The sequence below is a fragment of the Nyctibius grandis genome, chromosome 24 (assembly GCF_013368605.1).
Source record: "Nyctibius grandis isolate bNycGra1 chromosome 24, bNycGra1.pri, whole genome shotgun sequence".
In the NCBI taxonomy this organism is placed as follows: Eukaryota; Metazoa; Chordata; class Aves; order Nyctibiiformes; family Nyctibiidae; genus Nyctibius; species Nyctibius grandis.
In genome coordinates this window covers 549,030-615,987 of record NC_090681.1, presented here as the reverse complement: position 1 = coordinate 615,987, position 66,958 = coordinate 549,030, and the positions used below count along the sequence as shown (strand labels likewise).

At 51.7% G+C, this 66,958-nt stretch overlaps 6 protein-coding genes across 10 annotated transcripts in view; 2 read left to right on the top strand and 4 right to left on the bottom strand.

Moving 5' to 3' along the window:
* Window positions 1-11,030: 11,030 nt before the first annotated feature.
* On the top strand, window positions 11,031-19,940 carry ZC3H12A (zinc finger CCCH-type containing 12A). The gene is made up of 6 exons (XM_068417811.1): window positions 11,031-11,117; window positions 11,316-11,864; window positions 15,033-15,172; window positions 15,959-16,193; window positions 16,743-16,849; window positions 16,966-19,940. The coding sequence occupies exons 2-6, from the start codon at window positions 11,359-11,361 to the stop codon at window positions 17,988-17,990; spliced, it is 2,013 nt and encodes a 670-aa protein (XP_068273912.1). The 5' UTR covers window positions 11,031-11,117; window positions 11,316-11,358; the 3' UTR covers window positions 17,991-19,940.
* Window positions 19,941-28,503: 8,563 nt separating this feature from the next.
* MEAF6 (MYST/Esa1 associated factor 6) lies at window positions 28,504-35,672 on the bottom strand. Of its 2 annotated transcripts, XR_011049698.1 has the most exons (8): window positions 35,550-35,672; window positions 35,286-35,401; window positions 35,043-35,130; window positions 34,548-34,593; window positions 33,760-33,952; window positions 30,439-30,496; window positions 29,773-29,806; window positions 28,504-29,286 (listed from the first exon to the last, which is right to left on the bottom strand). XR_011049698.1 is itself a non-coding variant. In XM_068417799.1 (7 exons), exons 1-7 carry the CDS (start codon window positions 35,643-35,645, stop codon window positions 29,278-29,280), a joined length of 582 nt encoding a protein of 193 aa, XP_068273900.1. In that variant the 5' UTR covers window positions 35,646-35,672; the 3' UTR covers window positions 28,504-29,277. The 2 variants fall into 2 exon arrangements, 1 of the variants encoding a protein (XP_068273900.1); XM_068417799.1 differs by lacking the exon at window positions 30,439-30,496.
* Window positions 35,673-36,445: 773 nt separating this feature from the next.
* On the bottom strand, window positions 36,446-41,317 carry SNIP1 (Smad nuclear interacting protein 1). 2 transcript variants are annotated; one of them, XM_068417776.1, is made up of 4 exons: window positions 41,259-41,317; window positions 39,774-39,870; window positions 38,648-39,237; window positions 36,446-38,014 (listed from the first exon to the last, which is right to left on the bottom strand). In XM_068417776.1, the coding sequence occupies exons 1-4, from the start codon at window positions 41,303-41,305 to the stop codon at window positions 37,750-37,752; spliced, it is 999 nt and encodes a 332-aa protein (XP_068273877.1). In that variant the 5' UTR covers window positions 41,306-41,317; the 3' UTR covers window positions 36,446-37,749. The 2 variants fall into 2 exon arrangements, with proteins under 2 accessions (XP_068273877.1, XP_068273876.1); XM_068417775.1 differs by lacking the exon at window positions 41,259-41,317 and adding an exon at window positions 39,958-40,136.
* On the top strand, window positions 40,260-43,782 carry DNALI1 (dynein axonemal light intermediate chain 1). 3 transcript variants are annotated; one of them, XM_068418034.1, is made up of 8 exons: window positions 40,260-40,390; window positions 40,464-40,594; window positions 40,678-40,847; window positions 40,965-41,143; window positions 41,613-41,791; window positions 42,078-42,242; window positions 43,440-43,523; window positions 43,628-43,782. In XM_068418034.1, exons 1-8 carry the CDS (start codon window positions 40,306-40,308, stop codon window positions 43,631-43,633), a joined length of 999 nt encoding a protein of 332 aa, XP_068274135.1. In that variant the 5' UTR covers window positions 40,260-40,305; the 3' UTR covers window positions 43,634-43,782. The 3 variants fall into 3 exon arrangements, with proteins under 3 accessions (XP_068274135.1, XP_068274134.1, XP_068274136.1); XM_068418033.1 differs by lacking the exon at window positions 43,628-43,782 and having other exon boundaries at window positions 43,440-43,589; XM_068418035.1 differs by lacking the exons at window positions 40,965-41,143; window positions 43,628-43,782 and having other exon boundaries at window positions 40,260-40,386; window positions 43,440-43,589.
* Window positions 43,783-44,437: 655 nt separating this feature from the next.
* Window positions 44,438-55,860, bottom strand: GNL2 (G protein nucleolar 2). Its single transcript, XM_068417739.1, has 16 exons — window positions 55,683-55,860; window positions 55,511-55,595; window positions 54,335-54,429; window positions 53,700-53,839; window positions 52,405-52,589; window positions 51,851-51,917; window positions 50,386-50,544; window positions 49,713-49,826; window positions 48,791-48,919; window positions 48,318-48,422; window positions 48,049-48,207; window positions 47,796-47,903; window positions 47,008-47,441; window positions 46,299-46,378; window positions 45,485-45,579; window positions 44,438-44,618 (listed from the first exon to the last, which is right to left on the bottom strand). The coding sequence occupies exons 1-16, from the start codon at window positions 55,744-55,746 to the stop codon at window positions 44,469-44,471; spliced, it is 2,169 nt and encodes a 722-aa protein (XP_068273840.1). The 5' UTR covers window positions 55,747-55,860; the 3' UTR covers window positions 44,438-44,468.
* Window positions 55,861-62,511: 6,651 nt separating this feature from the next.
* The window catches only part of RSPO1 (R-spondin 1), a 5,135-nt gene continuing 688 nt past the window's right edge, over window positions 62,512-66,958 (bottom strand). The window contains exons 2-5 of the mRNA XM_068417984.1: window positions 65,898-66,089; window positions 64,547-64,696; window positions 63,929-64,117; window positions 62,512-63,144 (exon numbers count right to left, since the gene is read on the bottom strand). Of these exons, the coding sequence (XP_068274085.1) occupies window positions 62,987-63,144; window positions 63,929-64,117; window positions 64,547-64,696; window positions 65,898-66,089 (689 nt within the window). The 3' untranslated portion in view covers window positions 62,512-62,986. The remainder of the gene's footprint in view (window positions 63,145-63,928; window positions 64,118-64,546; window positions 64,697-65,897; window positions 66,090-66,958) is intronic.

Genomic DNA, 66,958 nt, shown 5'->3' with positions numbered 1-66,958 from the left:
TACCAAACACAACAGCATGAAATATTCAGCAAATTAAATATGGCTGGAGTACATAAAGGCCAGCCCTTCTGGAAATTATTTCTTCAGGGGCCCCTTTCTAGGACACTTTGGAGGCTCAGCTCCAGAACCCGTGTCTGCAGGATGCGAAGCGATGGCGGCTGCCCAAGAGCAGCTAAAAGCTCCTGCCTGGATCCTTTGAGGAACTGCCCTAAAAACGTCTGTCAAGCCGGGGCGGACAGGGCCTGGGGCAGGGCGAGGGGGGAGATGGTGCCCTGGGGTCCTTCCCTCCCTGGGTTTGAAATGCCCAGACTCGCTCTTGCATTTTCCCATCCATAAGATAAATACTTAAACTGAACAGCAACGGCGCTCTCGTGGTAAAGTGAATTAGTGTTTAAAGTGTGTGTGGCTCATCAGCACCTCGCTGCACTGTGTCCCTGTTCCCAGGGCTGCCAGCCGAGCCCTTTCGTCACACGCACCCTGGGTAAGGGCCCTCGGCCAGGCTCCCCTGGGCTGCAGCAGAGCCACCAGCTCCTGCCTGGGGCTGGACTGTGCTGCCCCCCCTCAGCAAGGGACTTTTGCCTCCTCCATCAGTCGCTGCTGTGATATTTTATTCAGTGAATATTCAGACAGCGAATAACGCTGCTCTGTATTTTATTCACCAGGCAGAGGGGCTCTCTCCTGCTGTGATCTCTGCTGCTTCAGCGAAGGGCACCGTGCCCAAGATAAACGCTCAGCTCCCTCACAGCACTCACAGCCCCTGCTCTGCCCCAGCAGGGCTAAAGCACTGGTTAAATCCACCCAGACACCTTTGCCACCTTAAAGAATTCAGCACTTCACCCCACAAATTATGTGCAAAACAGGCAAATAAGCCCCGGCCCCGTTTTGCAGTGATTGCAGCAATCAGAGTCACTTGCTCCCAGGGACTGTAAATCTCAAACTCTGCAGGTGCAGCCCCCAGGCTGATAACGAGTGATCAGCCTTAATTCCACGTCTTCCTCGCTTTTAAGATGGTTCACCTGGAGCCCCCACAGTGATACTTAACCACCCCACTAATCACACTCCCCCACAGCTGCCAGGGCAAGGCATGGGGCGGCTGTCACATCCCTGCCCTCCTGCTCAGCTGCTGCCTTCCTCTCCACCTTTGTCTCTAGCTTAACTTCTGCTGGAGCTGATTTTTTTCTTGGTGGAGGGGATGTGGAAGCAGAGGGAAATCCAGGGAAGAAACCAGCACCCTCCTGCAGGGTTTCTGGAGGAGGCTGCACCCTGTGTGAGCTGCCAGCCTGGGGCAGGTACGTTTGGGAGCCAACCTCTCCTGCAGCATCCGAGCCCTGACTTGGGGCTTTCCCAGCCCTCTCCTGAAGCTGATGTACCCAAACATCATCTTTGCCATTCCCCAGTGTTTCTGCCTGGTCTGTGGGGCTCTGAAGCCTGTCTGAGGAATGTGAGGTAGGACACAGGTTTGTCTGCATTTGTTTTTTTAAGAGGTGGTGAATTTTCAAGAGCAGCCTTGCTTCCTCTCCGTCCCTTTCTCTGGCTCCCTTTGAAGAAATCATTCCTTTTGCAGAGTCCCGTTGTTTAATTTTGCCGAGTGCTGAGTCTCAACCTACTGTTAATTGGTTTTGCCCATCTTTGTGCATTCTGTTAAATGAGAAAATGCCACACATAAAATTTTAGTTTTGAAAGCCGCCTTGTTTGTTTTATATTGAAATTGCCCACGCTGCTCCAGCCTGCAGAAACAGATGCTTTCTCATTTCATTAAAAACTCTTTGTGATGATAAAAAGCAGCAGAAATGAGATAAAAAGTGGTGTTTCCTTAAAGGCACATGAAAGGGAGGGAGATAAATCCCACGTATTGTAGGGGATCAAATCCAGTGCCAGGCTGCAACGCGCCGATACTGGCGAGGAGGCTGGGCCGGCGGCATGGCGCAGCCATAGCTCCTCTCCCAGGGCAGCACCGGCTCTGCCGCCCACCCGCTGCTCTGGTCTGGGACCCGCTGCAAAGCACCCAGGAGGTTGTGTGTGTCTCCAGCCGTGTCCCTGGCTGGGCTGTCGAGGCACGGTGCCTCTGGAGCTGTTCAGCTGAGGAAGTTGGAGTCCTACCCAAGGGAGAAGTTAGAACAGACCGCTGGGTTAATTCTGTGAATATTTCTTAGGGAGCTGTTGCACGCACAGGTTTTTCCCTTCATTTCAACAGCACGTTAATGAGCAGAGTCACTGCTAAAGCAAACCTAAAGGGAAACTGAAAGCCAGTCTTCTATTTTCATGAAAACACATTTTCTACCAGAATGCTGTTATTTCTGGTAAACAGCCAACTTTTTACCCTTCACGGAAACACTGATCAGGATCAGTGCATAGACCAGGAAGGAAGAGAAGGATGTGCTGCTCTGTCAAGCCTGCAAATAGGCAGGACAGCAAACAGGGACTTGGGAGAGGCACACCAGAGTTATCTTCTGCTCTAAGCAATCAGAAGTTGTTGGTATTTACTGTACAGGGAATTGAAGATTATAAATGAAAGGAAATATTTCAATTTCTCTATGTAAGATTGTGCAGACAAGCCCAGAAATGCAACACATGTTTATCAGCCTGACTGGACGATGGCATTAACCGGGCCTTAGCCTCTTGATAATCTGCTCTCTGTGTCATATCATCCTTTTCATCCTAAATGCTCACTCCACAAAGCTGGGGACAATCAATGAGAAAGTTTGGACTAAATTGTAAAACCTTGTTCAGTCCTCTAGGTGGAAGGCTGAGAAAACAAATCTAATTATTAGAAAAGGGGTAGTTTGCCCCAAAGAGCAAAACTATAAGTACAATCGCTTCTTTGCCCTATTTACTTGATGCCAGATGTGAATCAGGCGTGTGGGTTGGGAGGACATTGTCGAAGGCTTGCGAGGTCTTAAACAGCCTGACAAACAGACCTCAGATCCCACACGCTGTTCCTGAGTATTGCGTCTCTCGAGCCTCCTGCTCCAGATGCTGTTTTGCAATAAATGCATCACTCCTTTTGTACGCTGTTGTGAAAAAGTGGAAAGACAGGCTGGGGCCTGGCTGTGCTCCCCCACGGCAGCACATCAGCGGGCTGGGCAGCTCAGGAGCGGGGCTGGCAGCGCAGGGGGTGGCCGGGGCCCAAGCTGCAGCATCCTGAGCGCGGTGCCGTGCTGGGGAGCTCCCGTGCCCCGGTGCCGCAGAGATCCGCAGCTCCCTGGGAGCAGCCAGAGCCCGGCGCAGCCCGAGGCTGCTCCAGCCCGGCGTGGGCACGGCACTCCTCGCGCTGGGGAAATCCCCAGCCGAAGGTAGCGAAAGCACGGCCTTGCCTCACGGAGACAGGCTGCTCCAGCCGCGGCGTCAGGGGAGGGAGAGGCCGGCCCTGTTTGCACTTCTGCATTGTGTGCGTTGCACAATGGCACCGGTGTGCGAAACCCAGAGCGTTCCGCCCATACCAGGTGGCTCAGTCCTTTTCCGGGCTCGTGGCCATCCGCCAGACATTGGCAGTGAGCTTTGCCACCGATCCGTGGGCCAGTTAACACCTTCTCTGAGCCTGAGCAGGTAGGAAACCACCTCTGGGCCCTGGCTGCCAGCTCCGCCGGCTGCCACCGCCTGAGTCATATCAGATCGGCGAGCGAGCGGCTCCCGCTGACATCATGGGAGCCGCGAGGGGAGGGCTGTGCAGGCTGTTTGTCTTTCTGCCCCCGTGACACACATCCGCCTCGTGGCGGGGCTTGGGGGCGGCCAGGGCTGCCCCACATTGCGCAGGCAGGCAGCGGCACGGCCCCCGTGTCTGGGGCTCGCGCTGACCCCGCTGTCCCGGCCGGGAGAAGGAGGAAATGAGAGTTTCCTGCCCGGCAGCGCACCGAGCTCGGCGCCTGGCGCAGCCGGGAATCCCATTCTGTGCAGCTTTAACAGGAGCACGGGGGAGCCCCAGCCTGCGTCCCGAGGGGCTCACCAGGAGCCCACTTAGCACAAGAGGTCCCAAAGCTGCTGTCGAGGAGTTAACCCCTTGGGTTTGTAGGCTTCAGCGGGGCTGGTAAGGGAAGGACTGGGGAGATGTCCTTCCCTGCCCTCCTGGGTGCCAGAGCAGACACTCCAGCCTCGGAACACCTGGAAGTCATTCCCGGGCACGCAGTCTTCTTCCCTGTAACACTGCCGTGTGTGGCACCACCAGCGTGTGAAGTGGCTTGGGACTGGCCTGTCAGAGAGCAGCTGCTGGCACCGGTGCCCTTGGCTGGAGGGGTGGAGGGTCTGGGCTGGGATGGCTGGCTGCCCCTCCACTGTTCCCCCCTGATGCGGGCACCGAGAGCTGCCAGGGGAGAGCATGTCCCTTTGACTCAGGGAGATGTTCCTGCTCTCAGGGCTGGAAATGCAACAGCAAACCACAGAGCAGACAGCACGGGGATGTGTGTCCCTTTGCTCAGGAAGCGTTGGACGCTGATGGGTTTTGCTGTGTCTCTGTTCATCCCAGAGACGTGCCTACAGATGACTAACAGCTACGAGCCGTGACACTGCGTGTCTCAGTGCCTCGCTGCGAAGCCAGCCTTGCAGACCCACGTGCTGAGCTGGGGCCCGACGTCACCACGCGCCTGCGTGCCGGAGGCACGTGAGGGACATGCTGCCACGAGGCACCAGGGCTCTGCCTTGGGAACTGCAGGATCTCAACCCTGGGTGGGCTGGGAGGCTTTCTCCTCTGCCCCGCACATGGGCACAGAGACAGAGCAAACCCGTCTCCCTTCTCCCTGCGGAGCGAGGAGCAGCCCTAGCCAGCTCTTCTGGGGCTGAGCCATCTCCCCTCTGCGTGCCCCAAGCATAGGCACGGATTGCTCTGTGTCTCCTGCCCCGAGGCGAGGGCCACTCCCTGAGGGCAGGATCCTCCACCTGGTCCCTCGAGGGATGAGCAGGAGAGCTCCTGGCACTGCTGCCCTCGGCTCCCTTGTCTCGGGCGTGCTCTGCTTTCAGCTCCTTAGAACAAAACCTGTCTGCTTCCCAGATGGATGTGACTTCTCAAGAGGTGTTTGCTCAGCAATAGGCATAAATCCTCCGCTCTTCACATTGCTCTGGGTGGGATAAAATATTCTGTGATGGTCTATTTAAACATCTTATGTTAATACCATGAAATATTTGTTCAACTTATATTATTCTTTTAGTTCTGAAGTAGTAAACACTCCCAGGCGTGTCAGAGTACAGCAGATCCATGGCTATAGATGCTGCATCTAAACAGAACTCGGGCTGAGCAGGCAGGGCTGGTTCTGGAGAAGGGGACAGCTGACATTTTCCGGCAGAGGGGCCGTGACTGGGAAGGGCTTCGCAGAACCATAAATAGCTGCTGTCACAGAGACACTTGCGTAACTGCTTGGTTTTCCCCATCATTATTTATTAGTTGAGTCTGTTGCCTCTCTCTGCTTTTGACTCCGCTGTGGTAAACCCGAGGTTACCCAGTAAGCCCAGAGAAAGGAGAGGATGCTACCGAGGTGCGAATGCTCTGAGCACTTGTTAAATACCTCTGCTGGGACGAGTTGATCGCAGCGGGTAGGAATCATCCAGCTATTCAGTCACTGATGCATCCTGGGCAGGGGCAGTGGGACCAGTCCTCCCTGGCTGTGGAGCAGGGATGTGGGGGAACCACTGTCCCAGGCCCAGCCAAGCCCTTTCCTTGCTGCCAGGATGGCCAGCGACAGGGTTTCTGGGGAGCTGTCCTGGCACCAGCCGTGGTTTGTCAGTGCCGTCCTGGTGTGCAGGGTTACCTTCCGAACCCTCAACAAAAACAGATTTATAGGCCAAAAGCCCTTGAAAGGATGGCTCTTCTCCTTGACAGAAGCGCAAGAGAAAAAAATAGGGTGTACCCAATCCATCTATCACTGAGGAAATAAGCTCGTCCTCCTATAACTTAATGCCATCATTCACTAAGACCAAAGGTAGAGATCAAGGCTGCTTACTCGCAGTAGTACCTAAGGCCGTGTCTAGTCAGGCGCACAGGCAGCTGCGGTGACAGCCAAATAAACGACTCTGGTGCGGTCCCTCGGGAGCGTGTGCTCTCCTCAGAGCAAGCGATTGCCTGTGAAACACATCGACTCTGCAAGGAGCCCTTGGGCTACGCAGGGAGTAAGTTACTCTGCAGAGTGCTTATGAGGATCTCCTTAAAAGCCAGGAAACAAGTTGAAGAGAGAATATTGCAGAGAACAATCAGTCTACGTGTCTGCAGCTGCAAAGGAACCCCATACTCGTGGATGAAGGCTGCGCTGGGAAGACAGCTAGCAACGTGACGGGTGCTGTGGGCACACGGGCTCACAACGCGAGTCAGTAAGTTCTGCAAATCCTTGTTTAGCTTCTCCTCTAGTTCTCGCTATGTTTTCCTTTTTTTCTGAGAATACCTGAGCTACTTTTTCTCCTCTTGAGTCGCTATGGCACAGAGCCACAGGGGTGGGAGGCCAGGAGCTCTTGCCCGACGCGTGTGCCCCGGAGTGGAGCTGGGCTGCGGCAGGGCACGTGCCCAAACCAGAGCGATGCGTGAGCAGGTGGGTTCTCACTCCAGCAACCAGCTATGATGCTGCCATCAGAGACGTCTTTATTGAAGCAAGCCAGAGAAGCAGATGGTCTCTCAGTCAGCGTCTCTATAAATGTGAGTGGTTGCAGCTATAAAAGCAAACTGCTCTGAAGGGATGTTGCTAAGCTCTCCTTCCAGCATTAGTGCTCATCTTTCCTCAGGAGGCATGGTGACCCTCTTCCAAAGAAAGGGCATAAATCACCACTCGTTTTTTCCTTGAATTCCTGGATGTGCTGAGTACTGTGTAATAAATTATACAGCTCACTGTAAAAGAAAATTCAGATGCAGCTCTGCCAGCCTTTTGAATCCCTGCGTTGCAGGTGATGGGAGGATTCAGTTAATCTGCCTGGTATTGTTCACATCACCCAGGAGCACATGTTGGTAAGTGCAGTGAGACGAGCCATTAGGTCAGTCCGCAGATGAACAGGGGATTTAGGATGCCAGAGCTGTCGGAAACGCACAGATCCCAAGACAGCGAGCCCCAGCCCCGTCCCCTCCCGGAGAGGCTGTAGCCATGAGCTCAGGCTCTGAGCAGGTACGGGTACCGCCCCTCATTGCTCGGGGCTTGTCTACACAGGAATCTTAACAAAGTTAAATTGAAGTAACTAAATCTAAAGTGGCTTAAAGAGCATTAAAATTCTGCATAAAACTCTCATTCAGAATTAAAGTGGCCTTAATTTAGTTTCATTTACTCCCAAACGCTACTAAATAAGGCCATTTAAATTGTCCTTAATTAACATAAGTGGTCCCATATAGGCATTTATAAATGAGGTTTAATTAGCCTGTTTTTAAAAGCAAGTTAGCTGTCTTGAGCTTCCATAGGTAGGCGAGCCAGGTCCACGGCCACTTCGCTGATGAGGCTGGTTAGCAATAGTTCTGTAGCGCTGGCGTCTCTTCCCAAGGAAGTGGCACGAGGCCAGCTCCTTCCCCGCCAGCAGATGAGAAGATCCTTGAATACCACCTATTTTGACTGCGTTAAATGTACGAGTGGGAGATGAAAGGCTTTGCCAGAGGACGAGCTCTTCCTTTAAAATCTGGGACATGGGAGTGGTAATCCCTAGAAAAATCCCTAGAAAAATGTGATGTCAGGATTTTAGAAGACTTGTTCATGAGCAAGGAACCAGGCTGGAGGAAAGCTTATGTTGAGTCAGCAGAGAACTGGAAGGAGACAGCGGACTGGGAGGGACTGAGCCCATCCCCGGGACAGGGCTCCTGCTACCACAGGCTGCCTCGCCATCGCTGCTGCCCCCGCATGCTTTGGTTCCATTATGGCTCACCAGAAGCCCCAGGTGAGAAAGATAACCCTTCAGCAGCGTGAGGCACGCCGCTGGCAGCCCTCGGCACCCAGCCTGGCACGGCTGGGCTCATCCTGTGGTCTAGCATCTGGCCTCGACGGCCCGCTGCCCTCCCCTCGCCCTCACCAGTTGCCCCCCAGTAAGGCCCCATGCCTGTGTGCGCTGCAGAGGGGATTTCCACCTCTTTCCTGTGGTGCAGCTACCTTGCAGCAGGACAGAGGCACGAGCACGGCTCGGCAGCCCAGCAGTGCCAGCGGACAGCTTGTGCCGCAGCAGAAAGGGGACGATGCAGCCACCCGACTGCTGCCGCAGCGCTGCCTCCTGCTCAGCCCCACCGCGCCATGCAATGGTTATTGGTGTGTTTCTGGTAGACTTGGTGCTATTTAGGCTCCTCCAAATATGGCTCCCTTCCCTCCCCTCAGCCCGATCTCTGTTCTGCAGCTCCTCTGTTCCCTGCTCCAGGACAACTCACTGCTCCAAACTCCAGGGCAGTGGGCCGCTGTGGTCCTGCCTTTCCGCAGGGCACTGTTCCCCGGGCGGTGGCTGTACTGAAGTCCTGATGGATACGGCAGCCCGGGGCGAGCAGCGAGGGGCAGAGAGCTCCGGCGTGGCTGGAGGAAGCAGGACGGGAGTTGGGTCCTGGAAACCACCGCGAAGGCGGTTCAGCAGCCGCCCAGCGTGCGGTCCAGGGGACAGCGGAGCAGAGGCGTGACTGTCCCTGAAGACACTCCAGGCTTGTTTGCACAAGGAGTTTAACCGCAATACCTCCTCCTCTGTGCAATACACTTTCAAATCACAGCAATTAAGTGAGAGCTGGTTTCTTGCTTTAGAGCTGAGAAGCGGTAGGAGCCTTTCCCAGCAGCAGGCAGAGAAGGCGGCACCCTGGGACAGCTCTGCTCCTCCAGCCCCTCTCCCTGCGCAGGGGACCCTTCATGTGCCTCAGGGAGGAAACGAAGTCTCCTGCCTTGTAGATGTAGTGAAGGGCCTCGGTGCACCAGTGAGCGTGGCAGAGGCTTTGTTCTGGAAACCTTCACCTCCTCAGAAGGTGCAGCCCTCACACCAGCCCTTGCCGTGCCAAACAATTGAAGCAAACTTTCTCTTCAAAGCAGTTTGCAAATGCAAATGAAAAATAAAAATCAAAAGTAACCACTTTTGGGGTGTGGCCAGCGTTCGACCCCTTTTGACTTCTAGGGTAGAGAAGCCAACAGACCCTCTCTCTGTCCTGGCTTCCCTTCTTCCCAAATCAAACCAGGCACCACACAGTTGCTGTCACTGCTTTGCATAAATCAGCAGTCCAAAGCAGGTCCAGCTTTGTGGCTCTTACTTGGGGGATTTCCTATAAAAAGCACATCCGTGGCCATACTTCTTGGTGCAATAGTCTTCAGCTTGGAAGCAAAAGCACACAAACAATGCTAAATTCATGCTGACTGGAGTAGATTCCAAGGGAAAGAAGAGTTGGGAAAGCACCTACTTAAGTACTGACTAAGGATATTATCTCTGATCTGAATCTGTGTGTATGTGTGTTACTGTTGAGTACACAGTGCGGTTTCAGACATGGCCAGAGACAAGAAAAAAATGATTGTTTCAGGGTAACCACAAGGAAGATGAATGCAAATGTATTCCTGTAACTGGGAGAGTTCCCTTGCTGTTAAGTTGGGCTCTGGTACATGGCCTCAGGGAAGCAAATTTGCAACTACCTTCATTAAATTGTTTAGGAATGATTAATCATAAGTCAGAGATATGAAATTTTTGCACATTGTGAAATGTTAATTCAGTTTCTGCAGTTACATACTGCAGAAGTCTGTATGAGTGGCTTTAGCAACCAGTCAGGGGACAGGTACTGGTGGTTGATAGATGCTTCCTGTCAGCTCTTATCTCCTCTCAAAGCCTGGGCTGATAAACCTCCACCAGCTGAATCACAGCCACCTGCATCACCTCGGGATCAAAGTGGTGCAAGAGACATGTGTCAGAGACTCCAGCCTCCTGCACGGTGCGGCCCGGCGCGCAGCTGTGTGGGCACCCTCCGGGCTGGCCGCCGCCGGTGCAGGAGGGGCCGCCACGGCAGGAGACGTGCTGGCACCCCTGGCCGCGCTCTGCCATGTCCAGCCATCAGGTGACTTCACTGTCACCGTGTGCTGTGTCCAAGCACTGGCTGCTGGAAGTGCACCTCATACAGAATGTAAAAACACACAGAGCACCTTTGTTGATGTGCCCGAAGCTTGTGGCTGTGCGTTCACATGTTCCTTCTGCCTAAAGCTGCCGACAGCTTAGGCCCGGCTTAAACAGCAGCGGTGCATGCGCAGCGGCTCCTCGGTGACCGCAGCATTGTCCTTGCGCCTGACAGCCCACCGTCCCCTGCCTCTGTCCCGTTCCCCTCCTCTGCTTTCCAGCTGGGCGCTGAGTGTGCCAGGGCTGGAGCGATGTTTTCCTGGCAGCTCTTAGGCCAGAGCCTGGTCTTTGGCACGGTGAGGGGCGGCAGGTTGGTACCACCTCACACCCCGGACGGGTCAGGAGACACGCTCTCTCCCGGGAAGCACCGAACGTGCGTTTTGGAGCTCTGGAACTCAATCACCATTTGACATCTACCTCTGATGGTGGGGGGGGAAGTAGAAAAGGGCCAGGACTGGAGTTTTAATGTTTTAATGTTTTTAACCTCAGAGCAGCAGCAGCCAAGGACAAGCTGGAGAACCCCCCAGGAACCAGCTGCTCTCTTTGATGCGGGATTTGCCTGCCTTTGCTAAGGCGGGTGTTTGGGCCCCGCTCGCAGCCCCACGCCGCTGCAGCTCCCACCGGGGGAGCACGGGCTGTCCCTGGGGACACCGGGAAGCGGCGGGGAGCATTTCCCTAACGAGCACGCTTGTCGGGGCAGATCTGCCCTCCTGGCACCGCGATTTGCATGGAAGGCAGGTGTTTGCAGCAGGGACCTGTCCCTACATCTGCCCGGGTTATTCCGCAGGGAGGCATCGGCGGGGCTGGACGGGGACCAAAGGGAGCGGTGGGGGCCGGGGACGCGGCGGGGGGCGGCCAGGCCCGGAGGCAGCCCGGGGAGCAGCAGGCCCGGCGGCGGGGCCCGCTGCGAGACCGCACGGCGGGGCAGGGCCGGGCCGGGCCGGGCCGGGCGGGGCGGGGCGGGGGGCGGACCGGGAAGCGGCCGCTGCTCCGCCCCCGCCCGCTCTGCCCTTCCGCCTTGGCGCGGCGCTGCCCGGGCCCCGGTATAAAGCGGCGGCAGCCGCCCGGCCCGCTCCGGCCCCATGGAGACGCAGCGGCGGCGCGGCGGCGGCAGGCCGGTAAGGGGGGCGGGACGGGACGGGCAGCTTCAAGGCGGGGGGCCCGGCCCGGCCCGACACGCGGCGGCCTGGCCTGGCCTGGCCTGGCCTGGCCTGGTCTGGTCTAACCCGGCCCGGCCCTGTCGGGGCCCCGCGGAGGCCGGGCCGGGAGCGCGGGGGGGGCCGGGGCCCGCTGCTAACGCCCGTCTTGGCCCGCAGGTCCGGAGCGTGAGCGGAGGCCGGGAGTCCCCCGCGGGGAGCCATGAGCGCGGGCAGCGTCTCCCCCGTGCCGGGCTGGCCTGAGGCGCTCCCGGCCGCCAGGCTGCCGGCGTCCCGGCGCGGAGAGAGGATGAGCGCCAGAGAGCCCAGCGAGAGCCGCGGCCCCGGCCCCAGCCCCGGCCCCGGCGGGCTGCCCGGCGCGGAGCCGGCCGCGGAGGCGGGGGGCCCCGTGCGGGAGCCCTGCGACAGCGCCGAGATGCAGCTGAAGGTGGACTTCTTCCGCAAGCTGGGCTACTCCTCCGAGGAGATCCACGTCGTGCTGCAGAAGCTCGGCCTGAACGCCGACACCAACACGGTGCTGGGGGAGCTGGTGAAGCACGGCCCGGCCGAGCGGGAGAGCGCCGAGGCCCCGCCGGAGGCCAAGGAGGCCCCGCTGGTCCCGCGCGGGGGGGCGGCGAACAAGACCCCCGCACCCGTGCCGGCCCCGGAGGAGACGGAGAGCGAGAACCTGAAGCCCATCGTTATCGATGGCAGCAACGTGGCCATGAGGTGTGTCTGGGGGGGCACGGGGGTCTCTGCGGGGCTGTCGGCGCTCGCTGCGCTGGGTTTGGTGGCCTCTGGCTATGAGGCGTGCCAGGCGCTGAGAGCTCGGAGCCTGAGCAGCTCTGGGGGTTTCTCGCTGCAGGCTGGATGCCCTGGTAGTGGCTGGTAACATTTCCCAGGGCACCTCCCGGGTACGCGTAGCTCTCACGAGGATGAGCATCGCGTTTGCAGGCGCAGTCTGCCTTGGTGGCCTCTCCTGCCCGTGGTCAGTGCCAGCCCGTGACCAGTGGTCACAGGGCTCTGACGAGAGCAAGCATGCTTCCTGGGAAATAAAGACGTTTCCTTCTGTTTTTAGCTTAGGAGGAGGATAACTGAAGAGACGTTGTCCTCTTACCTAATGGCTTTATGTAAGTTTCTGTAGCAGGAAGTTGCTCAATAAATAATTACAGGTTTAATTAGAGAAAGCTCTATAATACGGAGCTGTCTCCTGTACTGGAGACCAGTCTCCAAATTGTGACTCTTGTATTTTGGTGAAGTTTCCATACAGTGTAGAGAACAGAGGGGATGCCAAAGGGGACTCTAGTATGTGGTGTCAGCAAAGCAGGGCTGAGACTCCCCCTCAGCATCTCAGGTGTTCTGGTGACACGGGTCCTGTCGGGGACCACAACCAGAGGCAGCCTGTGAAGCCGCTTGGGTTGGAACAGTAACTTGGGGGTGCAGGAGCCCTAGTAATGGAGCACCCAGAATCTCTGGGCTGGATATTTATTGGCCTTAGGTCCCTACATTCACCTTGGCTTTTGTTCCCCGCCCCACCCCCTGGTGCTGTGCTCCCCACCTGGACATGGGGGGGTCTGGGCTCCATTAACTTGATGCACCAGGTTTCTGAATTGGGCTTTGTCGTTGGGGTCAAAAGCAAGTGTCCTTCACTGTGTTTTAGCTTAATAGATCTTGTAACGAGTGTTTGTGTACACAGACCTTTTTATAAAAGAAACAACCACCAAGGGGGTGCACACAGAGCTGTTGCGTGCGTTACTGTAGGCTTTGCCTAAGGTGAAAATGGAGGTGTGTTTGCAGGTGTTGTTTTCTCTAAGCTGTGGTTGACAGTTCTGAGCAGGAGAAGAGCCTGGGCACAATCTGCTGTGCGACCCAGGAACAGAGCCTGCCAGTCCCAGGGTGAAGAAGGAATTCTGATGGCAATGGAGCGGGGCTGGAGAACACAAGATGTGACCTGGGCGTCTGCAGGAGGGCACCGTCCTGTCGCTGAGCTCTCCAGCAGCTGTGCAGTCACTTGAGGAAAATGGCCCATTGTGAGCCCTGGGCTGATAAGTGTGACTCTTGCAGTGAAGTTTACCTTAGATAAGTGCTGGGGCTTGAACAATAGAGTCGGTTGAGTTTTTTGAATGAGGAGCCATGAAATTCATCCCAAAAAGTGTGGGAGAGATCACAGCGAGTGTGACTCAGGGCAGGCCAGGCAGTAATAACGCTGCCGATAGGATGGAGTTTGACATGAGAAAAGCAGCCTGGCTTTTTTAAGCAACTTGCTAGAAGGGGAATTCCATTCTGAAACTTCCTGTATTGATGGTGTGATGTTCCCTGCTGATTCATTTGCAGTGTGTACAGCGGCCTCCCTGAACAGCTCTTGACAAACATATGCAAATCATAGTGGAAATTAGCTTTTACTTCCTTCTAAGGGAATTTTTTCTTGGCTGCTGCCAAATCAGATCAGCCCAATTACCTCCCTTCTGTAGATTTGGGATTGGTAGCAGGGACTCAAAAAGAAAAAAGAAAAGAAATCTCTGCTTTTCTCATTTATCTCTAAAAGACTCTAGTAACCTGTGTCTGGCTATCGATAGCCAAACCAGTCTGACATTGGAGGAAAGTTTTTAGAGCATCTTTCTTCTGATTGTTAATGTCTGCCTTTCTGTAATTTGTAATTCTTAATGAAGATGTGTTAGGTGTCTCTTTAGGTGTTAGTTTTCGTGTTAAATGTGTAGTTCTTATAGAATAATTATTTTGGTCGTACTTTTCAGTTTTTTTAATAGCTTCAGAGAAGGGTGAGGACAGGAGGAGAAATAAAGTTTCTTTCTAGCTGTAGGGTTGTACTGCAGTAACGGCACTTCTTAGCGATGCCTCTGCTGGGATGTAAGCTCTTAGCAGTTACTTTATGGAGGAGTTAGCTAGCATGCTGAGTGGTGGTGGTGGGAGTTGAAATGTCATTCAAGTGTAGATGGGAAGAGTAAGACTTGGGGCAGGGGTAATGCCCAGGTGGGGAAAATCTTACTGAATTATGTGACCAATTGTCGCCAGTGCAGTACATCTTACCAGAGTGTCATCCTGAAACACAGACTGTTAGATCCCCAGAATGACAAACTGGGCTGTAATAAGAAATGTTGGAAGTTTGCCAGAACCATTATCAACAGAAGAGCTGATTACACTGTAAATACTGGCACTTGTAAAACAGGAGTGGTAGTTTCCTTTTAGAAGTTCTGGAAACTTGTTGATAAGACCTAATGAATAATTAAGCAGCAGCTTTTTGCATTGGTACGTAGCTTCTGATGCTGTTGTCAAACTTTGTTCTCAAACTGCCACGTGCTGGTAAGACATTCAGCACTGATCCTGTTAACAGGACGTGGTGCTATTTTGTGCTAATAGTGCATTTGTAACTGACTTTGGGCCATAGTGTAATGAAGACGCATCCTTCCTCAGCGCTGATGTCACTGAGTGCATAAAATGTCCTGTTTTCCTTAACTTTACAAGCACAACACCTAGTGAGGGTGCAGCTCGCCCTGGCAGAGGCCAGCCACTGGTGCTAGCTGGCAGAATAGGACAAAGGGTGTTCAAGATCACATTGTACTCAGGGCTAAAAATAAAGATCGAGTCCAGAGTTGAAGGGAAGGTTCTGTTTCAGAGCAGCTGCAACAGTTACAGCTGCTTTCTCCCTCCCACTGAGGATTTGGGTGTTTATTGGTATCCTGAGGTGCTAAAAGCAACAGTAATTCTGTGAAGATCTTAGTGCTGCTATTTACACGAGATGAGCAACGAATACTGATTGTGCTACTCTAACACTTCTTCAGTAAAGGGTGTCTGAATTGCTGAATCCATTGCTTAGTGTATTGCCTGACTAGTCTGTACATAACCTGAATATTAAATTCTCAATTTTCTTCTCCGATGCAGCCATGGAAATAAAGAAGTGTTCTCCTGCCGAGGTATCCTGCTGGCTGTCCAGTGGTTTTGGGACAGGGGACACAAGGATATTACAGTCTTTGTGCCATCTTGGAGGAAGGAGCAGCCACGACCAGATGTACTTATAACAGGTGTGGAAATATGAAAACCAAAAGTAGCTTTTCAGGCTTACTGCTTTGTCACTTAATGAGCTTGCAAAGTTCTGGCTAGTTAGTAATTAACTTATGAATGGAAGATCTGAGTAGAAAGAGATCCAGTAAGCTGAGCTGACTAGTGAGAATTAGTCATTAACTTCTCCCCTAAGCAAGTTCTTGCCTGGATCAGTTGGAATAATTCAGAGAACAAAGAATGTAATACTGCTCTGTTTCCTAACTACTTGTCTTTTATTACTTGTATTTTTTTCCTCTTTCAGGGACACATCTACATGCTATGTATTTGTAATATATTTGACATTGTAGACTGTACGGAATTTCTACATGCTAAAAGTTAAAGCTTGATGGGAGTTTAGTCAGAATTATTAAAATTGGGGAGTTTGCTCTGAACATGTGAACACCTGAGATTTCTAAGTAACTCTGCTCAGGAATCTGTGCGTGTAGTATGGCACTACAACAGATACAACCTGCCAGCCTTAAATGCGGGTTGCACTTTGCATGCCAAGGGTTCTGTGGATGGGACTTGCTGTATTGCTGCAGGCTCTGTGGTGTGCTCTGGGTGTTCTCTGGTGCTGTGCAGGCACCTCAGATGGGAACCCACCTCTGACACTGATGGATGGTGTAAGAAAGGAGATGAGAATACAGGCTGGGTTGTGGAGAGATTAAATGACTTTACATGAATTTTGGTATTTATTTATAATGTTACTTGATACGTGTGAAGGCCCTTGGGCTGTGTAAGTGTGTTCACAGTTGTGTTTGTTCCAGACCAGTACATTCTCCGTGACCTTGAAAAGAAGAAAATTCTGGTCTTCACTCCTTCCAGGCGGGTTGGAGGCAAGCGTGTTGTCTGTTATGATGATCGATTCATTGTGAAACTGGCACATGAGTCCGATGGCATCGTGGTTTCTAACGATACTTACCGGGACCTGCAGAATGAGCGTCCCGAGTGGAAGAAATTCATTGAGGAGCGTCTGCTGATGTATTCCTTTGTTAACGACAAGTATGTTCCCATTCTTCCTTTGCTTTTAAAAAGATCTCTGTGAGTGTGCTGTCTTGTTTTAATGAAGCAATGGCAAGTGATGTGTGAAAAGAGAAAATGCTGGTACAGAATGGAAAAATCCTGTAGAGATATCTTTTGGTAGAAGGAGGTGTGGTGGGAAGAACTGCCCAACTGTGGTGAGGTACAAAGGCATAAGGAACTGGAGTCATCTTAATAGCTGTTCTTGGTTTGGAGCTAGGAGTTCTGCCGTAGTGGAGTTCCTAGGAGAGCTCCAGGACTTGATTTCCTCACAGGACAATCATTAGCAGGCCCAGCAGCAAGTACTAATTCTGGTCAGCAACAGAGCGTAAAACCTCTTTTGAGCCTGAAGTGAAGCACTTCATGCCAGTCTTTACTAGGTGACAGGAGGGTTGTCACTGCAGTGAAAGGGGAAGGCTTCTTGGGGCTCAAATAACTTTTAACCTTCAATGAAATGGGAAACTTCTAGAAGAAATGAAACTCTGACCCAAGAAAGTGAACTGCTCCTGACTGAGATTTCTTTTTCTTTAGGTTTATGCCTCCAGATGATCCCTTAGGGCGACATGGCCCCAGCCTGGATAACTTTCTTAGAAAGAAACCTGTGGTGCCAGAACACAAGAAACAACAGTGCCCTTATGGTAAGACCTGCCTTCTAAACGTGAAGACTGAGGTGTCTGTGCAAGTGTAATTCATGCAGTTAGTAAAATTCAGCTGGTCTTTCCATGCTCATTCCGTGCTCTGCCTTTCCTTGCAGGGAAGAAGTGCACTTATGGAATTAAGTGTAAATTCTACCACCCTGAAAGAACCAATCAGCCCCAGCGCTCATTAGCTGATGAACTCCGAGCCAATGCGAGGTTGTCTCCTACCAGAAGTACCGGTGCCAAGGAGGAGAAAAAGGGCAAAAGAGGTTCCCAGGCAGAGCTCTTGTGCTCTGTGCCCACAGAGAGTGATAAAAGCTCTTTGCAGAAGGTCTCTGCAGAGCGGAAAAACGTGACCCACAAAGCAAAGCCCAGCGACGTTCAGCTTCAGGTCAAAGGCTGCGTGTCAGGCAGTGTCCCTCCTAACAGCGGGAGCCACAGGTCCTCTGACAGGTACCAGCAGCCTCATATGGACTCTCTGTCTTATATCTCTCAGGAGCATCTTGACTCAGGCATTGGGTCTTTGGAGAACCAGCTGTCTGACATGTGGCCTTACAGATCTACCAGTCACTGTGATCATTCCCATGCTGATCCGGTGGCAGTCTGCACCTGCGGTCGGCAGAGACCTGTCTACCCACACTCTCCCAGCTTAGAGCAAAATGGTCTGGTCTCTTACAAGCATGGCTCCCATAAATCTTCCTCCTCTGGTGCTAGCTTCTTGCAGTATAGCCCTGAGATGTCTCACTCAGGACCACCTCACTCTTTCTCAGGCTACGGAGTACCCGTACACCCAGCTAATGCTGGGCAGTACAGTCTGCCCAATGAGTATAATACCCCCCCACCCCATTCTCGTGAGTACTGGTCTGAACCATACCAGATGCCTCCTCCTCAAGTGAGATCTACCAGTGTGCGAGATCCTCGTTCAGTGCAGAGGGCCCCAGGGCCAACGTATGGGGACTCCTGCCAGTGGGCTGTCTCTGACCAGTTCGCAGAGGAGCGGGCCAATGTGCATGTCAAGCTGTGTGGCATATTCCATCCCCATCTAGTTGATGCTGTGATGAGCCGTTTCCCCCGGCTTCTGGATCCCCAAAGGCTAGCTGCAGAGATACTAACGTACAAGTCTCAGAACCCAGGTATATGAGGCCGATGCTGAGGGCAGCCAGGCATGTGAAGAGCTCGAGGGGCAGTGTTTGCGCTCCATAGCTGCTCTAGATGCCTCCTGAGGGCTCCTCCTTATTCCTTGGAAGTACCAGTCTCCAGCTGCAGGCTGGATACCAGATGTGGTACGCTCCCAGCAAACCCTGACCTAGACATGACAGTGTGCCCCTCTTAGAGAGGCAGCCTTAGGGTCCCGTCTTCCCAGAGAACGTTGAAGAGGCTGCAGCTTCAGAGCAGGATTTTGCCTTTGGGGTTGTATGGCGAGTCAGGCACACCCTAAATTCCCACAGTTGTTCACAACTGAATGTGACCTCACTCCTCCCTGTAACTTCAGTTTTGAGGTGGCTTAGTGTGTTATCAGGCATAGGGAGGGGGGACTCGGGGGGGCCTGGGAGAGAGAAGGGGGTACTACCTTTGCAGTGGTGCGAGGCTTTTTTGCGAAGACTGAAATGCATTGCCAAGGCTGTTCTTAGCTCTTAACTAAGCCTCTTTACTAAGTCCTACCCTGCAGATCTGTGGAAAATGTTGGCTTATAAATCTAGTACAAAGCTAGGTTTAGCTGACTTAAATTTGGGGTTAGTGGTACACTTCCATGATGTTTTCCATACCCCTCCCACTTAAGCTCACCTTCCCCAGACGAGGTAACTCCAATACGTACCACAAGTGCTTTGCAAGCTGCTCAGCTCCCAGAAACAAGAGGAGCTAGCGGTGCAATCCTCTCAGGATGAGAGGCCTGACACTGCCCCGAAGCTACATGTGAGTTGTGTTCGGCATTTGCTGAAAAATGCAACTGTTGGAACATGTGGATGACCACGCTGTTGATGCTGCTCTAAAACGTGGCCCGTGGCTGGTAACCTGTCTGAGGCGATCTCTGTGCAGCGCTGACAGGGAGGATTTATGATGCTGTGCCTTTTGTCTTCAGACAGCAATAGTTTTGAGCATTCAGTAAAACAGCTGTAGTCATGTCTGGACTGCTGCCAGTCCTGTTCTTGAGGATTCCTTAATATTTTTCTCTGTAAAGCTGTTGCTTCATCTGCCTTACTAATGTTTTCCTGGACCCTTCAGCTTTGTCAAACTATAGCAGCATCCAAAAATCTAGAGTAAGACTTATTTGGTAAGACTGTTCCCTTTTCATTCCCCCTTTTTCTGTAAGGTGTTTTTTACTGTAGATACTGTAACAGATTTTAAATATGCAAAACCAATTGCTGTACTAATTGGTTCTGGTCCTGGAATTTCATTGTGCTGAGAATGCAAAGATGTTTCTTGCACTTGCAGGCCAGAAGCAGTTGATTTGTTGATACACATTGTATCTGTGGCTTTTGTTATGTTTTTTAAATACGTCCATCTTGTGGTTAAACCAAGGTCATTGAGTGGCAAATGGTGAAGGGGGGGGTGGGATGCACTGAGAGCCCTCTCAGGGGCGGCTTTGGCTGTTGCTGCTCTTCCCTCTGACTGTCCGAGGTGGGACCTACCCAGACTGGCACCATGTGCCATACAAACCACAGGGACACAGAAACCTGTATGCCTGGTTAATTATGATACATTACAAATTAGTAATGTTTCATGTTAGTAAGCAAAATGCTTCTTAATTTTAAGTAACCTGATACTTTGCATATTTGTAAATTACAGGAAAAATGGTTTTTAACGTTATTGTCCAGCAACTTGCTGCTTGCTGCTGTTTTTAATTAGTACTATTCTCAACTCGGCCACCGTGATAATTGGTGTGGTGTTTTTTGTTTTTTTCTGGTGGAATGCTGATATATGCTGCTTCTCTTGCAATCAGAAGATTAACATTTTATACTCACAAGCTGACATTGCTGAACTTTGTGTATCATTATGCAGTATATAGTTTATGTACGAAACGGAGGCAGCTGTGTGAAAGCCATGGCAAAGTAAGAACTTGTGTTATATAAATAAAAACTGCTGAGTTGAATTTTTTGGTGTCTGGTGGCTTTTTGGAAGACCATTCCACATTTTGACTGGCTTTGCAGGAAAGTCAGGGAAATTATCCTTCCTCCCTGGGGTTGCTCTGACAATCTCAGATCTCCATGCGCAGTCTGGTGGCAGCAGCAGTCTGACAGCTGGCTGTTGATGGGCTTGTGATTGATGCGATGTGGCAGGTCAGAAAATCAAATTGCTCCCAATTGCTGTAGCAGATAATGGCACGTCCAGCACTGACTGTTCACTCGGCACCGCTGAAGGCAGCTCACTGCACAGGGGATGCACCCGCAGTCGAGGTGAGGTGGCATGGTAGCTTTAACTGCCCTCTGAGAAAGGCGGTGGTGGTGGGTGTCCCAGGTGCTAAAGAACAGTACAGCCCTAATTATTTTGGAATAAATAGTGCAGGCTGTGCTTCAGTTTTGATGGCCAGTTCCACAGTACAGTCTGGAAATAAATGTGTATTTTATCCGGTTCTGTAGCACATCTGTGCCAGATGTTGATCATGATAATATGCTGACTGCAACATGTCAAGACTTTGCTCTAAAGCTTTGTTATGAGCTGGGAAGGAAATGCAGGAAGAATACCAATGCTCCTGTTTCTGTATAAGAATCTTCCCCTTGCACCTGCTAAACTGCAGTACAGCATGTTCTTATCTGACTTGTTAAATAACTTTATGGTCTTTATTCAAATTTGTGCTCTTAATTTAATACAGAGCAATGGCTCTTTCTAGTTAATCAAAAACAAGGGAAGCAGGTGCTCCTGGAGATGGAGCTTTGTTTCAAAAACAAGTCTGAAATCTGAACCTCACAGTCTGAAAGGTCATTTACTGGCTGTGGGAGAGGAACCCTCCTGAGGATGTCACCTGAAGGGACAGTAAGTTTGTGTGCCTGGAAATCCAGGCAGTGTTTCTCTGAATTCTCTCACACAAGGCTTCTGTGTGAGTGAACCTGCTGCCTCCTGCCCCTGGAGCATCCTCTGTTGTGTGTGTGAATCTAAGTGCTGCTTTCTCGTGGGCCGGTTCACTGTGCTGCTCGGGAAATGTGGGGAATGATGGTCGGAACTGTCACTGCTGCATATTTTTCCCCCTGCACTGAGTCAGAGGAGCTGCCTACCTGCACTCCCCGGTGCTGCGCTCGGGCGGGCTCTCGCTGTCCTGTTATTGTGGAATTTTCAAGCTGCATCCTGTGGCTTACCGCTTCCTTGGTGCGCAGCGGCGGCGAGGACCTGTCATGAGCGCTGTGTGCTTGCATTGGGTTTGTTATCCTTCTAAAATAGGTTAGATCTTCTTGTCAGGTTACTGAGGTAAGGAGGTCAAGCACAGGCACCCTGTTAAGTTCCCTGTACCTCAGCGGGGTCGCCCTGCCTTCATCCTGTCGCCTGGTGAAGCCTCGTGCTCAGGGATCGCTGTGCCTGCATCTGTCTCGAAAGCACAAGGGGACCAAGGAGAGTGGGTGGGGTGGGAAACACCCTTGGGATGAAAGGGAGGAGGCTGAGTAGGGGTGCTTGCAAAGAGTGAGGGGTCTGCCAGTGTGTTTTGGGGTAGAGGAGAACAGTCTCCCTTTGCCTTCCCAGTTGTGCCAGAAATAGATGGAACAGGTAATAAATATCACCCACTGCACAGCAAAAGGACGAACAGGCAGGGGAAGAGCCCTCCTGCAGAAGTCAGTGCTGCAGGATATCTTGACTTTGTTTTTTATAAAATAAATACACAAAAGAGGGAAGAAAGAAACAGGAAGCTGTGCTGTGGCCGAGGTCAGGGCAGAGACTGCGGGATTCTCTTCTCTCCTTCCCCTGCGCTGGGCGGTGACGTGGGCAGGGCCCTGGGTGGGGGGCGCAGCCCCCTGCTCCCAGCCCAGCGGGACCAGGCACCCCGTGTCTGCGGGACCCCCCTGCTTTCCAGGGTCTGCTCCCCTGCCCCAGCTGCCCTGTGCCCTTCTTGCTCGCTGAACTTTCGCTTGAACCCATCTGGTTCCCTCCCAGGGGGGATTTCCAGGATGTGGCCAGCTCCGCTGTGACATTTTAAGGCATTTCCAGAGGCAGGAATCTGACCCAGGGCTCCCGCAGGGGCTGTGGGAAAGCGGCTGCTCTGTAATGGAGGCACACGCGTGTGCAGTGTCACGTGGGGGCTGTGGCGATGCCACCCGCCTGGGACAGGCCACCTTACAGGGGAGCAGGCTCAGCCCCAAACTGCTGCGTTCACCCAGCTCGGAGGCTGCAGGGCTGTTCTCCCTCTGCAGATAGGAAGAGGCAGAGGTGCCCTGAGCATGGCAGCAGCTCCGTGAGCTGAGCGTGGCGTGTCTCAGAGGCACTTTGGGGCACAGCTTTGCTGTAAGGCAGAAATGCAGGAAGCGAGTGACTCTGCAGGGTACTGTTGCATCAAAGGGACCAGAAAGGTGAACGGCTGGAGAGGGTCTGGTCCTGCTGGGGGACAGAGCAGGCGGGGGGGTGCTGGGGTGGCAGCGCTGCCTGGCAGGCTCCCGTCAGTGCTCACCCTCCAGCCACGAGTGTTTCAGTTTGCCTGTCACCAGCCTCCCTCGGTGCCCGGGGTTTGGGCCCTCAACAACCCTAGGGCCAGGGTTTGCAGGGGGAAATCTTTCCCTTAAGGAGCTGCCCGAGGGCAGAAGCATTCTTGCTGTCTGGTTTCTCCTGGAGCAGCCTGCCCCGAGCAAAGCCAACCCCTCGCCGCAGCGGTGGGGCCGGCAGCCCCCAGCTCAGCCCTCTGGCGAGGCCACGAGCAAGGAGCAGCCCCCAGCTGCCCCGTGGCCTAGCCCACGGCCCCCAAGGCCCCCATTGCACAAATGTTTTGGAGTTACTGCAGCTGCTGGTTGAGCAACAGGTCGGGAGGATCCGCATGGCGTGTTGGCCCCGGGGCAGGGTTCCGCAGCCTGCGAGGCGGCGTGGGGTGAGCGCTGCAGCGGGGGCTGCTCTGGGCCGAGGGAGTGTTGGCGGACGAGGCCAACGCTGCTTGTGTTCACCCTCCAGCTCCTGAACCCCGGCCATGGCAGAGCCGCGGAGCAGAGCGGGGCTGGCGGGGGATTTCCAGCCTCTGAGAGCCGAACTGGGGCTGCAGCGGGACCAGGCCTGTGTCGTCTCGCTGCGGGAGGGGATGGCCGCTTTGGGGCTGGGGTTTTGCTGCAGCTGGAGTGGCTCATTTGCAGGACCTGGTTTATTTTGTTGATTTCTGGGCAGCGTGGGGCTGTCCCACGGCCACTGTGCAGGAGCCGGGTCGGTGCAGGATGAGTCAGGCTGCTGCTATTTGCATTGCATCAGTTCCCTGACGGTGCGGGGTGTTGCACGGGCAAGTTGGGAGGAACGATCCCTGCTCGCTGTAGGAGCCTGTCCCCAGTCCCTGCACGGGCACGGGGCTGCAGTCAGGGCTGTGGGGATGGTTTCCATGTGCTCTGCAGGGCCCTGGGGATGGCAGCAGGCCCAGGGTCACGGCGGCTGTTCCACAGCATTGCAGGGTCAATTCCCAAGCAGCATCAGATGAGTCTGCCTGGTGCTGGCAATAAACCCAGAGTGAAAGTGTTCCCATAACAGCCTTAGGGCTGGAGGCCAGTCCTCAGGGCTGCAGGACGGCGAGGAGCAGGGTCACTGCTGACCCTCAGCCATGTGCCATGGCAGGCGGCTCTTCGCACTCACCCCAAGTGAACACTGCAGCCCCCGGCGAGCGCCAGCTGGAGAGAGGGGAGGGGAAAGGGTGGAGGCGCAGCCGTCCCAGCCCGTGCAGGGGAAGGACCAAGCAAACACAACCCCGTGGGAAATGGCCGGCTGTATTTCACAGTGTCTGGCAGCTGTGGGGGGAGCCCATGGCAGGGTGGGAGCAGGACGTGGCCCAGGGCTTGGGCACGAGGCAGCCCTTCACCCCTGTGCCTCGTGTGGGGGCCCGAGGCTGATCCTGCCACTGTGGGGGCCTGTGGCCATGCCCGAGCTGCCCTCCCGGGGCTGGGGGCTCGGCACCCTCCTCCAGCCCTCCCGGCTGCTTCCTCTCCCTTTGCTGGGCCGGAGACTGACCCAACAGCTCGGGGCTGGCACCCCCGTGGCACAGCAGCCCCAGCTGGGGGGGGGGCCAAGGGCCCCTCGGCCACCCCAGGAGAGCTGGTTCCCCCGAAGTGCTGTCGCAAGGAGCTGGCCAAGCATTGCAACACCTGTGGGGAGCAGCTGATCGAGGGGACTTATCCGGCGACGAGGAAGTAAACAGGGCAGCACTTGGGTTTTGCAATCCATCGGTGGCCCCAGCGCCTCCAGCTTGTGTGAGGTGGCCGGGAGCTGGCACTGACCTTACTCCTGGCTCCTGGAAGCTCCCAACAAGTTACAACAGATCAGGAAGATCCTTGTTGGACTCAGCTGGCGACAACATGCCCAGGGCACAGTCACCCCGGGAGCGGCCCCGGGCATGGGCGGCTGGTTCCTGCTTCTGGGAAACGGCTGCAGTTCTGCTGCAGGGGCAGGGCAGGGCGGGCAGAGCCCCGCGAGCGCCGAGGGACGGGGGCACATGCAGGGACACGAGAACCCCACCAGCACCGCGCCATCCTGGCCTGTGTCCTGCGGTGCCTGGGCAGGGAGGGACATGGGCTCCTTCCCATCTTGCCAACACCCTGCGTACACCGTCACTTACATTTTCTGCTTGTCATGGAGCTGCTGGCCCCAAAAGGCTGCCAGGGTGGCTCCATCCACCCATGTCCTTTAAAACAGCAAAAGGGCGAGAGGAGAAGCGATGGCCGGAGCTCTGCCAGGTGCGGGGGTGCCCAACCATGCTCCCGGCGGTGTCTGGTCACTGCTGCAGAGCACAGAGCCACGCAGGGGCTGCAGCCTGGTGCTGGGGTGGCTCAGGGGCAGCAGCAGACCCCGGGCAGCTGCTCTGTGTGGGGCTGGGAGCTGCCCCCATGGAGCCCCTGTGCTGCTGTCGCTTCCTCCTGACACATCCAGCCGGGGCTGGGCCGCCTGCCCCTGGGGGTGGGCAGCCAGCACCCCGACCCATCTCGGTCCCCCCAGGTCTCCAGCTGGTACCTGCTGGGCTCTCCCCCTCACTCCCGCTGGCACTTTGGTCTTCCGCTGCCCCTGGCAGCTCCGGGCTGTTGCCGCTGTCCCACCGCCATGGGCGTTCCTGCAGCTGGGACGGGGTGTGAGGGTCTGGGGTCCCGGGGGACGGAGGGGGCTGAGGCCCCACAGGACACTCACCTGCTGGCGCAGGCCTTGCTGCTCCTGCAGCAGCTCCAGGAACCGGCTGCTCCACAGCAGCTTCTCAGCGCCCAGCTCGGTGCAGAGGAAGTGGACATCAGCCTCCAGCGCCTCCAGCCTGCCCAGCACGGCCTCGCTGCCTTCGCCTCGCCGCTGCCCTGGCACCACAGCTCTGCTACCGCCAGCACCCACACCCACCCTGCCTGGACCCTGCACCAGGGACACCCCCTGCCCGCACCAGTGTGCTGGGGACCCACCTGCCTGCCCTGCCTCCAGTGCAGGAGTGGAGCCCCCGTCCTCCTCCTCCTCACTGCCCTCGCTGCCGCTTTCCAGCCTCAGCTGCAGCGCTGTGCCGAGCTGAAAGCCACCACGAACAGCAGGGACTGACACACACGGGCAGCCCAGCCTGGATGGCCCCCGGTGCCAACCCGGACCAGGGAACCCTGCCGTGCCACGGCCAGGGGACCTACACCCCGCTGGCACTGCAGGGCCACCCACTGACCTCACCACTGGGCTCAGCCGTGTCCCGGGGGGGGTCAGAGCTCTCCACAGCCCCCATGATGTGGGGGCACATTGGGGGAGTTACCTCCTCGGTGACCTGGAAGGCGCCATCCCAGCAGCTCTTGTAGCAGATCAGCAGGTACTGGGGGAGAGGACGGTGCCCGTGCGGTGAGAGCGGCGGGCTCAAACCCGCCCCGGGGAGCACAAAGCCTGGTGCAACAGCCCCAGGGCTCTTGGTAGGCAGGACCATGCAGTGCCTCGAGCCAAGGGCCAGCCAAGGAATGGTCCCAACGCCTCAGTCATGCTGCTGGATGGGGTGGTGGACACCCCCTGCCCCAGCAGCACCGAACGACAGACCCCAGCACCCCCGGTACAGAGACGGAGCCCTGGCAGCACCCCCACCCCACGCCCTGGGCCCTGCTCCTGGACACTCGCCATGTTTGGAGCTGACACAAGTGTGTGAAGGCCCTTGGGGAAGGGCCCCCGTGGTACCAACCCACAGCAGCCTCCAGAGCCACCGCAGCCCCCGGAGCGCCGTCCCGGAGAGCCACAGGAGCCACCAGCACCCGTCGCGCAGGAGCTGCCTCCCCCTCGGCACCGGCGGCCCGCGCTGCCTGCCCATGGGGACCCTGCAGAGGGGGGACAGAGAGGTGACGTGCTGCCTCGCTCACCCACGCGCTCTGTGGCACGCATGGTGCCACCACATGCTGGCGTCCAGCCCGGCCCGCCCGGTGCCAGGCTAGCGAAAGGGAGGGCGAGCGTTTGCAGGGCCAGATCCCCGCATGTGGGACACGTGCTCTGTTGGGACACCTGCTCACCCCCCCCCCCAGCTCTGCCCCCTTACCGGGTGATGCACCATGCACGGACCCCTCCCCGACGCGGCTGTTGCCCCTCCTGCCTGGCGTCAGCGCTCGGCTGCTGCTGGGCCGCTCGCCTGGGCGCAATAAACTCCTGCCTAATCCTCTTGGTGCCGAGGCTGCGCAGGGATTAGCATTTCTCCTGCTCTGCCTTTGGCGGCCATAAGGACAGTTGCTGCTCTGCCACCCCCCATTTGCTCTGCTCAGGATTCATCTGCTGCAAGGACAGGACGTAACAGCCTGTGCAGCACTCTGACTCCCATGTCCAAGGCCATGCACTGCCTGTCCTGGGGACCTTTAGTCACTCAGGCTGTTTAGGAAGAAAAGCAGAAGCATTCAGAAATAAAATAGACATTTTAAGCAAAACTGCCGGAGTCACACTCCAGCTTCCATCTCATGTCACTCTTGCAGGTGACTGTGCTGATGTTCCCAAAGAGATGGGAGACCCCGCACAGTGTCCTCCCCGGTCCTGGCAGTAACACCGCAGGGAGGCTGGTGCTGCAGAGCTGCGGCTACCAGTTCTAGGTCTGGGGCAAGGAACCCTTCCTTCTGCTGGGGCAGAGTGTGCTGGGCCCCACGGCCTCTTAATGCCACCTGCCCCGTGGCAGCCAAAGGGCCTGGGAGGGGACAGCTGGACGTCAGCAGAACCAGAGTCCTTTCACAGTGAACCAAGCATTTGCCGTTCAGCTTTCGGCCCCGATCGATGTGCTGGCTCCCCAGGGCTGCTGCCCTCACTGTCCTCATCAGAACACGCTGTCCCCTTCCTCTAGTGACAAACACTGCCAGAGGCCGGAGAGGTTGCGTGTTCCCCTTGTCCCCACAGCACCCCTAACGCGTGTCACAGGGAAAGCGGCGCTGACTGACACTGTGCCACAAAAACACGCCTGTACACACAGGGCTCCGAGCCACATGAGCCCTTTGCTGTTTCTCTGCACGGGAGCATTCTGGCCAAAAGGGTACGGCAGCTTTCCTTGAGGTCAGAGAGGCACAGCGAAGATTTTTACCCTCTGAAGTTCAGGCGCTCGTGCAATCCTTGCTTTGGAACAGCAGCAGCAGGGGCAGAAAAGCTGCTTTTTGTACCAAGGCCAAGTAATGAAAACCATCAGCTAAGACTGTTCTCCAGAACTATGGAAAAGCAAGGCCTTTTAGGAGTTTATGCCGTTTCCTAGATCTTCCACCCCCCTGTATTTAACCTCTGTAACTTAAACCACAAAAAAGTAGGTCAGCTTTGCAGCTCTCCCACTAAGCCGTTACATCCTGACAGCCCTCACAGATAAGCAGCCGCCAGCCCCTGACAGCGCCGTGCCAGCCGCTCGCTCCGCTGCGGGATAAGCCAGCTCCTGCCGTGAACAAGCGCGGAGCTGCCCTGATCCCTGACCAGACAACAGAACAAGGGAGAACTTCCCTCCTATGCACTCGCCTTCACTCTTAGGTACCGCTCTGCACCGACTGGGCTGCCCAGAGGAAGCTGAAAAAGCCCCAAGACGGGAGGAGAGCAGAGGTGTGGCAGGACGGGGTGAACGCGCAGCTCTGACAGAGCACACGCAGCCTCCCCACGGCCCTCTATGGGCAAGGTTTAAGCAGACACAAACGCATTACAGCACCAGTAACAAGGGCGACTTATGGCCTGGAGACCAGCAAAGCCTATTTCAACATCAGCATTGGTATCTTGACCTGGCTGCTGTGAAAAGCACCCAAGGCTCATCCCGCCGCGCGCTCTTCCAGTGGCAACCCAGACTGCTCATCCCTTATCTGTGGGCATTCTGCCAGTATCAGCAAGAACTGGCTTACATCCCCGTCCTACCTTGAAGCGGGATTAGTTGAACACAGCTGGAGATTAGTGCCTGGCAATGTTATGTCTACCAGAGGAAAGAAAGCACAAAGGAAACCTCCTGCGGGTCATGAGACAAGAAACAGCGACAAGGAAAGTGGAAGAATTCCAGCAAAGTCCTCACAAAGTGGATGGAGAATAAAACACACTAGGAGTCAAATTTTGGACTGAACAAAACACGAGAAGAGAGACAAACATGTAACTTTTATTGTTTATGTACAAATGACAGAAGTTTGTATTAAAAAGAGAATCCACCCAACCTCAAAGATAGCAAAGAGCAAGACGACTTTGAGCTCCAGCCTTCCCTGCATCTAAAAGCACTGCGGAAATTTTAGGGGATGGTGTTTAAAATTAAAGTCAGAGAAAAGGGTTAACTGCCTTCTTCTCTGCTTGAGTAAGAATCAAAATGAGCTGTTCCACAAAATGAAGAACCTTCCACTCTAAAACAAAGAAACCAAAAGTCAATTTGTTAACTATACACTTTGGTTTAAAAAAAACACACAACAAAACCAACAAAAATCCCAAACAAAACTACAAAGCTAAGTATCAGCAACAAAAGTAATCTAAGTCTTACAACATGGATGGGACGTACTGAATCATACCCCAGTTCCAGTGGAAAAAGAAATATCTCGCCATGGGTTTGCAGATGACAGGGGCGGCAGCAGCAAGATCAGCCAATTTTAGGATGTTCCTGACTGAGGTGGGAGCACAAAACAGTCAGGAATTCAGGACTAGTACTACTACTACACCTTAGTCTTCCTGCAACTCAGGTGATTTAAAAATGAGGCAAAGTACATGGTCCAAGATTTTCTCCCCCCATCTAAGTTCTCTAGAGCGAGCCGCTCCCATCTGCAGACACTTGGCCAGAGAGCTGCCGTTGTGCTCGTTCAGTCGACTGGCATTTTTCTCAGCGGGGATTCACGTAGACCTAAATCCCAGAAGCATCAGCACTGGTGGGTCTAGTAGTCCTGCAGAGAAAGGAAAGGACAGGCACATTAAGACCTTTCTACCTTCGGTTCTGCTTGCAGAGCTGGGATTCTCAGTCTTCTCTCATTTCTACATACCATTAGAGGCAGGCAAAACAGAAAAGAGACTTTTTTCTTGTAGCTAAACATTCAAAAGAAAGGACCCTTCAAAACCTTAGTTCAAGAACGCATCAACTCAAGCCAGATGCTTTTAATGTTCCAGATCGTGACAAGATAATCGGACGCAAAACAGCTTTTTTCATAAAAAGTGCCTGGGACTTAACTGTGACCTAGCTTCGTAACAAGCCCACCTGGGCTTATTTACTGTTAAATCCACACGACAATGCTTATTTCATACCATGATACTCCTCAACCATGAAAGTAAGATCTTAAATTACAGCAGAGGGAGGCTTTTTAAGATTAGGAGTCAGTCAGCCACTCAAGTCTAGAGATGAGCAATGAAAACAATGACAGGGCACTGATACTTACGGCTCTTGGCTTTTTGTTTAACTTGAGATCAATCCTGTGGTTGGAAAGATAAGAGAAATGTCCATTTCAATACATTAAACCACGACTAGAGTTCAAAGAACCAGCTACTGCATATGGCACAGGCTACAACAAAGACTATTTGGTTAATTCAATCCACATTCTCAGTTCGGCTGAGCCAAATCACTGTCCCAATATTACTGGACAAGAGAGCAGCAAAGAGCGGAGAGTGGATTCTTTGTTACTTGCCAAAATGCATATTCTGTCCACTCAGAAAAAGAGAGTTAATAAAGGTTCATAATAAAAATCACAGGGAAGTTATGCAGCATGAAGAAATAAGGTTAAATACACATGCTCTATGTTAATTTGTTAGATGTAACTATGCCACAGGTGATTATTCAGACATAGTGGTAATGGTTATTTACTTGAATAGAGATAGGAGTTTAAGATGACAGGGATTATATGAGTCAAAGGTACTAAGTTTATTACATTTTTCCAGAAGGAAATATCCAAGTCTACACTAATCTCCTTAAGAAGCAAAGCCAGAAGAATCAGTTTTTAAACTAGGTTTTTAAGTTAAAAAAGTTTTATCTATTTAAAAATGAAATAGAAAGGTAAAGAAGAGCAAAGTTAATTTAATTTTGCTGAAGTTATTAAATAAAATGTTACCTCCATCACGCTTTTCTGTTTTTAAAAAAAACTTCCCAGCCTAACCTAATATACATACCTACAATTAAACAGATAAACTATGGGTTAGAAAGGTCTCAAAAGGCACATTGGTGTCTACACACTAACAACACAGCACAAGTACTAATTCAAGTCAAACTTACTCAAAGTCATAATCAAACATGCCAGACGGGCTGAGGGGCAGCATTTGAAAGGAAGAAAGCAATAGAAATTAATATACTAATTAATTAAATAAATTAGTTGATTAGCCACCCTAGCGAGATTACTAAAAAAGAAAATTAAAAAAAAAAAAATAAAGCCAGTGTTCAAATGCCATAAAGTTCTTAAGATATCTTAACCAGAACTGGGCACAAAAAGCACTCCAGATTCGGGAATCCAGAGTCCCCCTCCCCAAGTGGATTTCTGGGAAAACGAGGTGTTAGAACAGAGGCAGAGGGGTTTTACGGAGGGACTTTTAGGTGCTGGAAAAGGAAGCTCCCAGGTACGTGAGAGCGCACGGCAGCGCACAGGCAGAGAGAGAAACTGGTCTGCAAACCCAAGCGAGCGGGTGGTCAGCGGCAGCGGCTCTGTGGGGATCGTTAGGGCAAAGCAAGGCTTGCTCAGGCAGAGGTGGAGACGACACAGACCGAGGTGCCCAGCTCTGCATTCCCACACCCTCGTAACGCACACGCACACACGCAGCCTCTCGCACTCGCTGCCTCCAGGGAGCTAAAAGGAGAACGCGGCCACTTGGCCAACGCTGGTGACAGTTGGGTGACATTCCCCCCCCCACCTTGGCGTTCTCACAGGTGTCCCAGCACCGTCTCTAGGAACGGTTCTGCCCCAAAGCTAACCACTGTGTGTGCTGGAAAGGTCTGATCATCAAACCCGCTGTCACGTAGTAGCTTTTCGGCACTAGGTTTCTAAAAGGAAACAGTATTTTCTCCTGAAATACTTTTTAGCCATGAAAATTGCTGAGCACACAGAACATAATCATCTTGGCCTTCCTGTGCTCTCAGAGGGAACAGAGGAGGGCTTCAGTAAAGACACTGTAACTTCCACCCCATTCCCTGTTCAAAGTTAAACTGCCCGTTGGCCCCAGCTCTGCCCAGGCTGAGCCCAGCCTCCCACACTGCTCTCTAGCACCTCCGGGGAGCCTGTTCCCACCAGCTCCCAGTGCTGCAGGAGCAGGCGAGCAGAGGTGTGCTGGCAAATGGAAGAGCTTCTCAACAAAAAGAAACGCCAATATTTCTTTTTCTTGCTTTTTTTTTTTTTTCTTTTTATTCCATGACACTCGAGGACCAGGCACATGGGTCTCTTCCTAAAGAGCACTCCGGGCTGCAATCCTTTTTAAAGCACTTCGCTATACTTCCAGCAGACGGGGACTGTTTTGTTGTTTGCTTTTTTTAACCTGGATATACTTGAAAATCGTTTGGTCTTTTCTGCCCAAATGTAGGGGGTAGGCAGTAACGGCATTCACAAGTTTATCAGTGTTTTTAAGAAGATAATTAAGTTTGTAATAATTACCTATCTGGCCATGGTAAGCATTACAAAATAGTCAATTACTAACTGCAAAAGCCTTTCCGTAACGCAGATGTGTCTGACGTATCTCTCAGGACGGTAAGAATTGCCACAGCAGCTCAGACCCGGGCTCCTCGTGTCCAGCACTCTGTCCCCGACAGCAGCCAGCAGCAGCTGCTGCAGCGGAGGGGATGTGGAAGAAACCCCAAAGCAACACAACCCTGCAGCAGGGCAGGTTCTTCCTAACTCTTGTCGCTGAAGTTCGGGTTATGGGATGGAGCAAATGAATGTATATTATTTACAGCACTTGCACTGCACCCCACTGCGCCGGCAGCGGAGCAGTGTGCTGTCCATGTAAGTGCTTAGTGGGATATTTTAGAATTTGTTTGAAACAGCCATTTTCTTAAGCTGTGCTTCAGTTTTACAGACTCTTTCTCTGCACTTGTTTACAGACGTAGTTTCTTGCGTTATTCCTGAACTTCTTTCCCATTGTCTACAGGCAAAAGTAGTTTTGAACTGCTCTGGATTCCCAGCTCACGAGGAACCAAAGGGACATCCAGCAGTTGAGGATGTTTGCCCAATTAAGACTGTGGTAGGAAGAAAATTCCGATCTAAGAATTAAAGACACGCTAATGACTCAAAACCTAATGAAGGAGAAAAAGTAGTTAAACATTTTGCAAGTGCTACACCTACCTCCGCACCTCCCAAACCAACCTTCCCCCAGCAATCGCTGTAAATTTTTACCACTTTTCTTTAAAATATTTCTCTCTTGTAATGGTGTGGGAAGGTCCCTTAAAGAGGAAAGCCCATCCACACACAAAGCCAACACGCTCAAAGTTAGCAAGAACACTTGATTTCAAAAGCTCCTTTACTTCTAATAATCTGTAGGTACCAGTTCCAGCAATCGCTTCCAGAGAGGTGCAGTTCTGCAGTGTCTCCTCTTTCCAAAAGCACGGATTTCCATGTGTTTTTTTCCCCCAAAGGGTGTGACTCCACAGTGCACCATCACACTCTGCAGAAACCCTTGGGCTAGCTCTGCTGAGGGGCACCGAGACACGGCAAGGCAGCAGGTTATGGTGGCCCACAGAGATCCTGAGCCATCAGCCTGCCGTGCTGCATCACGCCTTATGGGCACACCTCAAGGGGCAGAACTGGTCATCTAAATTCAACCATGAAGGATTCGGGAAAGCTTTGTTTCACATGAATTTCAGGTCAGTTTAATAACAAACACTTTGAGGTCAACGTGACAAAGCAACTCTTCCATACCATAATCAAGAGACTCAGTTTGGGACACTGAAAATTGAAAGGGTTTGGAGTGGAAATCTTAGTGAAGAGTGTCCACAAAGCCCAAAACATTCCAATTTGCTTTTTCAGCCTTCTTTTCCAAAGAAAGTTCTGACATTCCTATCTTACTTGGCTCTGCAGAAACCAAGCAGCAAGCGCAGGAAGGCCAGGAGTGCAACCTTCCTCTACGGGAGGAAAACAGCTGTGTTCTCCTGGACAGTCAGGAGAGGTGACAAGGCCAGGCCAAAAGCACAGCTGCACCACAGCTGGAGTCAGCACCCTGGGCCGCCTGCTTGTTCAGCTGCCTCAGCACGCCCTCACCTCCTCGATACAGCGGGGGCAACGGGGTCCTGACGAACGCTACAGGACGCGTACGACTAAAGCCCAGAGCAGTTACCAAAACAAATGACCTGAGCTGCTCGTTATTGCAACAAGTTACTAGTTCCTTTCACACAATAAAGTACATCCACCAACAGCTAACCACTCAGAAGGCACGACAAGGCTGCCGGTACCACTAACCTGTGTCGATTTTTGTTCTTCCGTTTTTTGTGGCTGCTGTGGTGGCTCCCAGAAGAAGTGGAGGAAGCAGCTTTCTGGGGCTTCACCCCCTGCACAGACCCATCCAGCTCTTCAGCATCCTCCTGGCTGGGCTCATTCTCCTGATTGTGAAAGTCTGGAGAAGTGTCACTTTCCGTGCCACTGCCTGGCTCCCCTAGAGCACGACAAAGATGAGCACAGGGGTTACCTCCCCGCAGCTCACCCCCCAGGCTGCCCCGGCAAAGCCCTGCGGGGAAGAAGCAACCCCCAGCGACAGCACATGGGGCAGCAGAGACACGCTGAGCCTTATGGCACGGAGAGATAAATGAGAGAACCTGGAGGATATTTCTGAAGGACAGCAAGCCACCTCCTCAGCAACTGAAGCATCTGATTTGGTATTGATTACAAAAACATGCTTAAAAAACACACAGAGACGCATTGCCCTGGCTCTTCTAACCTCTTTCTCCAAAGTGCACCAAATCCATTTAATTGAGCTTCATGCACAATAAACCCTTGCTGAGCGTAAGTTTACTAGAGAAAGGAAGCTCAGCTTTACCACTGCTTCTCATAATGCCACTTTGCTGACCTTTGTAGCTAGAGGTTGTGCTGGGAGCACTCAGGAGCCGGCCTGAGAGGAGCAGTGGCAGGTCCCCGGACAGGGAGTGCTGCGGGGGAGCAGCGAGAACAGCACAGACCCAGACAACTGGAGACAGAGCTGAACGGTGGGGAGAAGGGTAGCAAATCCTGAGAGAAATGCAGAAGTGACTTACGCTTCTCGATGAGCTGGTCCTGAACTCCAGCCAATGCACTGACCGCCTAGAAAACCGAAAGGGATGTTAATGAAAGCAGTAATTCACTCACCAGTGTTCAAATGTTCAAAAACACAGAGATCACCTCACAGAGAAAGACAGATGGGGCCTTTGCTTGAGAGAGCTTATGCCCTAGCACCAGCACAGCACAGCAGAAGGGGGTTAGGGGCAAAAAGAAAAAGACACGGATGGCAGTGATGAGCGTGCCGCATGGGTGGCTCTTGACTGTGGTTCCCTTTCACCTCTCTGGGCACTAGGAAAAGGGTTTCTGAAAGATGCTGTGACGTAGGATGAAGATGCTTGGATCGGGGGAGGTAGGGCAGGTACAGGAGCTTAAATGGAAAACTGGTCCTGCAGCAGCCTGGGTGACCACCACGAGACCAGCTGCACTGAGAGCACCAGGGATGGGCAGAAGGCCATCCACTCGGCCCCACCGGAGCCCGGGCCAGCACTCACCGCTGCTGAGGTGACCGAGGACTTGCTGAAGAGCCGCTCAGCCTCCTTGAACTTGCGGTTCCTCCGGTCGTTTTTGCTGTTGGAGTTCCTGAAACAGAGAGAAACAACATTGCGGGGGGACTGGCAGGGGCAGGGGAAAGGGCAGGGGCAGGGGCAGGGGAAGGGGAAGGCAGGAGCAGGAGCAGGAGCAGGAGCAGGAGCAGGGACAGGGGCAGGGGCAGGGGCACGGCCGCCGGGACTCACTTCTGGTTGGTGAGGTAGCGGTCCCAGCCGCGGATGATGTTCCCGTACATCTGCGTGTCCTCCAGGTAGCTGCCCTCGAAGGCGTAGATCTGCCGCTCCAGGTTGGCCAGTGTCTCCTGCCGGGCACAGCGCAGCGCGTGGAGCGGGCCCGGCCCCGGCCCAGGCCCCGCCGCCCGCCCGGCCCCGGCCTCGGCCCCGGCCTCGGCCTCGGCCCCGGCCCCGCCGCCCACCGGCCCCACCGGCCCCGGCCCCGCCGCCGCTCACCGCCAGCTCCTGCTTGCGCTTCACCAGCTCGGCCAGCTCCCGGCGGGTGTCGGGGATCTGCGGGGGGCCGCCGGCCTTGGCGTGCAGCGCGGCCATGGCGGCGGCGGCCTGCGCGGGCCGGGCCGGGCGGGGCGCGGCGGCGGCGGCGGCTGCGCTGCCGGGAGGGGCCGCCGGGGGCAGCGCAGAGCCCGGCCCCGCCCCGCCGCGCCGGGCGGCCGGTGCCGCAGCCCCGCCGTCAGGGAACTACGCTGAAAACAGGGCCCCAGCCGCGAGGCCCCGGCTGCGGCCCCGGCTTCCACCACCCCCGGCCCGCCGCCCCTTCCCCGCGGCCAGACGGGGCAGCGCGGGCGGCTCCGGGCGGGTGAGGCCCGGACAGACCCGCCCGTGCGCGGCCCCGGGGTCGCACCCCCCAGCCCCGGGACCCCCGGGCCCGCCGGTCGGGCAGGCCTTTGTCTCCATCGCGCCCGGCGGGGTCGGTCCGGCTGTGCTTGGCGAGGTGCCGGCGGCTGTTGGTCTGGACGCTCCGCGGTGAGGCTCGAGGGGCTGCTCTGCCCGGTCACCGCACCGACCATCTCCGGCTGAAACCACCGAGCGATTTCATATTTCTGAGTGCGGACCTGTCTGCGCCGGGGGCAAGCAGCCCGCGCCCAGAACAAGCCACCCGGGCCACACCCGGGCACAAGGGGTCGAGCAGAGGGCTGCGGTGCACACACTCCGCACCCACCCCTCCACGCTCGCGCCTCTCAAGTGTAACAGTCGTGCACTTTAATTTTTTTAACTGATTTGGTGTCCTTAATACCGAAGTGAGTACTGAAAGTTCATCTGTTTCAAGGAACATAAAGGAAAAAAAAAAAGGGGGACACTAGAAAAATATTACAACTAAAAGTAATTAGGGCTCAATTTACAAATTCTTTATTTAAAAACCCCTGGAGTATATATAAAGGAGACCCTCCTAGTCAAAACTCATTCTGCCCACTGTTTGAAAACCTACATCAATGCCCCGTATTTACACCCTAAATGTTCCAGCCTGTGTATACAATATGCAACACTTGTATACACAATGTATATACACAGCAGGTCTGAACAGCTTGTGACCACAGAACAGCCAGGCAAATTGGTAAACAGTGTGGAAAATAGACATTTCTTATACCATAAAGCAATGGGGAGAAGACATCCAAAATACGCAGGACCTTTCAGTGAGTGGAATTGTTTTTCCTCTTCCTAAAGCATTGTTTTCTTTTACAGGGGAGGAGACTATTTTAAACAAGTGACAGTGTAACTTTTTATAAAAAGAAAACTCAAATAGTGCAAATTCTGGTTAAAACATGTCACCACATAAAGGGTATTTATGCATAATAGAAACAAAATCACGGAGGAATCATTCACAGGGCAGGGCTGGTGTCAGAAATAAAGGCCCCAGCTTGAGACCCCGACACTCAACACCCAGTCACAGTTCAGCACCGTACGCTGCAACACGGCCCAGGCAGACACTGACCGAGACCTCAGCGCCAGCTCACAGTATTGTCACCTACAGTCCCAGGGAGCTTTTAACTTCTCTTTCAAATGACCTTGTAATTTTCAGGTAGTGTATTCCAGTGAAATGCCCGTCCATGAACACTCTCACACGGGAAACGAGCTACCCAAAACATACAAGAGGGGCTTTGCAGCATTTCTGCCTTTTTAGTAGTAAATTCTCCTGCCTAGAACTCCTAACAGGCAAAGGAATTCGGCAAACTCTGCCAAACAAAATGTGTTACAAAATGCATCGGCTGACTTTCTGACTAATATTTCAGTTAAGTAGCATTTTCAAAGGGCTACAACAAGACAGTTAATAAAAATAATTTAAAATATGCCAGCTGTGTTTTACATCATTTCCTAGAAGAGGACAGTCCTTCAACATTTGTTGAATCTTTCCAGCATCAGAGCTTTTGCATCCAGGTGCTCTTTTGCTTGTTGAGGGGGAAAAAAAGCTAAAAAAAAAAAAAAAAAAAGGCTGTATTTCCTGATATGCAGAACTCTCACAGATGAATAATCAGTGAAGTCCCCCCAAATAAACTATGAGAACAGACCAGCAACAGAAAAAGGACTTTAAGGCAGTAAGAGGCATCAGCGCTGCGACGCTCCGATGTTTACATCCCAATGCACGGCCAACTGCAAAGAATTTCTCCCCCTGCCCCCCCCCCAGTTTCCTCCTCATCTGTTAACTGTCAGACTCTTCGTCCTTCTCCTCCTCATCATCATCGTCCTTTGCGTTGGCCTCAGATTTATCTGAAGATTCATGGAGAAGAACATATTCCCTGCTACTGAACCCAAACTTCAGCACATCCTTTTCCTTCAGTTCGTAGTAACGCTGAGGCTCAATCCGCTGGTTATTCAGGAAAGTGCCGTTCCCAGAGCCCAGGTCGATGATGTAGGGCCTCACTCTGCGGCCAACGGTGCCATCGGCACGCGTGTACTCCACCAGCCTGGCAAAACAAAACACACCATTTCAACCACAACAGCAGAGACAGAAAACCAAACGCAGGCGGGTTTCCCACCAGGCGCCCAGCGCCGTTAACACCCACCCGTACCCACGGAGATCTGCGCAGGTCTGACGAGAGCCAAGAGAAACCGTGTGGGACTGAGCAGACTCTGACAGACAGCATCACCTTCCAAAACTTGTGATGATATAACAGTAACCCCGACACCAGAACAGACGGCTGCTCCCTGAGAGAGCATCGCTGTCTCCAGCAGCCGGCAACCCCTGCTGCTTCAGAGATCGGCAGACTTTGTTGTGGAAGACCAAATGCAAAACACTTCTCCTTGAAATACTTTACTGCCAATTCCACCTGCCGGTTCATTCCAATTCAGACACACGTACAGCTCTGTGTTTAACCCTGCTGTGTTATCTGTCTTACTAAAAGGCTGCTTGTGGTTAAATGAGCGGAATTACAGGTATTTTTGATTACTACTAGGATGATATGCAGCAGTCAAACATAAATTGCATCTCTCTAGCGTACCTCTCAGCTGTGCATATCCAGGGGTTTTTGTTTCTTTCTTTGTTTTCCTCAGAAGTTCCTGAACAATCCTGTTGCACCAGCGGGCAGAGCAGTACTTACCGGTACTGAAACACAGCGTGCTGCTTCGAGCAGGAGGGATGGTCGATGGGGATATCCGCGATCCGGCGGTGCCTGCCCAGCAGATACGCGCTCTGCCTGTGGATGTACATGACTGGGAGAAACTCGTCGTTTTTGAAGGGATAGAGGCGCCACCGCTTCTTCGGAATCCGCGCTTCGGGGGGCTCGCTGTACTTAATCACAACACCCCGGAAAGTGTTGGTATCCTCTAGAAGCGCACCAGACAGTTCAAAGCTTGGCTTCTCTTTGTTTACAGGAGCTTTTTCTTTAGGTTTGTTATCAGACTGCCCAAGTTCTGGGTTCTGGTCAACACCACTGCCTTCGTTATTTTGTCGATGCTCTCGTCTCCTCTCGTTATAAAACTCCCTCTCTGCTTGCTGCTCACGGATGTTCTGAACATCCCTCTCCCGCTCGTGGCCTCGAACTCCAGGCCTTTCGCTTGGATTCTTCCTCCTGTCTGAGTGGTCTCTGTGTCTATCTCTGTCACCACTTCTCTCTCTCCTGTGCTCATGGTCTGATGGGTACCGCTGCTTTCGCTCCTCATTTCCTCTACGACAATGATCATCTCGCTCCTGTAATGAAGAATCGCTGATAGTGATGTATTCAGAATGAGAACGAAGAGCAGTGAATCTACCTCAGCTTTTAAGAAAATCCCAATCCAACGCATAGAAAACGTGTACGTGGATGTGTTGTGTGCAGCTAACACAACGCCAGAGAAACTAATTCTCTTGCCGAGCTATCTGGATTCCTACAATTTGCACTGAATAAAGCAAGATCAAGAAACGGCGGGATGCACCATCTGCTCTGGGCACGTAAAGAAGCTTGCAGGGACAGCCTGTGAAGTGCCCAAGGCCGGGGTGACACACACGCGAGCGACCGGTCGCTCATGCACAGCCCGAGGTGGGCAGCACGGCACCCTCCTCTCCCTGTCGCGACGCTTTGCAAGGACCAGCAGACAGCGACCGCCAGCCGAGAAGTCGTTGTTCGTACCTGGCACGGCCGAGTCCCGCGGGAGCGGCTGTCGCTGCGGAGCCAGGAAGCGCGCGAGGCCCCGGTGACAGCTCCGCGGGCGGGACCGGGCCCCGCTGCTACCGACAGCGCGATTTACCTGCTTCACCTTCACGGCGGCGTGGTGCGGGCTCCGGCTCCTGCGGCCTCGCGGGGACCGGCTCCGCCGCCCGGACTTGCTCTTCCTCTTGGGCGATCTTGAAAACAACGAGAGGAGGGGTGAGCTGCTGCGGCGGCCGGACCGGGCTGGACCGGGCGCAGCGCGGGGCCCGCGGCCGCCCTACCTGCTGCTCCTGCCGCGGCTGCCCTGCCGCGGCCCGCCCGGGCCCCGCCGCTCCTCGGCCGGCGGCGACTGGCTGCCCCGCGCCGAGCGGGAGGCGGGGCGGGGGGGGCTGCGCCTCTCGGCCTTCACCACCGCCTCCCGCCGCCGCCGCTCCCGCCGCCGCTCGGCCGCCGCCTCCATGGCGCCGCTTCCGGCCCGCGCGCCGCCACCCGGAAGCACTTCCCGGCACGCCCCGCCCCGCCCCCCCCCGGGCGCTTCTGCGCCGGCGCGGGTGCTGCGGGCGCGCCCGGCCCGCGCGCTCCGCACAGCGGCCGCCGCCGTCGCCACGGCGACAAGGGACGCGGCCGCCATGATCCCGCCGCCGGACTCGCTGCTCCAGTACAACCCTCCGGTGCTCGTCAGCCGCCGCACGGAGAAGCGCTCCCCGGGCGTGAGTGGGGTCGGGCGGGCCGGGGCGCCCGCGGGCCGCGCGCCGCCCGCGCCTACCGCGCTCTGCTCTCTCCGCAGGCCCTCCCGCTGAAGGGGACCCCGCCGCCGCCCGCCCCGACAGGGCCCGTCCCGCCGCCGGCCCGGACGGCGGTCGTCGCCGAGCCCGCGAAGCAGCCGCAGGAGCTGCTCAACGCCATCCTGCCGCCGCGGTGAGCGGGGCCGGGCCCACCCGCGCTCGGGAGAGCCCGCGGGGCGCCGCATGCCCCCCGTAACCCCCGTGCTTTGTCGGCAGGGAGTGGGAGGAGGACAACCGGCTGTGGGTGCAGGAGGTGTCCAGCACGCCCAGCACCCGCGTGGACGTCGTCCAGCTGCAGGAGCGCCTGGACCTGCGGCTGCAGCAGCGGCAGGCGCGGGAGACCGGCCTCTGCCCCGTGCGCAGGGAGCTCTACTCGCAGTGCTTCGGTCAGTGCCCCCGCCGCCGCCCCAAAAAGCAGCGCTCCTCGCCCTCTGCCCGAGGGGCTGCGGCTCCCTGTCAGCACCCCTCCTTCAGAAGGGTTCACACAGCCTTGGGCCCCCCAGGGCAGCGCTGAGGGGTGCTGCCAAGGGAGGCCCTGCGGGGCGAGGGTTGTTCTTCCCTGCCAGCCCGCAGCTCTTCCCTGGCCTGACCCTGAACACGTGCCTAAGCTGTCAGCTCCGAGATGGAGCATTTTACAGTGTCGTCATTCACAAAGCTGACACTGAAAAGACATGTTGTAAAGGTATGCTTACCCACACGTAACAGTAAAAGATGCTTAAAATTCTTTTAGCTGTACTTAACCCCAACAGTTAATTTAAAATAACTTAACACACTGTATAACTGTGAAGTGCTCTTACACGCTCTGATGACATGGTGTGCTCAAACCAATGGCAAGCTCTTGCATTTGGACGACCCAACGCTTCTTCTGGAGGCTTTCTGGTAACTGCAAAAAATCATTACAAATTTTTAGGTGTTTGCTGTTATAGCTTTAGTGGATCAGTAGCACTGTTGTTACCAGAGTTTCTGTACCACTCCTCCACTTCTGTTTGCTAGCATTTGATGCTACAGCTGTACTGTAACAAATCCATGTTGCTTTTGTGGCACAGAGAAGAGGTAAAAGGCAACAAGCTCTGGACCCTGTGTGTATCCAGCATTCCCAGACCAATGTACAGTAGCCACTCTAACTAGATCCTTGTACCCTTCCTTTAAAGATGAACTGATCCGTGAAACTACAATTAACTGTGCAGAGCGAGGGCTGTTGCTGCTTCGAGTCAGGGATGAAATCCAAATGACGATTGCAGCTTATCAGACGTTGTACGAGAGCAGCGTTGTGTTTGGCACGCGGAAGGCACTACAAGCTGAGCAAGGCAAAGCTGACATGGAAGAAAGAGTAAGTTGGGCTGTTAACGCCATAACGTAGTTCCCTGCACATGATACAGCATAAGGATATTACACAGAAAATTTCATGAAATCAGTTATTTCTGTTTCCACTGGATGGCAGTAAAGATCATCAAAATACTCAGCATTGTTTTCCTAGGGCTTAATTGCACTTCATAAATTATGTGCTGTTACCTCTGGAACCCTTTAAAGACTGTACAACATACAACTTTGTCCCATCTTAACTGAAAATTGATGATTAACAAACAAAACTTGAGAGATCTGTACTCTTTTCCAAGATTACAAAGCTGGAAGAGGAAAAGCAGGAGCTGGAAAGACAAGTGAGTGACGAGAAAGCTAGATGTAAAGCTATTGAAAATCGTGAAAATGAACGGCGACAGATAGAGGAGAAGAAACACGCTGAAGAGGTTCAGCTCCTGAAACGAACAAATCAGCAGCTGAAGGTTAGTAAAAAAAAGTGATTCCAAATAGTGCTGGTAAAACTTCTAATTTTGTAATTAGAAAGATATAAAAATAACTTTCTCCTTATAGTTTTATAAGAGTTCAATTTATGATGCATTTGTATTAATGTTCCACTGTCCTTACATTCTCAAGGAAATGGGAAAACAGTGCTTTTGCATCCTCTGCCTCCTTGCTCGGTCAGTAACTGGTCACTACTAGCACACCTCATGATCCAAACAGCAGGTCAGATTAATTGAGTTCTCGTCATACACGTATCTATCTGCCACAGAGAGCTCAGAATTTGTTCAGAAAATGACAAATTGTTACAGTCAGCTGGAGAAGAGCAGATGTATGCAGCTGAACCCCAAAGACAGGCTGCAAACTTGACTGATGCCCCGGGAACCTATTTCTGCATAACTCCACTGTAAGGCTGTGACAGCACCCCTTCGCAACCACAGAATAGAAAATCCAGTGAAGGCAAATGTTAGATTGCTTATGGTTAACGTCTTCAGGCCATCTTGAAATGTTTTAGGGCACAAAATGGAATAACTGTTAGATTAAATGTGTTGCCACTGAATCCATGTTTCTTCCTTGAAGTGCAAGTATTTTAACAGCTGTGCATGTACCACCGTTGTAGTTTATTTTGATGGCAGCTCTAGGAAGAGTCCTGGAAGCTTCATGCACTGCACGCTCCCTAAGCACGAGTAGTAGCTCTCCAGTCAATTTACTAATTGGGCATCAAGTTGTCTCAGTAACTTAAAAACTCGCTGTTCCCAGCTACTTTTGTCCCAGAGTCAGACTTTGTCTTCCAAATGCCAGAGAGACAAACACTTAATTTAGCTAACATAGTCCAGCCTGAAATCAGAGAATTCAGACCACTGTTTCAACAGCTTTTATTTAATTTCCTCTTCAATGCTTTACATTATAAAAATGAGTCCTTCATTGTATGGAACCAAGGCCAGCTTGTTTCTCCTCAGAATGCAGCAAGTGTGTATGCCAAGAACGAAAAGCTAATTTATAAAACATGTAGTAAGGAATGGGACAGCTAGTGAAAAAAATCCCTGGCCTGTTCCTCTTGAAATATTGCAGCATCCCTCAGCTCCTCGCTTCGAATACCTAACAACTTATCAGTCTGCAGCAATGCAGGTTTATTTTTTAGGTTGAATCTAATTTGACTTACTGTCTCATTTATTTTTCAGGCCCAACTTGAAAGCATCATTGCACCAAATAAGAATTTTTTGTCGTCCTCCAGGCAGCGCTCAGAAAAGCTGTCAGAGCAAGAAGTATGCAATTAGTGACAAAGATTTCTCTTCATAAAACAATCTTGACTTTTCACTTACCAGTAACTGAAGGCAGCATAATTATATTATTTCTTTTTCTCTTTAAGGGTTGAACTTCAAGAGTTTCATTAATTACTGCACCCTCTTTCAATGACATCTCAGCATTTAGCTCCTTGAACAGTGAACCTGTCTGGGACTTGCCCGTTGGTAACACCTAGATGACCTTCAAGGCAATAAACTAATAAACATTTTTATATGCAAGCATCTCTGTAGTATTATTACTTTGAAAATGTTGTAGAAAATTCAGAAACAATATACGAAGTGTCTACGGTAAATATAAGTCACATTCACTAAGAAATCAAGTTGCAGGTAACTCTTGGATGGGCGTTTGGAGGGTATTTCCTCGAGTACATGCGAGTTGGTGTTAAATGTACATCAAAATCCCTTGTCAGAACTGATAGTAGTAACCCAGGATGAGCAATACCAAAGCTTTCTACGTGGTTATTTCTAATGAACAGAGGGGTGTGATAGCATTCCAAGCATCACTTCTCAGGGGAAGCAAATGCCATCTTTACTTGAGGTACCTGTGTAACTAGCTGTTTATTACAGAGCAAGCAGACATGGGAAAGATAATTCGCTGTAGTCATACAAAAAACTCCATAAAGCTAGTTTCCAGAAAAAAAAAAACAAGCCACCACCACTGAATAACACTTCAGGACATGTTTTGCCAAGGCAGTGTTTACTGGCCTTAGATGGTGATGTGGAAATACCATGATCTCCAATTGCATAAAGAACTTTCAGATGATGCAGAAACAAAGAGTGAGATGCTACTCCTGGGAACAAGACAGACGAGTCAAACTGGGCTTTGAATGGGAACTACAAGTTTTATATTAAAAAAAGCCACTGCATACTAGAGCTGTTTTATGTAAAATTTAATACAATAAGCAGTTATTGCTTATGTTTGTGTTTTTTGTGCTTTGATCTTTGTTCCTCCAAGCCAGTTTTTTTCTTGTTCTTATTCTTATTTTTCACGTTGTGAGTTTCATAATACCGGACTCCGACTTTCTTGGAGCGCTGCTGCCTCTCAGCTCGTCGTCTCTGCAAATACACACAAAACACATCAGCAAATCCACAGCATCCATAGCCTGGATTTGTTTGCATTCTTTCAAACGTTGCTCACTTTGCATTCCACACGCCTCGAGTAAAATAAATAATTTCAAACAAAACATTACTGATGTGAATATATGGACATCTATTTGGAATCCACCCACCCATGCTCTTAAAATGTTACAAAGGAAGATATGCTTTGATCTTTACAAAAGTAGTATACAAGATACCAGGAGCAACTTGATGTGCACAGTCACATAAGAGGTCTCTAACAGAAGATGTGACAGAACATTCATAAACAGAATTCAGTCTTCTGCTCGCCTCTGACAGTCCTAACAGTCCACAGCAACGCTCCGAAAAGCCCTTGCTGTACAAGTTTGCTTATGAATCACTTTCAAAGTCCTACAAACAGACTATTTCACTTGGCATTTGAGTTAAGAAGAATTGTTTAGACTTGACTAACGAACAGGAGACAGCAGCAGCAGCAATTTGAAGACTGCCCATCTAGTTCCAAATTCTCCCATCTCCCTGCTCTTGAACAGCATCAGTGGGCAAGCAAACGCTGAAAGCAGGACAATCCACAAAGGATTCTCCCCTTAACACTCTGTCACAGTTACCTGCTGGACACTTCTATGGGTCCGTGCTCAGCTGGAACATGCTACTGTCACACCTCTCGTCAGCAGCAAGTCACCCTGTCTTCACATTCCCCCTACCTCAGCTACAGTCCGTCCCTGCACCCTCTCCCTCCAACTAGTGCCCAGTCTCAAAGCTCTTAAGTGACCACAGGCAATCTATGTACAAAAAAAGCCAGCTCTATTACTCTGCTCATTTGTTTCACTACAAGAAATCACACTTACTTCTTTGGATGTAAGTTTCTTGCAAGGCTGTTTACCCAAATGGTCATCATCATCTTCCTCTTCTGCTTTCCGTTTTCTCTTCTTCTGTGTGCTGCCTGCAAACAGCAGGGATCACATACTCAGGCACCTTCCAAAACACCCATCTGTTTGCAGAACTTAAGACTGGGGTCACCATCCCATCTACTTCAGCAGAGCATTCCTTTGGTCCTATTTTAATAGCTTCTACCAGAGCTACACGCGTGCTCCTTCCAGAGAACCACGCGCTATTACTGTGAAAACAGCTCGCGAGAAGCTGCCTGCTTAAAGCCCCGTGCAAGTCCAGAAGCATTTCACAGCCTTGTCAGGACAGGGTTCTCCCACATGATTCTGCCTTTAGTCAAACTTACTACGGAAACTGAAGCCACAGACTCTTGAAGTCACCACAGTAAAACCTAAAAACTGCAGTAGCTCTGTGCTTTTATAACTTCGTAAAACCCTTCCACTCCCTTCTGTGTTATATTACACCACGTGGAGTGGAAGTTGCTCAGACTGCAACCTGGTCATAGCACCATTCTTTTGGAAACACATTTGTCTTCACTTTACCTTTATTCACTAGTTGAGGGACATACGTTATTCTACAGGCAGGTGTTCTACAGAAAGGCTACAGCAAGGTCATCAAGCAGCCCTTAGGTTAGCCATGGAAAGATTTAAATAGCTTTAGGGGAAAAAGAACTTGCAGTCAGGAACTAATGAATGCTCCTCCCCCTAACTCCCTCTTCTTCTCTTGCTTATGGGATTTCCAAATGTAGATGAACATCTACTAATTTTGTTTTACCTCTGTCTTCAGTTTCTTTGGGTTCTTCAGACTTCTGCATGGATTTTGCAAACACTTTTTCACTCAGCTGCTTAGGGATTCTACAAAAGATAAAATAAGCAAAAAAATGAATGTCGTAACATAAAATGTAACCCTCTCCGAGAAGCGATCGGTCTCCAGCAGATCCCAGTAGCCTGTCAGCAGCAAAGCCACAGCCTTTGCACCTAAAAAACATATTACAGTAATCCTGTCTCTGGAGTCACTGGGCTTGTGCGCTGCACAAACGGACAAAATACAACACAACCTTGAAATCTTAGTCTTCGCAAAGCTGGTGGATCGGCTTTGCTAAAACTGGGCCTGCTGTGTGAGCTAGGATACTCTTGTACATGCACGGAGACCCAGCTGGCAAAACATCAGGGAGAGATGTAATATTGCTACCCAGAACACCAACAGATTTCTAATCCATAGCTTAAGAGGCAGCTTTCCAAAAGTGAGAACATTTTTAGTGATGATGGCAAATAGGACTTCTTGGAATAATCTTTCAAAACCAAACTGCTGCTTAGCCAAAGTTCAAATATTTATGGCTAAACTAGATAAACTGTGGCAACCTGTGTGGGGCCACACAGAGGAACCAGTCAAGCAAGTCATGAATGGAGTGAAACTAGAGCAGAACCACATTAACCCTTCTCCCCCTTACAAAATATTTGAGTCACTGAACAGATTCAGGTACCTTATTGCTGAGAATCTCTTGGCTTTGGCTTTATCCAGAAATTTTTTGTATTTTGCAATCTTCTCTTCCAAAGCCTTAAGAACTGCCTTAGAGCTCTCCTTGGCACCTGGTACAGCCAGCTGCGATTCCTCCTCTACTGAATCTGGATGTTGCTCCTTTTCCTCTTTCTCCTCTTCCTGCTCCTCCTCTCCAGCAGAATCACTGTCTGTTTCATCAAAGCCTGGCACATCTACAGGAACCAGGTCTTCTTCTGAGAACTCAGGTGCCACATTAATCCTTCCAAAGTTCTGCCGAACATGTGACATGAGTTGCTTAATTTCAGTGTCTGTATTATTCTTCTCTTCTGCTGGCTCCACACTTGCTGCTACCGACTCAGAGGTTTTCTCTTCATTATCATCTTGGCTTGATGTCATAGCTACTTCCAACGCAGGAGGCTGTAAGAAAGAGAGTAATGGCTATATTATCCACAGAGTCTGTCCCACCATCTCTGAGAGCAATTTCCATTTACCTCTTTGGAAAACGCCTAAGATGACAGGCTAACAACGTGGTCATTACTGACATTTCTGGTAGTCAGATAATTGTAAAATGGTTCAGACATCTCTGTGAAGAGCATTGCTACCTGGTCCTCACCAAATTCAAGTGAATGTCACCTGAACCACCAGACTTGGGCAGAGCCCAAGACGTGCACTGCCCAAGTTACAAGGCACTGGGAAAAACACCAACAGTGAATATTACGAGGAAAACTGAATAATATGTGAGAAGAGGAGGCACAGGCATCACGTTCTCACCTGGGGACCTGTTTCTGCATTCGGTGGCTTCACAAAGAATGGAATTCTGCCTCTCTGCCAGTCATTGAGAACCATCTTGCTCACAGTATGCACGTCAGGCTCACCACCCTGAAAGAACCCAGTACAATTTATGTCGACATTTGCAGGGCACACCACCTTTCTGTTACCCGTAAGCAACAGAACATTCATATTTCCCTTGTTTAGTAACAGGCCACATGCTCTTCCAGCCTGCAAATGCAGAAAGTTGTCACACCTTTAGCAGTTTTCCAGTCCTAGAAGCAAGTTTCTCAAGGAAGTCTTCTGTATCCTTCCAGGAATCAATTTTGTATGTCTTTCTGATGTACTCTGGTTTGGCTCTTTCCAGCACAGCACTAATATGATCTTCAGGGCTCTTAATCTTTTCAACTTGAACCTGAAAATGAATGGTAGGATATCAACCCTTTGGGAAGCGTGCATTCCTTTCTTTGAACCCATCATATTGACGACAGCAGAGATTTTCCAGCATTTAGTGCAGATACATACCACTCCCTTCAGCACGATGTCTGTTTCTGTGTCTCCAGATGGATAAACCACACCTGGGCAGTCGATGAGAAAAATCCGCCGCATCAAGGTAATGTATTGCCACACCTGAAAGAGATCAGTAGTTCCCCACATTACCTCCTTCCACACAGCCCTCTGTTCTGCTTTTCAAACGCACAGTTCCTAAGATGACTCCTGTGTATTAGAACTTGGTATTAACACACAGAAACAGAACATAACTGGGCACTTTTGTTAGCTAGCCATGATGTGTTGCACCTTGCTCCTTCTGGAGCATCAGACTCAGGGTCACATAGCCTGTACAGCTCAAGAGCTAGACTTGAAAATGTCATTGAGCTAATTTTACATGAATTTTGCCTTTGACAATTCACATAATTAATTTGACAATTTGACAACTGACATAATTAATGACACTCACATAATTAATTTTTATCTTTAACGTAGGGATCTCTTCCTACCTTTGTTTCACCTGCGATAGGGGCCACGCTGCAGACCTTCTTAGACCGTAAGGTGTTGATCACTGAGCTTTTGCCAACGTTCGGATAACCAATGAAACCCACGCTGATCTGTTTCTTGTCAGAGTGTAACTGTAAAGAAGTAACACATCTTTTTAACACCTCATAGAGAAAGAATTACTACTACAGTTCTGAACATTTGAGCAGCTACTGTTCTCACTATATTGGAAAGCAAAGGGGACTCCAAAGTACCAGATCAAAAAATGAGATCAGCTCTCTTCTATCAGGAGAAATGTACAATGCTACAACCAACTTGCCATCCAAGAACTCCAAGCACTGAAGAAAATACTTGCTACTTCAAGAGAAAGAGGTGAACCCCTTGTGTTCCTTGTTGGTCTAAAATTACTCGTGAACGCCTTATTTAAAAACCGTTTAGGCTGAGAAACCAAGCAAATACAAACAGTAGTTGGGGACAGAATATAGATTAGGTTTGAAGAGACAGTAACTAACCTAAAGGCAACAGAAGGTGCCTTTCTTGGAAAAATTGAGACACTTAAAAGGAGAATACCTTAACAGAATATGCATACATGCAGGCCATAAACAGGTGCAAAATATGTTCCTGACTTCTACACATTCAAATGAGACCTAGGACTGTCAATGGGGTACTCAGACTACAAGAAACCTAGGCCAGAGGCCGATGGTCAAACCCACTCTGTCTGGATCTCCTCAGTTTGACAAATGTTTTGAACATATTTGAAGGAGTATTTTCCACGTTCTCTCCAAAGAAGGGAGCTTTATTGATGGAGTCGTTTGCTGACAGAACGGCCGCAGGAAAGCGTACTGAACCCCGACACCAACAAAACAAAGACTCCACACTAACCGTGCCCCCCAACCAACGATACAAATCCCCACAATTGTTCTGTACCTTTCCGAACTGCCTTAACAGCTGTATGAAAGCACCTTTGCCAAAGGGGTTCGTGAGGCTGGCATGAAAAGCAAGTGTTGGATACTCCTGGGAAAGGACAGCAACCCAGCGCTTCTGAAGAGGAAAACACGACTCGGTGAGGGATCCTGTGCTGCGGAGGTGGTGACCATCTGCTACGAGCAGAAGTACACGGCGTCTTCGCTTGGGTCACACATGCGACTGTCTATGAAAACTGCTATGTAAGAACCTTTGAAGCATTTCACCAACCCAACAGCTAAAAGGACTGAGTATTGTTTTTATAAAAGACAATTTCCCAAAAACGCCTTCACTGCTAGCTAAAACTAATTAGTTTAACAATATAAAGCAAACCAGCTGTGGTGGATATGGATCTTAAGCGGACTAACATTTAGCATACTCTGGAGACATCAGCTGAACTGTTAAATCCAGACAGAGGAAGTAGAGAATTTGTGGCTGGTGAGTGTTGCTCAACTCAGCCAAACTTGGACAGATTTACATTGTAATTGTTACTTTTATAGCAGGCAAGCAGAGAGTTCCCACTGACCCAGTTACATTATGCCCTTTGAGACCAGCATGAGGACTGGCAGCAGAATTAAAGCACAGGCTACAAAGGAACAAAGAAGGTCCAAGGAATAACAGGCAGGACTGTGCTTACAGTAGCCCAGGTAGGAACAAGATCACATTTGTTCAGGACAAAAATGAGATGTTTCCAGTGTTTCTCCTTTTTCAGATAAGATTCCACATGAGGGGAGCGAGTACCCATGGGATCCCTGGCATCAAGAACTTGAACAACAACATCCGATGAGTCTATCACCTGGAAAAAAATCACGCAGAGGAAAGGATTTTACAGAAAGACGTCTGTAACCAAAATGAAAACTGGTAATTTTCTACACATCATTAATTTAAAACCCTTGTAACCTTCACGAACAACTGTTACTTCCCCGTAGCCTAGTAAAGCTCAGACTAACATCCATTGATCCTCCACTCTCTCTTCCCCTAACTCCTCTCCACATTCAGGCTCACAGCTGAATAGCTTTTACCTGTTCTTAGGCACCAGGAAGATGCTTGTAGGACTTGGGAAAGAAAACACTGCACCCAAACAGGAAAATTAATTGCTTCAGTAGACAAAAACAAAGTTCGCCATTCATTCTGCAGCAATTAATTCTGCCATTTCATAAAGGATGAGATATAAAGGATGTTTTCTGGATCAATATGAAACACACAACCAAGTAGGAACCTGCTGTTAGTCCACTAAGCATCTACAGCAGGGAGCTGTCATTTTAGGACTTGCTTCAAGCCAAGTGAATTTGTTTCACAGCTATTTCCTGCGTTTTTGGCAGTGTCTTACTGAAATCTGTTTTGCTCTATCGTTCCCAGCGCTTTTAGATCTAAATGAAAAGGTTTTAAGCTGCATTTGGAAATCTGGAGAAAAAGTCAAGCAATTTCATACCTAACAGTCACTGAGAGCACACGAACTGCTCTTACAACCCTAATTCATTCTCAGTCTCCATTCCTCTAGCAGTCAAGGTGACTCACAGGCAATTGATGGTCAGAGCCCTCCAAAGACAACCCTATCAACGTGCCAAACGTTTTTAGCCTGAAGAAACTTAGGGGCCTCTGACTGGTTTATTTGTGGTGAAGCCCCAGGAATCTAAGAGAAGCTAATATCTCCGCTCTGCCAGTCCATCTCTAGATCATGTATTTTAAGGATGTTTGTTCCAGTGGGACAAGAGCTCAAGAACCAAGCTCAGGCAGGCAGAGATTTGAAAACAAATCTCTGCTCTCTTCTACAGCTGGCCTTTTTTTTTTCCCATTTATGTACTGTACCAGCACCAGAAAAAGGGTGTATGGTTTCAAGTCAGTCAGTTCAACTAGGCTGACAGGAAAGCAGACAAGGGACTGACAAAGTCAGGGCATCTCTGCATGAAGAACGTCACTATCTTACTGTTTCTAAGACGCTTTACAGCAAATTCAATCATATCAAAGCTTCCCTAACAGAGCAATAAATGGTTTTCAGAGCTTTTCTGGTTATTGTTGTGCATAGGATTTCCAGTGCTGTGCACCTGACTTCGTAAATTATGATAGAGATGACTCTGCTGCAAATGACAAGCGTTGCTTACCTTGTAGAGCTCACCCCAGATTCTTTTGGACTGTCCTTTCTTATATATTTCCTCTTGTGCTTCATCCCTGGAAGTAGATTACCAGAGATATCAGCAACAGCAACAGGGCCACAGTGTTCTCTAAAGCCATTTAGCCACTTACAGACAAAAGAGGAGATGAGGCCCAAGTAACAGACAGCTGGGATTTAGCCCCCCTCAGCGTCCTCCGCCTCCAACCGACCCGTTTGCAGAAAGATCCTACAAACATGCACTCTTTCAAAGATTCCTATCTGCCCACTGGTCAGCTCCCCATCTAACCCAGAACTGAGTTTGGAGATATTCTGACATGCAACAGAAAACAAATTATGAATAAAGACAGAAGGGTCCCATGGAAGCAACAGTTTAATTAAATAAATAGAGGACAAAAGAGGATTTAAAAATCCCAAATTCAGCTAATTTCACTTTCCTTACTCCTCATACCGTAGCAGCATTGATGGATGTACTAGATACTTCTTTAAAAATGGAGCTGGCCTTTCAGAAATGCGAACAATGAATAATTTCTCCTTTCTATTTACCTTACACCAGTATCTTCTGTCACCAGGTCTCGGTCCTTCCCCTGATCATAAGATTCTGATGAGGCTTCAGCATTCTCCACCAGAGATTGCACATCACTTGCAGAAAGATTTGGTCTTTTCCTCTGTGATTTGGGGCCAAATGTTGTTTCAAATGTTTCTGTGTCAAGAATGTGAACTCTGGAAGTCTAAGGAAAAACAAGTTGGTAAAAAAACCACAAACGTTGTTTTTTCCACTCTCTTGACACGCAGCGTACAAGACCTTAGCTCAACACAACTCTGCAACCTGTGACAAGAGTTACAGGCACTTTCCTAACACTGTTTGAGTTCTCCAGCTTAATCTTTGAGAAACATGAGTGGATATTTAATAAGCAACAAAACACACTGCGCTTGCCAAAGAACTATGCTTCAGTTCTTTCACCATAAATGATGTCAAATGTAATAAAGCTACAATGATGAAAATTCAGCTGCTATCTTTGATCATTTCTTATTTTTCTAACAAGTGCACAAATCTTGCCAAATTCACGGAGTTTTGTCAGGAATAATTACAATCAAATTGTAGATTTTAAAGCCTGTAATGAATGCCAACTTTTCTTGGAAGGGCATACGACTCATTGCTGAAATAAGTAATTTGTTTTTGTAATGCACATTTTAATTTCTTGCAAGTTTTTCATTAATTTAGGTAACATTTTTACGACATAAACCTGGAAAGTTTCCATATGAAAAAAAAAGGCAGCAAGAGTCCAAAATAATAGTTGAGATGTCATGAAAGAAACCTGGTAATAACTAAAACTAGAAGTACTAGAAATGAAGGCTGCACGCAGGAGAATTTCTGATTCAAGATAAAAAGCACATATTTGAGTTCAAATTCATCGCAGATGAGTGTTTGCAGTGGGAAGCATCCTCAAAAAGGTCCCTCTGTCACACGAGCTATTAGAAGCATTAGAACATAAGGTGGCAAGCTGGTACAGTCACCCTAAGCTTGCACGCTTACCTAGGATATTTTAGGGTAAGTTTCCTATCAGAAAATGAGAATTTCTAATAAATAATAGATATTCTCACAAACTACAGAGAAGTAACAGAGTTTCTTTGCCTTCACACTCGACGTCCACAGTGACAGGCTCTCAAAAGCATCCTTCCCCAAGTCATCCACTCCCATTGCCCCTCCCAATGCTTCTAGAACACAACATTTCACCAGGCTGAACAGAGGCAGCACGATCGCCCACAGATAAATAATATTCACGACACCTCTGTGCACAGAACCCAGCCTTCACCCCACACAGATGAACGATGCTCACGTGCGGTTTAATCCGATCATAGAAAAGGGACATGGGCAGCTTGCTTTGCTTCATGACCACTTTGTAAGGATCTTTCATGACAGTTTCCATCTCTTCTTGAAATTTCTGTAGGGACGATTGCTTGATCACACGAGTATTTCCTGCGTGTAAAAATAAATATTGCACCTGACCATTCCTCATCTTAACTGCTTCAGAGGCCCCAGGTACACTAATGAAGTATTAATACTCCATCTGGAATCAAAAATACCAGGGAAAAAAACAGAGTATTTTACTGCAGACAAACCCCAAATTAGCATAAATAAGCCAATCCCTTTCCTTCCCACCACTTAAAGAAAATGTTAAAAGTGTCCCTAGGACACTTAACATGCATACTACAACATACACACACACGGGCAAACCCCTGGAAATGATGAGACCGAAGAACCACACTTCAGAGGAGTGTGTGGAAAGCAAACACCCACAGCACAGGTACGTGCAAAGCGTGAGCCCACGCCCACGGTGGGGTCCTTCCCCTTCATTTTCAGTATCTGTCCCACACAGCACTGAGACCACACTTCTGAAATAAACATCCTCCAAACACACAAAGGTCAACAGTTTTTAAGCTTGCTGCGTCTCAAAGTTGAAAAAAGACTCACCAAACCATTTAATATTTGGTTCCACTCTTGCAACTGTGCCTGGAGCCACCGTTGACTGATACTGCAGAGGCTTAATCACTTTACCGTGTTTGTTTCTAAGTGAAAAATGAGAACACACGTAAACACGCAAGGGCAGCACACACCCCTCTAGCACTTTTGTTCACTCGGGCACTGGAACGGAAGGAGCGAGGTCAGCCAGCGCGCACTCCTACGTCTCACTCCAGCTTGACCAGACTCTTGACGAAGGCTGCTTATGTCAAACCAAGAACAGCTTATTGGGGTGCAAAAAGCACCACGGTACCATTTCCTACTAAACACCACTTTCTTCTCTCAAGGGCTCACGTGGAAATCTTTAATCAGCTCTGCCCATCAGCTGGTGCAGAACACTCATCGTAAGACAATTTCCAAGTTGAGACCTGGCTTAAATTTAGTAATTTTTAAAAAATACCTATTTCTGAGACTGCTCTCTAAACAAAGCAAAATCTGGCAATACAAAACAAAACTGCTAATCTGAACCACGACTCTCAGAAACCCCCACGGCATCTACAACATGGCAGAGACACGTTTACAAGGTGGGAGCGGCTCCACAGCCGGCGATTCTCAAGCGGAGTGAGGAGGAGGCTCTCAGCGAAGGAGCCGCATGGAAGTCAGGCTCTTCAGAGACCTTGAGGTGAGCTTTTGAGTTATGCTCTTGCTGGAAATGAAGGAATTCTGGGCATTTTTGGGTTCCTGACATTCCAGTGAGATCACACCAGCTGTCCTGCATCGCGTGTTTTCCTGCTGCGTTCCCTGACACACGCCGCGGGTCTGTTCGAAGCTCAGGACACGGCTTCCCAGCTCACGGTACACAGAACACACGGAGCAGCGGCTCCACGCCAGGACATTGGCATTTTGTCACCAGTGTGAGGACAGCTGCCCTCGGCGCGGTGCCAGCTGCCACAGGGGCCCAACCCGCGGGCACCAGAGGCCTCGCTGCTGGTCCGCCCCGACAGACGCGCTCCCGGCGCGGCGAGGCCCCTGGTGCACGGACAGCGCAGTTACCGGCGCCCGCTCACTGCTGTGCCCGGCGGGAGCCCGGCCCCGCGCCCCGCGCCTGGCCCGCGGGGAACGACCCAGCGCCTCCGCCCGGGCGGGCGGCTCGGCGGCACCGGTAATGGCGTGCCGAGCCGCGCTCACCTCCGCTCCTTCTGCCGGTACATGTTGAGGCGCCGAATGGTGGCTCGGTCCCGCATGTTGTTTCCTCCCGCGCCCCCCACGCGATCTGCGGAGAAAAGACAGCGTCAGGCCCGGCCCGGCCCGGTACAGCCCAGCCCGGCCCGGCCCGGCCCGGCCCGGCCCCCACACGTACCGGGGTTGGTGCTGGCGCGGGAGGGGTTGATGGTGCTGCGGCCCTTGTAGCGTGGCTTCACCATGGTGCCGAGCGGAGCCCCGGCGCGGGGCGGGCAGTGCTCAGGGCCGGGCCGGGGAGAACCGAGAGGCCGCTCCTCCGCACGCGCCGCACCGGGCAGGAAGCGGCGGCACAAGCACTTCCGGTGTGGGGGTCAGCGGCATGACGCACTTCCGCTGAGTCAGCCCGCCGGCTGCGCAGGCGCATCAGGCTGCCCCGAGACCCACGTGTGCCCCCCCCGGTCGCCACGGCAACGTGCGGGGCTGGCGCGGCCCCGCCGCCCCGGTCCCCCCCCCCCCCCGCCCGCCCCAGCCCGCGGGGCTTCCCGGGGCCTCCCCCGCTCGGGGCCAAGCGTCTGCCATGACCCGCCCGCGGGCGCGGCGAAAGGGGCGGCGGCCCGGGGGGCCACCGGGGTGGCCTGTGCCGTGGGGCGCTCCCGGCCCCCCGGGCCGAGGTTCGCGGGGGGCTCCTGTCCGGGAGCGCGGCCCGCGGGGCGGGCGCAGGGCCCGTCCGGAGCGCAGGGCAGGACGCTGCTGCCCGGCTGGGCCCCCGCCCTGCGCAGCGGGGAGCCCAGGCCGCCTGGCAGCCGGAGCGGGTGCCATAACGAGGGTGCTGGCACAGGAGCCCCCATTGTTTGCGGAATGTTGTTTGTTCACAGAAACATAATGAGAATCACTCGGGAGCTTGGCGTGAACGCCCGTTCCCGTTTGCAGACGAGCGCATGTGGTCAGCACGCCGGTGGGTTGGTGCAGGGGCGCTGGCGGGAGCGCTGGCGTCGCAGGGCACGCTCACACGCGGCAGGGCAGCGTCGGGGGGGTGTTTATAGGCACACGGGGCTGCTTCTGGGTTGTTGGCCATGGCTTTTAAAAATTAGACATAACAACACTGGCGTTTTTATATGCATGTAAAGAATTGCACGGACAGTGCAGTAACTTAAATCAAATTTAGGCAAATTACATGTGTAAAGACTAAGCCTACATTATGTTACTGCCAGATTTTAATAGAAATTGGAAAGATCCTCACCTAGGGGGAATTAACAAAGCTCCACTGAAACGGTGTTAATTTATACCAGAGATTGGGCTGGGGCCAAACTGCTCGGCACATTGGGGAGTCATTCCCCAAACGAAGGTCTGGCCCCTCGTCTCCAAATACTTATTAGCAGCCCAGTATTCACAGCTAGTTCAATTTCCTTCTAGTTCTGCTAATGCTCTGCTAAATCCAGAACAATAACAGAGCTGCTGAGATTTTGTTCTTTTAATGATTTTCAGCGTTTTGCTTTTAGGTAGTGCATAGTCCCTGTTGTACAATGAAGTCCTAATGAGTCAAGACTTGTGAGATGTTTTGTAAGATGGCGGTCTGGAATTTTCAGTCTGTTTTGGTTAAGCCTACAATTTCTGTTTTTTCTCTTAATAGAATTATCTGTGCCTTGGGCATTTAAAAAATACACATTGATGTGGGCATAAAAAATTAATTCCAAATTGTAGATAATTGTTTAAGCTATCAGACTTGAGGCTCATGTAGAAGAGTTTTCCCAGGACAAGTGTGTTTTCTATTAGAGTTGATATCCATCTGTCAGAAGAGCCTTTTGATTTTCAAACTTTTAGACTAAATAGTTGAGTAATACTTGCTCTGTTCTCCCCCACTCTTTCTTCCTTTTCCTTAAGAAAACACTCTTTTTATTGTTAGCAAGATATCTTGGAGTGCATCCAGAAAATGGCTGTCTCTTTCTGTGGAAGAATAGAAATAGCGTTAGACGTGAGGTTAGGTCGTGGAGAACATCTGTTGGTAAAGCCTCTGAGTTAATTGTTGAATTCCAACGTTGAAAGCTTGAACGCGGGGGTCTCGGCACCACTTCCCCCAGCCTTGCTGACGGTGAGCCCTGGCACCCAAATCAGGGCGGGCTACAATCCTGTATTCTCTGTCATAAGAAAAGATTATCCTGATAGCATACAGGAATTGCGTTCAAACTGGAATAAATCCATCCTTTCAGCTGCGCTCCCCTCTGTCTCATGTTTTTCCTGACCAAAATTACATTACTGGGGCTAACAGTTGGTATTTAACTTGCAGTATCTCTGTAGCTGTGGTTGTTTACTTGTGTATCTGATAGCCTACGAGTCAGATATTTTACTCTACTAAACTAATATTATGTTGCTGTGTGACTCACGAGCTTTTCATTTGCTATTGATGCATCCTCCCATTTCAATTTTTAACTTTTAATTTTTCTTCTTCTTTTTAAGCTGGCTGCAGTGGGACGTTGTCAGTACTGTGCCCCAGAGAGGACAGGGGGGCTGGTGGCAGACGCCAGGCCTGGCGGATCTGCCAAACGGCCTCAGCTTCGTTGGCACGACTGGCCTGAGCGTTGCTGAAATGAAACCGTTTCGAATTTTATGTGGCCTCTTCCTTGTCAAAACCCCAGTGCATGTGGTTGTGTGATGCCATCGGAATGACTCACTGCCATAATTACATATGTTCTGAGGGGTTATTCCCATTGTATTATTAAAAACTAGTGATGTTTGATTTTTGGCAGGGACTGTCTTCCTTGTATGATCTACAGATTTTGTCAATTAAATGAAGGAAAAATAGATTTTTCAAGACTTCAGAACAAGACTGGACTTGCACTCGGAGCACTTTTTCGGTGTGGTATTGAGCTACTTTGGTTTATTTAACAGGATAAAGGCAACATCAGCCATCTCTCTCTCCCTGTTGCAGTGATTCCCCGCAGAGCACAAGGACTGAAGTGGCTTTCGTAGATAGCCCTCAAAATCATCCTGACAGAAGATACCATAGATGGTTTATCACCACAGTCACTTTCCCAACTCAGCTCCTCAGGAACAGGTTTTCAGGGATGTAGCTTACCGGAGTGGGAGGCAGGGCTCCTTGGCAAGAGGCTCCACGTTTGACGGCTCCTTAACAGAAAAAACAAAAGCGATCCCAGATATCGTTGCCTTGGATCTGGAGTTCCCAAAGTGGCAGCTGAAAGCAAGAGGGGAAAGCTGGAGGGAGGAGAAAATTGAAGTCAAACCGAAAAGGTGAAAAAGGTCTTAGAGAGCGCGGGCTGCGCCGTGCCCAGCAGGATCGAGCCCTCGGAGCGAACGTGGTGCTCAGCCCCGCGAGTTCTCGCAGGCTGGCAGAGCCTCCTGCTTTGCTCGCTGAGCGTACGCCAGCGCTGCAGATCCCTCTCACAGGAACTGAGTGTTTACTAGCAATCTGGAAGCTAAAGCATTTACATATAAATGTTTTACTTTTGTGATTGGGTTTTAATAGTCATGAAAAGTGACTTCTTTTCTGGAAAGCTGCGCGTGCCGCACGGTGCGTGTTAGCTTGCGTGTCGCAGGATTTGACGTGGCCTCCTGCAGGTGAACGGAGACGAGGTTCTAACCAGGCAGTTTTGCAAATAACAGTATGTTATCTACCTGGTTGCCTCTTTTTTTTCGACTAAGATCCTACTGCTTTTCAAAAATCGTGGAGATTCTGGCAAGCAGCTCCATCTGAACTATGGTTTGGCATTCAGCTGGGTATAATATATTATGTGTATAAATGCCATCGGCGTGATTTATTTATGGTCACTGGCATATACAGCTGGTATTTCTGTAATTTTAATAGTGTTTTTTTTAAAAATGTTATGCCTAACATTTCTTTCTGTGAAGACTATTGACTTAACGAAATCTGTAAATATATATAAAATACCCCTTTTAATGTTCTCAGACAATGTAATCCAAATAGTAGTATTAGGGATAACCCGTTTCACTATCCTACTCTATTTCCTTTAATCAAAGCTAAGATTACTTCTGAGTGAGAAATCATTTTAACATAAACATGAACTAAAAGGTATATACATTGCCTCCATCTCCATGGGGGTAGAGAGCTAGTAAATTACTGTTTGAGGAGTATGTGTGCACACATTTAACTTGACTGTAGCTGATGAAAAATACAGATTTATATTACACAGAGAGGATAAGAACATCACACAACCAACCCGTGTTTGGTGCAGTTTGTCTACTTTAGCTCCTAAATCTCAGCAAATGAGATAGAAATTAAACAGTTTCAAACCCGCAATGGTGAGCTGTTAATAGATGATTCCCTGCCCTTTGTTCCCCGTTACGTGGAATGAATTACCCAAAAGCTGAGCTGGAAACTGCAGGGTTTGAGGAGAAGTCTCTCCAGTGAATAAATGAAGATGTTTTCTATGCAACGGAGTTTCTGACAAGGATCTGTCCGTCTGTCTGTACATCAAGCAACTACTTCTCCAGTTCAGCAACCAGGTGGTCAAAGTACCCAAGGAGAACACGCGCAGAAGCCGGAGCAGCGACGTTCCCGTGCCATGATCCGTGTAGGTACGTTTGGCTTCTGGACGGTCGACAGAAGTTCCATAGGAGAGGCTCGCTCTTTCTAGACATTTTTGATCCGTTGGGATTTGACTCCAGTTTTGGTGAATAAAGCAAACAAAGCTTGTTCAGCAAACCCATTTATTTGTTTAAAGACACGCATTTTACAGTGATGCCATGGAGAGAACACCACAACAGATTTTATTTGGTGGGCTGAAAGAGAGCGTTCATGTGCATGGGAGTTGAGGTGACATCAACCTATCTTAGGAAATCTCCGTCTTGGACTGTTGTGCAAATCGCGTCGGTCAAAGGCAAAATGTTTCTAAATGCATAAATGAACCAGCTATCTGTGGGTGGGAATAAGCACAATTCTTAAGCTGATTGAAAAAAATAAAAGAAATTTGATTTGTTTTTTATATTTTCCTCCTAATTTTTCTAAAACAATTTAATTTTAAAATTGCCCATACTGAAAAATCTTGGATTTTCTTAATATGTGTTTTAAACGTTCCTTTGCCTTTCTCCCTTTTTCTTCCCATTTTGCTATGAAAGAGGAAGAAAGAAGGCAAAAGGCTACAACAGAAAGAAGTTTGTCAGTTTTTCTAAAAAACTCTAGAGTTCTATGAAATAGGTTGTGTTGATTTATTATATACAGTTTAGTTTTGAAATAGTTGTGCTGATATTGCCATGAGTTATGGTAGGGAGCCCAGTCAGTTACCAGAGCCTCCGTGTACACGAGCTCACTAATGCACCCTCGCTTCTCTAATCCTTGTTGAGAACGGGATTGAGGTACCGCAGCAGGAGGGAGGACGGAGTCGTTTATGAATTACCAAGCTGAGGTTCGAGAGAGGGTTACTGATTATTGCTGCTAGAAAGCGGAAGGGAAAAACGGTTCTGCTTCCAGGCAAGGCCATGGCACAAACAGAACAGTTATCTCACAGGCTAGCTGAGGCTGGAAGGGAAAGCGAGAGCTGAGCTTTCAGCTGGGAGACTGTCAGGAATCATCTGAACATGATCCATAAACAACTCAAAGGATGACTTTTAAGAACCTCTTTCTCTCTCTGCTTGGTATGCTGGTCGTTTATCATTGTGCTGAAATGGAATCCCCTTTAAAAGATATAACGGCTTCTTGTTTACTTAAACACAAAGTGGATGATGGGCTGAAAGGTTTTGCTGCCAGCAGAGCGGTCACGGAGCGCTTGGTACAGCTCCGGAGCTGAAACAACTGTGCAGCTCCCACGTCCTGCCCTGAGCCAAACCAGCCGCAAAGCGGACGGGGCGAAGGGAGAGTTGGGGTGTCCGCTGCCAGAGCCGAGTCCTCGGCGGGCACCACGAGCCACCGGCTCTTCGCAGGAGAGGGCCAGGGCTGCTGGGCGCGGGCAGGCGACCCGTGGGAGCGAGCAGGGGGCTCTCCCGCAAGCGTCCCCGCGCTCTCGCTGGCCCGCTCTGCCCTCCAACGCCGCAGAGCGGAGAAGGTGGTGCGAAAGCAAGCGCAGCAGAAAGCCAGGCTTAGCTTTGGGGGGAGCTTTTCCCTGCCCATCGCCTTACCAGGGGAGCTAGGAGCTTCAGCAGCGCGTCACTGATCCGCCCCAGGCACATCTCAGAGCCACGGCACCTCCCCTGGCTCCATCCCTCAGGACCAGAGGGCTTTCGCTGAACTCTAGAGGAATTAAATGTCTGCACATATTTATATCGAGGAAGCACATTTTAAAATATAGGGGAAACTGGGCGGTATGCCACGCCGTGACTCTGCCGAGGGTAAAGCTCTCCGTGCAGAGAAGGCAGCGTTCACGTGCGCCCCGCGTGGGTCTCGCCGGGTCTCTCTGTCCCGCACCGTCCTCGTCCCGGTTCCTCTGCCCAGGTGTGGGCTCTTGCAGAGCGCTTGTGCTGACCCAGGGGCACTCGGTCGGTGGCGTGCAGACCTGCAGCTTCTACCAAACTTAACAGTTTGGTTTCCTCCTGCAGAGCCCGAACTGTGCCTCCCCCTCCCGCCCGCCTTCCTCCTGCTCCGCGCCGGTGCTGTCCGGGCGGACGGAGGAGCGTGTCCCCAGCCCGGGATGCAGTCCCGCCGCTGTGACTGTACAAGCGGAGTCACAATGTTTCGGCAACCTGCGGTTTGTTGTAACCTCTCATTTCCTCAATCTGCTGCATGTTAACTGGATCCTTCAGCGGGAAATTCCTCAGGGGCTCCGCGGAGCACAGCTGGGGTCCTGCGAGCGCAGGACGGCTGGTTTGTGGCTGCAGTGCAGCTGGCAACATTTTCTGGGATTTTCTTAAAGCTTTGGTGAGATTCCCTTCCACAAGTGAGTCTCTGTCCTGTGGGACACCAGCCTCCATAGGGGCCAAGGCATGAACCACACACTCAGGAAGCTGGTTGTCATTTTGGTTTTTGTTTTTTAATTTGAAATAACTCTTTGAAGCAGATTCAGGGCAGACACCACTGACCTCTTACCACAAACGTTTAACATGTATTTGCAATGATAAAGTCATACAGCTTAAAACACAAAATAAAGGGTGGGGGGGAAGAGAAAGAGGCCACTGCCTTTGTGTGAGTCCCGGTCCCAGGTCGGGGAGAGCGGCCGTGTGGGTCCGGTCTCGTCCTGCTGGCTGCAGCTGTGCTGGGGCCACGCAGCCGGTCTGGAGTTGAGGCCTTTGGTCATGAAGTCTCGCGTCTGGGTCCTTCGTTGACTCACACTCGCCTCTCCTCCTGCAGCGTCCCCCGCGGAGCCCTGGGGAGGTGGGCTGCGGCCCTGGCTGGTGTGGGGTGGGCAGCCTCCTGAAGTATCGTGTATGTGGTTTCTGTCGGGTCTGTGGGTCAGTCTGGGAGTATATGTCTGTCTTTGTGGACATGTGTACGTGTTGTGTAGCAGTGCTCTGGTTCCGTAAAGCTTTCATATACATAGCAGCAACGAAGTCTTGCCATCAGGTGATGTAAAGGGGCAGCTACTGGGCAGGGCTGGCGGACGTTGCGGGGACCGCGGCCCCTCTCTGTTTGCTCTTCCGCTTCTTGGTGCCAGACTTAGCGTCTTTGGTGTCTTTCCGATTTCTGTTCCCATTGGCATTATCTTGCTTTCCTTGCTCGTCCTTTTTCTTCCTTTTCCCTGCAGTAAAGCAAAGGGGCACGGTGAGGCTCCGCGGCAGAGCCAGCCGGACGCAGGGCCTGCGCCCTCCCCGCGCAAGGCTGCCCGAGAGCCGCCCTGTCTGCCAGGCCGCGCTTCGCATTGCGAGCTGTTGCCTGAACATTAACAGGCAAGACAGATCAAATCAGGGTTTAGCTTTGTAGCTGTCGGTCTCCAGCAGAAGTGTTAACACTTGCATTCTCCGCGGCTGCATACCAAGCCCCTTAGCTAACGCACGCCGCTGCGCGCATCAGGGCAACACATCGGCCGTGTCTGCCTCCCCCTGCCCCCTGCTTCATCCCTGCGGTGTTAGTCACTGCTCGGAACTGGTTTCCCTCAAAACACTCAACCCGACTGCAATCCTTGTCCATCCCATAACAGGATGACCAAACCACCATTCATCCTGAAAACACTCTAATTCCAGGGAAAAACGCAGACCTAAGCATTCTGGCAGAGGAGACGGCTCCCCGCACCGCAGCGCACCGTGGGCTGCTCAGCTGCCGCGCTGCGCTCTGCCCAGGGGAGAGGCTGAAACACCCGAAAGCCCCAGGGACGTGCGGCAAGCCGTGCGGAGGGTCACCCACCGGGGGGCTGTGCCAGTCCCACCCAGGGGTCTTTCTAGCTGCCGTCACGTTGTGTTCCCTGTGCCGTAGAGGGGTGGTGAGATGCGCAGCGCATTTGTGATACTGGACAATTGGCTGAGTAATTGTGCCTGACAAATAAAGGGTGCAGGGGAGGGATGGTGAGATACTCCACGGCTGCTCACCTTCGGGACACTGGTTCTTCTGCACGGTGCATCTCCGCACCTCCGTGGTGGCAGGACACAGGGACACGTCTCCGGAGGGAGCCTGCAGAATCCGCCGCGTCCGGTCCTCGTTGCCCTTCTTGAAGCCACAGAGCTTCCTCTTCTTGGAGCAGGGCCCCCAGGGCCCCCACTCACTCATTTCACATTGTGCTGCCGGACAACAAGAGAGGCCAGCAGTAACTCTCGTTTCTCTGCTGCTGCCTCAGGACTTCTGGAGCCCTTGCACACCATCGCGCCTCTCCCCCACTGTGGCCTTGAAGGGTACATGTGTTTGCCCAGCAGCTTCCTAGGTTTTTGAGGCACCCCTTTCCTTGCCACACCGCACAAACTCTGAGTCACCCTTCACAGACACGCGGCAGCAATGCCGGGGTGCTGCTCCCCGTCTAGGCTGCTTCCCGGAGGGCTCTGCCCACTGAAGGGCTGGGTCTGGCCTGTGCCGTCACCCACTCGACACGGGTACGATGAGCCATCATCTCTGAGGGGTTTGTTTTATCATCTAAACCAAAATGTAGCAATACATGCGGCTGGACCCGACAGACACACGCAAAGCTCAGTGAAAGGTGCCCGAGCATCACTCACCAGGACTGCTGCACTCCATGGTGCCGTTGGCAGCAGAGTAGCCTTCGGGGCATGTGACGTAGCATCTCCCTTTGTGCAAATACAAACCTTCCTTACATTTTGTGCAAAAGTTTCGGCTGAAACAGGACTCACAGTTCTCAATTTTGCATTCTGGGGAAAAAAAACACAAAGCCGTCATGTAGTCTGGTGTGAGCAAAAGACATGGGAAGCTCTTGACTGCTACCTGGAGTTTGCTCCTGGCTCCAAGGGTCTGCCAACAGCCAGGGCGAGCCTCTGAACGCCCTGCCAGGCCTGGTTGTGCTACTCAGACGGAAGTCAGTTTTCTTTGCACCGTTCCCTGGTACAGGACGGGGCCACTGTGCTGCAGCTCTCATAGCCAGCAGCAGCTATGAGAGGGTGGAAGAGGTTTGGGCTGGTGCTCAGCCAGACCATCAGTCAGCCAAAGTGGGACACTGCAAATAATAAAGTCTCCTATCAAGTGCTCCAGCTGCAGCTACAGTACGGGCTGCAAAGAAACAGAGCGAGATGGAGACCTGGCCATGAGGGTGGTTTGCATGAAACTGCCAGGGAAGTGATCGCATTTTTCCATGTCCAGCTTCTTTCTGGTGCTCTGGCTGAAAGAGGCAGCCCCAGGCCAAGGATCTCCTTCAGAGAGTTGCTTGGCTATGGTGGACAGGCAGAGGAGAGAAGAAAAGGGACTTGTGCGAGCAGTACCTTCAAAACTGAAAGGATCTCCCTCCTCCTCGTTCCTCCCAGAGAAAGAGGGTGCCAGTGTGGCAGCCCAGGTAACAGAGCTTCCCCAGTGTCCTGCAGGATGCCACGTCCACAGCGTACCTGGGCGGTGCTGAGCTGCTGCAACGGGGTAACCCAGCCCTGAAGGCTTCGCTGGTGGCCCTCTGCTCTGATGGACCCCTGGTCCATCACCACCACCTGCCTGCAGCATAGCGAGACCCGCTGAGGCTCTCAAAGACCAGGAAGGCCAAAACTCAAGTCAAACCTGCATGGAAGGGCTGATGTGGGGGCAGTGGATGCTCACCCAGCTCCTGAGGGCACTCTTCGGGCAGTATCTAGTGGCTGGTCAAAGGGAAGGAGCATCTCAGCCTGGCTGCACGTTGCACCGGCCGCACAGTGCCGCGGCGGGGAAGCGCCTGGGCACCCAAGGTTAGCCAATATCAGCATCAATTATGGGGTCATTCCCTGGGTGGATCGCTGCCCTGCTCAGCACCGCCTTCGCCCCTTTGATACAGCATCTCCTCTCACCTGACCGGAGGCAGCACAACCCCCTGCAAAGCACTGCACAGCACAGCCGCCCTCCCGCGCTTCGCCCTTCCCCTCCCACCCCCATACTCACTGATGCACTTGTTCATGTCTGTATTGCGAAGGCCGAAGTATCCCAGGGGACAAGATGGTAGGCAAATCCCAATTTGCCGGATGTCGTTCCTCTCCAGAAGGATGAAGAGTTTGGGGGAACATCTCAGGCACCCGTTGAACTCGGAGCACAGGTCACAGCCTCTGGCACAGCCCTGACTCAGCTCGGTGCTAACTGGAGGAGCAAGAGAGAGGCAGGGGTTAGTGCCTGCCCGCACGGCGGGCTCTGCACGCACCGGCTTCGGCCCCAAAACACCGGCACCGCCGGCAGGAAGGGCCAGGACCCCGAGGGACACACTCGCCGCGGCTCCTGGCGCCGTCACGACCCCATGCCCGATGCCCCCGGGCGCCAGCACCACACCAAGCACAGGTGCGAGGGTTGTGACAGCGGCAGCACTGAGGAGCAGGACCCAGAGCAGCCACCAGCGCTAATCAGAGCCCCAGCGCTGCCTCCCCACCAGCCCCCGGCCTCCCAGCCCTGTCCCTCAGCCCTGCCGCCCACTCTGGTGGGCGCCCACGAGGGACATGCGCCCGGGGGGGCCAGCGCCACCCCGCCACGTCCCCTCCTGCAGCTGGCCGTGCCGCCCCGCCGAGCGACGGGCACGCTGCGGGACGCGCGGGGACCGGAGCCACACGGCGCTGGAGCGAAACCGTCTGACTAATCGTGCGCTGCACTTCAGGCCAGGCTGCGTCCCGAGCTCGATCTCGCTCAGACCCCGCTTGTGTTCGCTGTATCTGGCAGCGCAGGAGATGTCACTGCCCCCAAAATAGAGATGTGTTCTCAGCTCCTACGTTCAGTCCAAGAAAAATACTCAGTCCCATGTCTCGAGAGTTTTCTGCTTTTAATTATCATAGAAAATGCTGCTTGTTTTGAAACCAATAGCATTCTTTGCAGGCTAGAATGCAGGTTATTTTTATTAGTTTATTATGCAAGCAGTGTCCTTGTTTATAGAAAAGCTGTTGTATTTAAAAAATGTATTCTTTTAAGTACTGTGTTTACTACACTTCAAAAGCAAGCGCGGAGCACTGCAGTGTTCACGTGCC

What these genes read in the sequence shown, in the direction of transcription:
- ZC3H12A (XM_068417811.1), top strand. Translation starts at nt 11,359, where the DNA reads ATGAGCGCGGGCAGCGTCTCCCCCGTGCCGGGCTGGCCTGAGGCGCTC. An exon ending in GGCAGCAACGTGGCCATGAG is followed by an intron (nt 11,865 to 15,032) that starts GTGTGTCTGGGG and finishes TCTCCGATGCAG; the next exon opens with CCATGGAAATAAAGAAGTGT. An exon ending in TATTCCTTTGTTAACGACAA is followed by an intron (nt 16,194 to 16,742) that starts GTATGTTCCCAT and finishes CTTTTTCTTTAG; the next exon opens with GTTTATGCCTCCAGATGATC.
- MEAF6 (XM_068417799.1), bottom strand. Translation starts at nt 35,645, where the DNA reads ATGGCCGCGCTGCACGCCAAGGCCGGCGGCCCCCCGCAGATCCCCGAC. An exon ending in CGCTACCTCACCAACCAGAA is followed by an intron (nt 35,131 to 35,285) that starts GTGAGTCCCGGC and finishes TCTCTGTTTCAG; the next exon opens with GAACTCCAACAGCAAAAACG. An exon ending in GGACCAGCTCATCGAGAAGC is followed by an intron (nt 33,953 to 34,547) that starts GTAAGTCACTTC and finishes GTCGTGCTCTAG; the next exon opens with GGGAGCCAGGCAGTGGCACG.
- SNIP1 (XM_068417775.1), bottom strand. Translation starts at nt 40,136, where the DNA reads ATGGAGGCGGCGGCCGAGCGGCGGCGGGAGCGGCGGCGGCGGGAGGCG. An exon ending in CCGCCGTGAAGGTGAAGCAG is followed by an intron (nt 39,238 to 39,773) that starts GTAAATCGCGCT and finishes TCTTCATTACAG; the next exon opens with GAGCGAGATGATCATTGTCG. An exon ending in CACGCTGTGTTTCAGTACCG is followed by an intron (nt 38,015 to 38,647) that starts GTAAGTACTGCT and finishes TTGTTTTGCCAG; the next exon opens with GCTGGTGGAGTACACGCGTG.
- DNALI1 (XM_068418033.1), top strand. Translation starts at nt 40,306, where the DNA reads ATGATCCCGCCGCCGGACTCGCTGCTCCAGTACAACCCTCCGGTGCTC. An exon ending in AACGCCATCCTGCCGCCGCG is followed by an intron (nt 40,595 to 40,677) that starts GTGAGCGGGGCC and finishes CTTTGTCGGCAG; the next exon opens with GGAGTGGGAGGAGGACAACC. An exon ending in GCTCTACTCGCAGTGCTTCG is followed by an intron (nt 40,848 to 40,964) that starts GTCAGTGCCCCC and finishes TGGGCCCCCCAG; the next exon opens with GGCAGCGCTGAGGGGTGCTG.
- GNL2 (XM_068417739.1), bottom strand. Translation starts at nt 55,746, where the DNA reads ATGGTGAAGCCACGCTACAAGGGCCGCAGCACCATCAACCCCTCCCGC. An exon ending in ACCAAATATTAAATGGTTTG is followed by an intron (nt 53,840 to 54,334) that starts GTGAGTCTTTTT and finishes TTTTACACGCAG; the next exon opens with GAAATACTCGTGTGATCAAG. An exon ending in TTGTTCCTACCTGGGCTACT is followed by an intron (nt 49,827 to 50,385) that starts GTAAGCACAGTC and finishes TTTCCTCTTCAG; the next exon opens with AAGCGCTGGGTTGCTGTCCT.